Source organism: Fistularia commersonii, chromosome 16 (assembly GCF_037954325.1).
Source record: "Fistularia commersonii isolate RoL2024-O1a breed Wild chromosome 16, RoL_Fcom_v1.0, whole genome shotgun sequence".
NCBI lineage: Eukaryota > Metazoa > Chordata > Actinopteri > Syngnathiformes > Fistulariidae > Fistularia > Fistularia commersonii.
Genome location: NC_141299.1, coordinates 1,768,715 through 1,829,662, shown reverse-complemented (window position 1 = coordinate 1,829,662; position 60,948 = coordinate 1,768,715). Strand labels below are relative to the sequence as shown.

The 60,948-nt window shown below is 48.5% G+C and overlaps 1 protein-coding gene and 1 pseudogene across 1 annotated transcript; both read right to left on the bottom strand.

Annotated features, from left to right (window-relative positions):
• Nucleotides 1-6,203: 6,203 nt before the first annotated feature.
• On the bottom strand, nucleotides 6,204-7,232 carry LOC147225497 (uncharacterized; annotated as a pseudogene).
• Nucleotides 7,233-13,943: 6,711 nt separating this feature from the next.
• dmrt2b (doublesex and mab-3 related transcription factor 2b) lies at nucleotides 13,944-17,642 on the bottom strand. Its single transcript, XM_086161743.1, has 3 exons — nucleotides 17,121-17,642; nucleotides 15,135-15,240; nucleotides 13,944-14,900 (listed from the first exon to the last, which is right to left on the bottom strand). The coding sequence occupies exons 1-3, from the start codon at nucleotides 17,493-17,495 to the stop codon at nucleotides 14,128-14,130; spliced, it is 1,254 nt and encodes a 417-aa protein (XP_086017869.1). The 5' UTR covers nucleotides 17,496-17,642; the 3' UTR covers nucleotides 13,944-14,127.
• Nucleotides 17,643-60,948: the final 43,306 nt, after the last annotated feature.

The window sequence follows — 60,948 nt, the reverse complement described above, 5'->3', positions numbered from 1 at the left end:
TCAGCGGCGATGTTCTCCGCCCCGTTCCTGTCTCTGGAGGAGTGACGGTTCCTGTCATCTCATATTGTCTGGATTTGAAAAGGAGCCAGTGCCTGGGTGTACCTGCAATGCTTTCCTTCTTGCTGCTGATTGCTCATCGTTGAACATGACCAGCGGTGGTTGGGTTTGAGGAGTGCCAACATTGAAAATAGCCCCCATTATTTCCCCTCATCGGTTCCTCTTCTGTGTGTCATATCAAGATGATTACTTGATGTTCTTTTTTGTTTTCTGCGTGTTCGACTGATCCCCAGACATGCTTCAGATATCAGGTCTTTCTCCTTCCACCCTGGCCTTGATAAACCTGGTGTAGCAAAATGAACCACAGTCAATATAATCGTCTGTATTATTCTAGCAGACCAGCAGCCTTGTAACATTTAAGTTATAATAAAAAAGAAATAAAACTAAACCTATTGTGAGGGACACAAGGGGGCTTGAGGCTTCTGATGAACCTCCTGCATGTTTGTAGACAGTGGGAGGAACGTGGAGGGACCCACCACTGCACCACCGTGCTGTCCAGGTGAATAAATAAATACAATTCAAGAAAATTAAATGAAATTCAAGTAAAATAAAAAAAAAAATAAAGAAAAATGAAATTTGATAAATGAAATAAAACCAAAGACAATGAAAATCAAAATAAAGTTCAGTACAATAGAATAAATTTAAAAAATTCAACACCACTTAGGACTCGTATGCAGTGGGTGGGTCTTCGGCTCTACTCAGATGAATCAGCAGATCGGAGCTGCCTGATGTTCGGAGGCAGATGTTCCACAGAGTTGGTTCATGAAAAGAATATGACCTTGGAAACATAGAGAACCAGAAGCCTTGGAGCACATTGCGCCTCACCGAGTCACATGGAGAAGATGGTCCAATGCCAATGGCTGCTTGATTTGGTGAGGAACAACATCTGCTCTCACCTGAACATGAATCCAATCATAGTGTCACAAATGCACGGATTAAGATCTGCAGGTCTTTCAGTGAGGAGACAGGTCTGGTCTCTGAGATGTTTCCGGTATGGAGGTGAACAGAACCAGGCCAGAACAGGAGGAAGTTTATTTTGCGAAAAGTGATTCAATGCCAGTTTAAAAGTACGAAATGCCTTTTTTTCACCCTTTTCTCCCGATAATCCAGTTTTCAGACAAGTCCATCTCAGCCGTCGTGCCGTATCAGGGAATAAGCGTGTGAGATGATTAATGCTCCGGTCCTCCTCCGGCGCTTTTAACTCGCTCGAGTACATTTTCGCCCAATAAAACCTGCAACCGCCCCGCTGGTGTTTGACACCCCAAAAGCTGAAGAGGACTTGTTAACGTCAGTCCTACTCCTGTCACTCATCCGTCCGCGGCCCAGAATACGCCCGAATCTTCCCAGGGGAAAGTGGTGCCATTCGTCAGCGCTGTCACCGCCGTGTTTTCTCATTTGTCTGTCAGGGATTTGGCTCGGTGACTCAACACCAACACACACACACACACACACACACACACACACATGTTGACTCAGTTCTGCAGAGCTTCATTTGAGACTCAGACCAGGAAGGAAGGGCTCCCCCTCCTGCTTGATGATTGATCAGTGATGGTCAGGGAGGGTGCATGGAGCTTCTGGCGCTACCTCCCCAGGAGACGCTTGACCACGTCCTCCCGCGTGTGAACACCCGATCCGCCACCGCTCCACCTTTCCGTTTCCTAGTCTTCCTCCCGTCGACGCGTTTGATGGATGATTAGAAAACAGAGGTGACGCCGCACCGCAATGTCAACGTGTCGTGGAGGCCGCCTTGAGTTTACGTCCCTTCCACTTTTATTTCCGCCTGTGGAAAAAGTAAAACAAAAAAAAGCCCTTTCTGCTCTGGAGGAGCATTGTCAAAGTATCCAGGTGTGTGTTTGCATAAGGCCAGGTTTGTGTCACGTGAATCAGGCGCACACACACACACACACAGACACACACTCACACATACACTCCTGCAGGCTGCGTGCTCCATTCCGCCACTTTGCCCCCTTTCTAATCCCTCTGGTGGAAATTTCACTGTTAGAAATTTCCAGACGTGAAGGAGTGATTTGGCCAGCACATCCACCCTCTCTGGTGTAGCAGAAAAAAAAACAAAAAAAAAACAACACAACCCCAAAGTAAGATGCAGCAGTCTGGTTTGGATTAGATCAGATTGGATGGATGGATAAGATTAGATCCAACTTTGTTGTCATTATACAAGTACAAGTTCAATGAAAAGCAGAGTGGGACCCAACCCAAAGAGTAGGCACTGTGTGTACATAGTTTACAGTGGCTCCAATACGTTCAGCATATATATAATATATACAATATATACAGTATATACACTATAAATGGTATATACTGTGTCTGCAATACATTCACTATGTACACTATATATGGCATATGCAGTGTCTATGATACATACAATATATACAGTATTTATAATAAGAATAAGAATAAGAATAAGAACAACTTTATTAATCCCAAAGGAAATTGCAGTATATACAGTGTTTACAATATATTCAGTATATATATATATATATATATATATATATACTGTATATATACAGTGTCCACAGTGCATATAGAGTACATGGTATATACAGTGTCTGCAATGCATACAGTATAAACAGTATAAATGGTATATACAGTGTCCACAATACATACAGTATATAGAGTGTATACATGTGGAGGTTCGCAGTCATCCAGGTCATGGTGAATTCTTGTATGCAGTATAGCGTACAGTATACAGAATCTATGGCATATGCTTTGGTATATACAGTACCTATGGTATATACTACTTCTTCTTTAAACTTTTCCCTTCAGGGGTCGCCACAGCGAATCAACTTTCTCCATCTAACTCTAAAAACAGTATTTACAGCATATAGAGTGTGTACTGTAATTATAATATATCCATACAATATATGGAATATCTTGTGTAGTATCTACATTATATATATGGTATTTAGAGTGTTTGCAGTGTATTCTGTGTCTATGCTAAATACAGTATTTACAGTGTGTCCAGTATATACAGTATATATTTACTTCATAAATAGTGTATACAGTACATATTGTTTCTATCATATACTGTATTTGGAGTGTGTTCAGTGTAATCTGTGTCTATTGTAAATACAGTAAATAGAGCGTCTGCAGCCGATGGAGCGACCGTCTGAATTTCTGTCTGCAAACGAATGCAAACACATTAACAGTGGAAAATGTACGAACGCGACATCTATTCAAAAGCCAGAATTCACCGGGTTCCGGGTATTTTTTCCTCCGATTTCAAAATCAGGATGGGATTAAGAAGCGCATTCATCATCCGCTGTGCAAACACTTCCTCGGGAGGTCCTCGCCCGTCACACGAGTGTTGGATTTTCATGTTATGACAGGTGGCCCGAGTCGCAGCGGGCCTCGGCGGGAGCCGCTCCAGACTCGTGCTTGCGTATGAATATTTGCATGTGGGCGGGTTGAACGTCTGCTCTTCGCTTTCATCGCAGTTGGACATTTCCGTGAACTTAGAGCGTCTCCTTTACGTTAGCTGGTCCTAGCATTTAGAGCTCGGTCCTCCCCCTGCCCGGCTCCAGCGGGGGCTGGGGGAAGCGCCCGAAGGGGAAAACGCCTCCATATTGAATTTCAAAGGTTTGGCGGTGGACTCGGGGAGAGCCGAAGCCCACGGAAACAAAGAAACGACGGAAACCAAGCTGCTCCGAACTGGCCGACGGATACACCGCGCTACATGGTCCACCTCAGGATGCGAGCTTTCCCGGTTTCATCCCACCCATCCGTCTCCGCTCGGAAGACAAACCCTTTCCGTCCTTGTAAAACCATTCACATTTAGGAACACGTTTGTTGTGCATTCAAGGAACTCCAGGTCCTTCTGGCGTGGTTCTTCTTCTCCTTCTTCTTCAGAACTGCTGCTCGGGTTTGGACCGTGGAGAACCACGGACCTTCTCGCTGCGAGCCGAAAGCGTCAACCACCTTTTTCCTCCAAAACCATGCAGGGGATTTATGGGAGACCTGGAGTTGTTCAGACGTGTGAATGAGAGGGTGAATGGATGCGTGCCTACATGAGGCCCTGCGATTGGTCCAGGGGGAACCCCCTCTCGCCCAATCACAGCCGGGATAGGCTCCGGCACCCTGGCGGCTCTGAATGCAGGATAAAGGGTGCAGCTGATGAATGAATGAATGAACGACAGCCCGCGGCGGCGATTCATCACCTGTTTGTCGGCGGAGAACGAGGCCAAGCGGCCGCTGCGGTGACGTGCGGAGCGAGCATCTGGCGTGGGGGTTAATTGAGGGCGATTAAAGTGATTAATAGCTTTGTTTGAAGTGAAAACACAAGACAGAGCAGCTTGTGTTACAGAGCAAATATTTTGGGAGGGGAGAAAAAAAAAAATCCTGCAGAATGCTGGATAAGGCGGCACTCAGGTGTGTGTGTGTGTGTGTGTGTGTGTGTGTGTGTGTCTAGCCGCTAGGTTTAATGGCTGTGTTTGTTTTCGGAGGCAGCAGCATACGCTCCTGTATGATCAGGGAGGGAAAGCATAATATTGACATGGAGACGGCTGGTCCTGTAAAACTTGATTTCTATTATTGTCCGTGTGTGTGTGTGTCCACGCATCGTATAAACATAGCCCCCCCCATCCTAAAATGCACCCTAAGTTTACCGGGAAGTGTCTGACGTAAGCTGAGAGGAAGCATTCAGGCGGAGCTCCAGCTTCTCTGAGCTTCTCCAGGTTCCTCTCCTCCCTGGAGGAACCCCATGCTGACCCTGGACACCAGAAGCCCCCAATATCTTTTCCGGGCCTCCTTGTTTCTTTAGCTTGTCGTGTTGTTTCTCCGCAACACCGTGGATGTTCGAGATTTCACCCCTCCTGTATGTTGGTGTCCATCCGAATAAATCCAGCCCCGGTATTGGTGATCATTTTAATCAGTAAGGTGGACGCGTCGTCGAATAGCTTCATCTAAATTCATTTTCGTGATCTTTTTGTGATGTTTCTTTTTTCTTTTGATTCAATTGTTAAAACCCAGGACCCATAGCCTGTGCTATTTCTATTCAAAATATTTTTTTTTTATTGACAAACAATACAACAGCAACAAAATCCTTTTTCAGATTGAAAAACTATAACAAAAAAAATCAAATAAAAATTCTACTCTTTTCTGGATTTTTTCCTTAAATTAACAAATTGTTCAAAATTATCAATCAGTAATAAAAGAAATCATTTAAAACAATTTTTTGGGGGGAACTCAATAGAATAAGAAAAAGGCAGTGCATTCTTGTCCAGTACAACTGGTAAAAATAAAACTATTTAAATAAAGTGTAAATAACTAAGCCATCGCCGGGGCCTTAAGCTGAAACATCGGTTTTGCCCACATATTTTTGTTCAAAAACTCTATCATGTCAACATTTTAGCTTTTAATTCACTTGGACTGAGGGCCCTTTCTTTGTAAATCCTGGGCTGGCGCTGGTGTCGCAGCCACGGCCAGGTATTTGTTGGCAAGTTTGCTCTGTAATCCGGCCCTGCGTCATCCGGAGCAGAAGAATGCGCAGAGATACGGTCCGCATGCGAGCGGTGCGTGTTTCCTCTTTGACAAACCCGCCGAACTGTAGAAAACATCGATCCGACGGATCCGATGCCGATCCTGGCATCTTCTGTTGAACATCTCATCGCACCGTTGTCACGGCATCATTCATTCGTTATATGACTGCTTACCCAGCTGGCACTGGGCGGAGTTGAGGTCCATCATGGGGTCAATCATTCACACCTCACATGGAGACGAAAGCATTCGCCCTCCGATCAGCGCATCTGGACAATGTAGGGTCTCGAAACAAAGTCCTTGGGCTTGTAGCTCCAATCAAACATCTGCTCCGCAGCTCAGATCAAATGATCCGGTGGTGCCAGCTGGGTTTCCTCCTACCCTCCGTCCTTCAGCTCAGGAGCTGGAAAGAGGTCCTCATTGTTACCATGGACACCCTGTCCACGATTGATCAGACTGTAAAAGAAGTGGGAAGTCACTTTTGGACAACGATCGTACGATTATGGATCTTCGCTCCATGAAAACAAATTCATCATTTTAATGATCAATAAATTCAGAAGATGTCTGTTCATTGGATTTGGGATGAGGGTCGGATGGACCAAAGGGAGTCAGGAAGTAGAAGGACATCGACAACCCAGCTCAGAGGGGTCAGAGGGGGTGAAGGACGTCCATAAGGTCGCACAAGGAATCAGGATCTTCTCGTGAAGGTAGTCAGATGCGGAAAGGGGGCGGGGAACAAGGCCAGGAGCAGACGGTTTTCTCCAGTTTGAGAAGCTCCTGATGTTTGATAACTCAAACGTCAAGATTACATTACATTACAGTCATTTGGCAAACGCTTTTTTCCAAAGCGACTCACAAGAAGTGCAATTCAGTCACGATCCAAAGTACCAGTAGTCAGAAGTTAGAAGTGACCACTCAACCAAATAGCCATTTCAGAACCCATATACATTGATACATTCATTTCACCCTTTTTTTTTTTTTTTTTTTTGGCGGGGGATAGTGCTTGGTGAAGAGGTATGTTTTCCGAGAACGAGAAGAGCCGAGACTGGTTCGAGTGGCAGCCGGGGGCTCCGAGTGATGGGGTGGACGGTCGCCCAGAGGTGGCAGATCGGAGGGGACGGGTAGGGACATGTGGCTTGACCAGATCCTGGAGATAAGACGGAGCTGTCCCATTTACTGCCCGGTAGGCGAGCATCAGGGACTTGAACTTGATGCGGGCGGCTACCGGGAGCCAGTGAAGGGACATGAGAAGGGGAGTTGTGTGGGAGAATTTGGGCCGGTTGAACACAAGGCGGCTGCTGCTTTTAGAATAAGCTCCAGAGGCCTGATGGTCACCGCTGGGGCACCAACAAGAGGGAGTTGCAGTGGTCTGAAAGAGAGACGACTAGAGCCCGGATGAGTATCTGCGCTGTATCCTCTGTGAGGAATCTGCGAATCTTCCTGATGTTGTAGAGGAGGAATCTGCAGGGACGTGCGACTGCTGCGAAGTTTGCTGAAGATGACAGTTGGTTGTCTAGGTTTCTCGCAGCTGTGGTTTGCCTTACCACGGTGTTGTCGATGGTGATGGCCAGGTCTCTGTGCGAACAACCTTTCCTCGGGAGAAAGAGCAGCTCGGCCTTGTCTACGTTGAGCTTCAGGTGGTTAGCTGCCACCCAATCTGAGATGTTGGACAGGCAAGCTGTAATTCGGGTTCACAAAGAGTCCAGAAACTTCACTTTAGAGAAAACCTTCCCTTGTTACCTTCCATCGCGACGTCAACGTCAGACATTAACTGATGTTGTCACAGCGACACGTTCCCCACCCAGACCTCATGTGCAAAAAGAGGTGCATCTTGGCTCCCTGAACCTGCGCTGCGTTTTCCAATGTGCGTGCCGCGAAGGCGGATGGTCAGGAGCGTCGTGAAGCCGTCGTCTTTTCCACGTCGTAACCACGGTCACGGGGTTCAGCTGGCAACTCCAATTTGGCGCCGAAAGCACTTGGGAAATCAGTGACCTGTCAGGAATTCCTATTCAGAACATATTTTGGCGCTGACGCTGCTTTCTGCTCGTACCGCCTAATCATGTTGCATTAGAGTGGAAGGAGATGTTTTATTTGAAGCCCGCCGCCGCTCCGCCACCCTGGCCCGGCTGCAACTTTCAAAATGTCCGCCAAATGCGGAGAGAGACCGGATCTGTCAAGGTCGCCCGTCAACGGCGGGACGCGTGTCCGGATTCCGGAAGGCGGTTTCCCTTCAGAGGGGTGAACGAACGCCAGCCGGCAGACTTACGGGGTGACATCCACCTGAAACTGACGCTCCGCTATGCTAACCGCCGTGGTGCGCCGCTCACCGAAATCCAAGATGCATAATAACTTATATTCTCGCGCAATTTTAAACGGTAGAAGCTATTAGAGTAAATTGTCATCCCCCGTCCTGTCTGTGTTTTCTTTCCCCGGGCGACCCGGGGGGGCGTCTGCGAGCGTAATCCCGCCCGGGGTAAAAGGAAAAGTCAAAGCGGCTGCTGGTTTTGGCAGCGGCGCCGCGGCTCGCCGACTTCCTGCTATCACGGCGTCTCCGCTCGCCTGGGTGAAGACGTCAAAACACGGCTCCGCATGGCGTCCAAGCCGGCGATTCCTCTTCTCTTTACCAAAAGCGGGGCCTCGGAGATAATGGGCCGCGCAGAGGAGGGCGTAGATGCGTTAGCGTACGGAGGAACGGGGGGTGTGGAAATTCTAGACAGGAATAACAGCGGCGCGGATCGGGTTACCCGGAATCAGAGTGCAGCCGGGGGAACGGTCGGAGATTGGGTTCGCGGAATTCCTATAGGATAAAATCCGAAACAAGCTGGATAAACACCGCTCTCATAGCCAGACGTTCAGGGCTGCTTTCCACGGCCGTGTTTTCCTTGCCACCCTCGGCCTGAGGAGCTGCGAGACTCGCCCCCGTCTTTTTGCTTTCTGCGTTGTGCGGCCGCCAAAGCCGTGGAGGTCACCTATGGAAGCAGGGTCTCAAACATCTTCATGTTGCCCAACGGTGGCAAACATCCATTAGTTTGAGCAGAAGGTGCAAGTTGGGGTGTACCGATCGGCACGAGTTTGTTGGACCGAGTTGTCGAGCCAGAACTGCATCTTCTGCATGACCTCGAGTGGGTTGAAAGAACCCTACACGCCCAGAACTTCGATGGTCGGTTCAACCAGCGGGGACGCGGGGGAAGATCTCCAGGTTCTCCCTGCAGACCCTGTGACCGCCAGGCTGCTGCACCTGCTGCCGGGAAAGGAAAGGGCAGTGAGGCGGACACGCATGCTCCTCCTGAGCCCGAGGGGTTGGGTGAACTCCTCACCACCTCTGACAGCAGCGGGACGCGGACTCACGTCGACGTCTGCTGATGTTAAATTCAAACGGGTCCAAGTTGGACACGGCGGTCCGTTCCCCCGGCGGAGCGGACCCGCGCTGTCAGAGCTACGACCCAAAAACACCGTCCCGACATCCGGTCAGGACAGATACCCGATTCACGGATGTGACGGAGCCGAGAATTTCGTCTGCGGCCGCGAGGTCTTTGGCTCGGAGCAGCAACTGGAATTTCAAGTGCAGTTTCCAAGACAAGAAGATTCACCACCATGACCTGGATGACTGAGAACCTCCACAGACTCTTCACCTATTCATCATCCATGTTTACGGTCTTCATGGTCACTTTCAGATTCCACCAATTGTCCCGAGATGTTTCCTCACGCGGATCCGTCCCCGCAGAACCTCAGCTTGAGAGGTTCTTCTTACTAAAATGTGCTCCAGTATGGATCCACCGGTTGAGCGCAGATGATCCACCAGCCGGTGTAGTCTCTCCGTGTGCTTGAACGTAACAGCCTCTCATTTTATCGCAAATCCCCGACATTCCAGCTCCGACGCCGTTGAGTTGTTATGGTTTTGTGGATTTGGAGCCCGCCTGAAGCTCTTCAATGGTATAATGTTTTCTGGGGCCGCGGGCAGGAGAGCCCACTGCTGAGAGCGAGGTGAGAGAACCTGCGGTCCTGCGGTCCTCTTCGGTTTCTAATACTGCAGGAGTAGCTCTTCGCCGGCCAAGTGGTACCATGTGACGGTAACCGGATCGCCACGCAGCTGCAGCCGCCCGCCGCCGTCCCGGAAGGCGGCCGGAGCCGTGACGGGGCGGCTCGAACGCAACAGCGTACGCTCTTCAGGGAGGAGTGGAGGTGGAGGTGAGGGAACTCTACCCTGCCTGTTTCAGAGATGTTTATAAAGCTGTGAAATCTCTGGTGCGTTGGTTGCGGTGGTGGCGGCGGCGGCGGCGGCGGCGGCGGCGGGCCGGGTTCCACTTCCAACCGGAGCCGGCGTGTTTGTTATTCTGTGAAATGGAGGGTGGCGGCGGGCGGGCAGGGAACCCGGCCACGCTCTGCCTGGAGCTCCTGGGGCTACAGATGTTTGCGCAGACCTGCTTGTTTGCGGAACGCGGAGCTTCGGAGAGGACGTCCAGGAAGGAGAAGGTCAAAGCTGAGGAAAAGGAATCTTCCTCCTCTGCACCTGCGTCCTCAGGGCCGAGTCCGAAAATCATTTCTCTAGATTCAAAAGCATCAAAAGGCCATGAAGGTTCTTCACTGGACCTCTGTTGGTCGGAATCCCTCCACTGCACCTTGTTCACACGTCCTTCAGATGACATCTCATTTCTTCTGTTACCGGGTGCACAGCCAATCACCTGCCTTCTTCCAACCCTCTCCTGTGGCACCAACTAACAGTCTTCCTCCAGACCTCCTCCAACCTCAGCATCCTTCTACTCAGATCTTCTCCATCCCTCCATGTCCATACCATCTCAATGTGACTGTATCTCCAGAACATCCACCATGTGGTGTCCCTCTGATTGACTCCCTCCTGATCCTCTCCATCCTCCTCACTCCCAAAGACCCTCCACATCTTCATCTCTTCCTCCTGTTTTCTCCTCAGAGTCTCCAAAACCAGCCTCCATGGCTGCTCTTCACCTCCACCTTCTCCACCTTTCCTTCTTCTATCACCCCTGACACTTTTCTCCACCCGCTCCAGATGTTTCTCCACACTCTGCTGACCCTCTGTACCTAAAATCCTCCACCCTCTTTATCTCACACACATCCATAGATGATGGATCTTCTCCCATCATCCATCCATCCATGACACCACCATCATGGTGGAGGTGAAGGTGGTGGGACCTCCTGGTGCCATCAATAGCTGGAGAACAACAGGTTCTCTGTATTGACCGGGATTTACTATTAGCAGTAACTGGATATGTTTGAGGGGAAACAATGGATCCCCCTCACAAGTCACACACACACACACACACACACACACACACAGCTGGTAAAGTTGTTTTGATGAAGACACCCAATGACGCCATGCATTACAGAGCCGCTTCAGCTGAAGATAAGACGTCCGTCCACACGGAGCCGCCCAGTTGGCGATGGCGAGGAACAAGCTCGGAAAATCCAGGGAATGCAAAGAAGAACTTCACAAGACGTCACATGTTCCTCTTCTCGTCTGAACCAGACGTTCGTCACGATCGCTTTTGGGATCGACCTTGACCGCCCTTGTCCCCGTAACCGCAAACCGGCCCGCCTGTCCGCGCTTTCTCAAGATGTCTGCGTGGAGATGATTGAGAGCCTCTCGCCCGCCGCCTCCTTCACACACACACACACACAGATGTAGCGTAACCCTACACCAATGTGTCTGCTTCGGGCTTGGCCGCCGAGCGCCACGGAGCATTTGGGTGCTGTTGCGGGGCAGGGCGGCGAGGAGGGGGTCTCGAGCGAGTGGCGTGTTGGCAGGCGGATCAAAAGCGGCGCCCCGAACCCCAAGAGCCGGGGCGGAGGGACTCCCGCTAGGAGGGAGGGGGGGGGATGATATCATCCATCAGCGAACACCAAAGATGGTGGCCGTCCAAAAAAAGGATCCTCTAAATCCGCTCACAGAATAGTCGCGTTTTGAGGCGGAATCAAGGCCGCCGGTTCCGGACGCCGCCGTCGCCGCCTTCTGCATGCCGCACACACATTAATAAGACGCCTTTTTACCCTTCCCTCCTGCGGTGTGTCGTGACGGCTGTTAAAATTTAGCCCAAAGCTGCAGGTAAAATGGGAACGGCGTGCCGAATCCTACAATTGGACACGGGTTTGTTCAAAGCTGAAAAAAACAACAAAAAAATAACAATGCATGAGGAATTGGCTGGATGAGCGGCCATTTCTATGTGTGTGTGTGTGTGTGGAAGTGTTTCATGCCACCAAGACGGAAAGTCGAGGTGAAGTAATGAGTGAGGGAACAATGGTTTGGTTTGGAGACAATGAGGAGAAGACAGGAAGCAGAGGTGAAGATGTGGAGGTTCCTCTTTGGGAGTGAAGATGGAGAGGATCAGAATACAGCACGTGGTAGATGTTTTGGAGATAAAGTCACGCGGAGAAGGTTTGGACATGGAGAAGGATGCTGAGGTTGGAAGGAGGTATGGTGGAAACCAGAGAGGAAGGAAAAAGAGGAATGGAGAGGAGAAGGTCGGATGGAGGCAGGTGATTGGCTGAGCAGCCCAAAGGAGGAGACCTTACTTTTAGCATCACTATTAAAATATTAACTATAATAATAATGATAAAATAGATTCATTCATAGCTTTGTTATAATAAATCATTAATTTCTTTTTTATCTTTTTATGTTTTCTCTCTTTAATTTTTCATTCTGTTCATTTATTTTCATTATTTCTTTTTCATCAACCGACAATAACTTTAACAGCTCCAGGCTTTTGCTCGGCTCCCCTCTCATCCTCTGCATCATCACGTCTTCTCTCGGGTTCTGGTTCTTCTCGCTCCTCTCCACACACCTCCAGAGGATCATTAAGAAGGATCTTAGCCACGAACGTTGTGGTTCTGCCGGGAACCCATCATGCAGCTCCTCCGCCGTCCGAAACATCTAAACTCTTTGAAGTGCACATGAAATAAAACGACGCTGCTCTGGTGTTTGGTGGTGAGCAGAGCTGGCGTGGCCTTCACAGGCTTCCTTGATGTTAAACGCCGCTAATGATCTCTCCTGATCTGGAGATCACGGTGAACACGGCGTCCGTGTCCGCTCCCATAAACGCCCGCCTGAATGGCGTCTGCGGGAGCGCCAGGAGGCCTCTGGAGCTCTGTGAAGGCCAGGAGGACCTCCTGCTTTGGGATTAGCAGTGGAGATGGAAACATGAGGTCTTCAAGGGGCAGATGTCCTGGAACGGCGGGTGAAATTAGTGGAAATGAGCCGCGGCGGCGAGCAGAGGCGGGCGTGCCGGAGATCCGAAAAAGACTTGTCGTGACCTGCTGGAGCTTCTCCGTCAGCGTCTGCGTCCACCTCAAGGAAGAACAGCCTCGCTGTTTCTGGAGGGCCTTCCCTTCCTGCTTGTCGTTCTCTCATCGCCGCGGCAACAGGCGTTTTTAATCTGCAGCAGGGGACTTTTTTTTTTTTTGCCGCTGGTCTGCGAGTTGGCGGCAGACGAAGGCGCGTCCGGAGTTGTCAAAAGTATCTGACCTCCATCTGCGGGGGGAGATAAGGAGAGGAGGAGGAGCTCCACAGTGGATAGAGATCACACTCGTGTCCAAACAAAAACTACGACTCGGCGAGGAGAAAGAACAATGTCGCCATGGCAACGCTGGCACCGCTCCATCCCTGCCTGTGACGAAAACTCTGGTGACGCCGATGATGATGATTATACAGCGGTTTCGGGTCTTTCTTTATTTTCAAGCTAAAAAAGGTCGCTCGTTTGGAGCGGCGCGGCGGAGCTTCGGCGTCACGGCCAGAAGGTCCCCGCTCGGAGTCTCCGTCTTCTACACTGATGTCGACGTGATACACCAGCCATGGAGGCAAAGGATCGCCAATCAGCATCGAGATGGAGGACAGTGGTTGGATGTCGGACATATCGGGATTTGGACGTAAATGAAAGCTAGAAGTTGGAGCCTCCATGTTCTCCCCGTGTCTGCGTGGGGTTCCTCAGGGTTCTCCGGGTTCCAAACGCATCCAGGAGATTCATGGAGACCCTACATTGTCCAGGCGTGTGAATGTCGGATGTGACTACATGTGGCCCTGTGATTGGTCCAGAGCGAACACCACCTCTCGCCCAATCACAGCTGGAATTGGCGCAGCACCCCTGCAAACCAGCAGATAATGCGTGAATGCATGAATGAGCTCGCTCAGTTTTGAATGAACCCAGTCTGCTTCCTTTGCACACCGAGCCCATTTCTTCCCCCTCTGCTATCTAAAAACAAATTTTTCACCCGGAGTCCTTTTTAACCCTTTGATGCTGCGAAGCAAACCAATTGTGTGTGTCTGTGGTTTAATATCAGCCGTCTCGTGCACACACTAGAAAAATACTGCATTTTCCAAAGGATATAGTAGAACTGAATATAATCAGGGCGGGCATGTAGGTCAAAATACTGTGCATAGATATCTGTGTTATATTTGAATAATACATCATATATACATATATATATTTATATGTGTGTGCAGGAAAACAATTCTTTCCCTGAAATACATGAAATGGTGTCAATACACGTGGAAAAAGTGTCAGTCCTGTCCTGCAGCTTTGAAAGCCCAGGGTGGCTTCTGGCTTTTGGCTGTCAGGCCCTCAGCAGAGCCTCCACGGAGAACGGTAATGGTTTCCCCGCCGGAGTCCTGCCCGTGCCGCCCGGTGGGCTCTTGGCCGCTTCTCCGCGGGGGCCCGGCTGGTCGTCGGGGGCGCCGAGGCGCCAGCTCCTCGGCGTAAGAGATGAGGGCTGGGGAGTCCTGCCGGCGCCCGGGGCGTCCCGGTCGGCTCCTGAGAGCGTGAAGGTCCAGGGGCCGTCCAGGTCCGTCGTTTCTGCCTGCTTCGGGGCCGATTTGCTGAAATCCGCAGGGGGATCGCCGTGGCAACCGAGGCCTCGCGGGTCCAGAGGATCCTGCACCTCGAAGCCCCCCCAGATGTTCTGTGTCTCCTCCTGGCCCTCCCCGCTTTGCCCCGGCAGGAGGTCGCTCACCAGAGATCTGCTCCGAAGGTGGAGGAGCTGATAGAAACGGACGTCCTCCTCGTGGCTGTATTTACACGCCGGTACCTGAATGGACGCCTGGGCCGAGGGGGGGGCCCTGGCGTGGGGGTAGAGGTGGAGGTCCTGGGCCGGGGGCTGAAGGGCCGGATACAGCGCCGGGCCCAGGGTGGACAAGGACAGGGAGAGTTCGCCCTGGACCTCCCTCTGCTTCAGCTCCCGCTCCAGCATCACGTTCTCCAACTCCTTGTCCGCGAAGGCCCGCCTCTTCCTCATCCGGGCGCTGACGGAGGGCGGGCACGTCAGCCGCGCATGTTCGTGCTGCGCCCGCTTCGGCCAATAGGTGGCGCCGTCCTCCGGCGGCTTGAGCCCTGTCCGGAAGCCACAACCGCACGCTGGCGTTAACTCAGGCTTGTTCGATTAATTAATCTACCAGTAACTTGATGCGGCCGGTTCATGATGCTGTTGGTTAGCAGGAAGGAGATCCGCAGATGTTAAAATCAGACTGTTAGTGGCTGCTGTCGCAGGTTGAAGGGTAAAAATAGCCAGGGATTAAAGGTTAAAGGTAAGAGGAAGTTGAGCCACGGCGTGGAGAGGAAGATTACCCTGCAGAATGCTCCTCGCCAGCGAGCCGGCTTCAGACGCCCGGCCGCCGTAGCGCTGGTACAGCATCCTCCGCAGCGGCGCGGTGCCCTGGACTCCCGTCCTACCCTTGGGGATGAGACACGCGGTTCGTGGCTTCAAACGCAGAGGAATGGGGAATACAGTGATCCCTCGCTATAACGCAGTTTACTTTTCAGGTTTCCCTACTTCACGGATTTGCATCGTGCATTGTGTTCTGCATTCTGATTGGCTAAAAAGTCACTCCGCTTCTTCTCTACCTGTGCGTCAATAACGTTGCAGTTTAATATGTACACGTACGTAAAACAGCTTGCTAAAGTTACATTACGTAGTGCAAATTCTCTTGCAATTTTGAGTTTCTCTAAAACCCATAATGTTGACAAAACACTCTGGACCGACAAAAGCACCTGCGGCAGGGCCCAAAAGGCAGCGGAAGATGCTATCTATCGCAGATAAAGTTAAACTTTTGGACATGCTAAGGGAAGGTAAAAGCTATGCGGCTGTAGGTCGGCATTACGGAATTAATGAATCTTCCGTTCGTTCCATAAAGAAGGAAGAAAAAACACAAGGACGACAGCAGCAATGTATAATAGAGTAGTTAATTGTATAATAATTGTAAAAAAAAATACAGGTTTCTACTTCACGGATTTTGCCTACCACGGGTTCTTTTTGGAACGTAACCCCCGCGAAAAACAAGGGTATACTGTATACTCTGCAAAACAGGTGATTTCTAACAGGAAAGTTCCAGACTTTGCTGCAGAGCTTGCCGGCCCATTGGGGAATGCATGCAAACGCTAAGGCTGCCGTGGGCACAGAGAATGCTCCCCCTCAATAAACCCTAAATTCTGGATTATAGAGCACATCTTTATATAGGCTGCACCTTATAATTTTTAAAAGACAGAAGAAATTGTACATAAATAAGCCACACTTGCCGGTGAGCCACAGGTGTCCATGTTGAAACATGATAGATTAACGCACCAAGATGTTACAGGAACAATTTTTTAAAGACTTTTAGTTAAATAAAGACGGTAACATCAACATCTACCAGTACATAACGGAAATACTTTTTTTTTTCCAGAACAGATGCCGCACTTACGTGCAGCAGCTCTATTTCCTTCTTGGACAGCCAGACTGATCGCTTTCATCTTGCATCAAATGCATTTCCGCGAGTCTTTTTCATGATGGGGTGTATGAAAAAATCGTCTGATCTAAAGATTTATCGTAAATGCGAGTGAAAAACACTTTCATTTATCCACTGTGACGGGGCTGGCGGAAGGAAGCTACTGTAATCACCCTCCAGAAATCCAGAAATTAGCCTCATCGCTGTAAAAGCCGCAGTTCTAAAAGGGTGTGAAAAAAGAAGCCGGAATTTTCGGTAATTTCATTCAAACTACCTTAGGATGGAAAAGCATTGATTCTGAAGTAAACCAATGGCAGATTGATATTTATACAAATGAAAGTGTTTTTAAGACCTTAAAACACTTTATAGCCTTGATTTTGACACTTTATAGTTTGATTTGTATTTCTTATTCTCCCTCCTTTTTTATTACTGTTTATACAATTTCCTACTATTATTCATTATTGTTGTGTTTTACTTGAAACTCTGGCACAACAATTTCCTTCGGGATAAATAAAGTTGTTCTTATCTTATCTTATCTTATAAGACTGATTGGTACCTGCTGGAGGATTAATTGACATTTCTTCCTGTCATTACCACTTATTGACTAATTTAATGGGTTTTGGGGGGATTTGTTAAGCGTGACGAGCGCCGCTAATAAATCAATATAAATAAAAAAAAAAAAACAGGCAAAAAAATACGACTTAATTTCTATTGTTTGATCATCGCAGACAGACGGAATTCCTCCAGTGGTGCAGGTGCGTTATCGTGACAGGATGGGCGAGACTTTCAGGCTCCGATCGGAACTTTTCCTGGTGTGTGTAAAGGTGTGTGTAGGTGTGTGTATCCTTACCTCCGCCGCCTGCTGCCGCCGCAACGCCACCTGCGCCGCCATGACGCGCTGCCGCTCGACCACCAGCAGGCAGCAGGCGCATGCGCAGTCCCTCCAGCGGCAGACGCGTTTGTGGCCCTTCAGGCAGGAAACCACGCCGTGGTTGCGGCACCGGGCGCACTTCGGACTGCGGGTCGTTTTGCGTGGCTTTTGCTGCGCTCGGTTCTCTCCCCCGCCCGCCGAGGCAACGGGCCCCCCGCGTCCGCCCCCGCCTGCGCCCGCGTCCGCGTCCGCGCCGTCCTCGGACATGGAGGAGGACCTTTTCACGCGCAAAATGGTAACAAAAAACACGCAATTAACCTCAAAAACCCGCAGAGAGAAGTCACTTCTGCGCATGCGTTATTGCATCGATTCCGCGCAATGATCTGAGTCGTCCTCCCGCGGCGCCTCCAGACTTTTGGACAAAGTCTCACGCTGCTTCCCGTGTCCTGACCCAGCCCCCCCTCACCTCCCCCGGGGCAGGTTTGCGGTGCGGCTGCAGAGAGCGGGAGCTCCCGCAGAAGAAGAGTAAAAATAAATGAGTGGAAGAAGAAGAAGAAGAAGGAGGAGGAGGAGGAGGAGGAGGAGGAATCCCTCTAACCCTCCCCCGGGGAGGGGAGGGGCGGGTTGTTGTGCACGGGAGTGCCCCCGCACGGATTCACGCATTCATGTGTTCATTCCAAAACAAAACCGCAACTTTGGTCCGCAAATAGTGCTTCTAAAGTAAGGTGAAGATTAGAAAACACCCGGAGAAGGTTTCTTCTGCAGTGAGATGAAGGTCAGGAAAGACCTGTAGAAGATGTCTCATCCCCCACCCCCTTAACACACACACACACACACACACACCCCTGGACCTCCATGAGAAGCCCAGAGGTTCTCCACACGGTCAACTTCACTGGAGGTTGAGAAGAGTCCACTCGAGGCCTGGATGCCGCCGGCTCCGCTGGGGAAAGAGCGCCCCCTGCTGGTGAAGGGTTGTCATTGCATGCTTATGTACAAGTGTATTAGAACAGTCTACACACACACACACACACACACACACACACATCCGTCACAGAGGGAGTAGCGTCTACTGCATAGAGACAGCGCATGTCAGATGATCTGGAGATAAAGAGATGGTTTGGACATGGATGGAGAAGATCTGGGTGAAAGGATGCTGAGGTTTGAAGGAGGTCTGGAGGTTCATGGATGGAGAGGAAGCAGACGATGGGCCGTCAGCTGTAGTCCCTCCGGACGGTTCCAGTGAAGCCCATGTTGCTCTTAACTTCTCCTTTTAGCTTCCAAAGGACCCGCTGATGTAACCCCTCGGTGATGGAGGCCTGCAGGTGAGTCGTCGCGGAGACCCGGCGGATTGACAGTCATCAGAAGTGGCGTTCCGTCAGCTCTGCCTTCACAGCAGAGATGGAGTTTGACAGAACGCTTGGCTCGCGTCGCTCGGGCCCGTCGGCTCCTCCATCTTCTCTCGCTGAAGTTTAGACAGCAAAGAAAACCAAGCAGTTAGAAAAGTTCTCCTAACAAACCCTGAGCTGCATTTCAATGGGCTTCAGAGAGACAGGATACGGCTGGAGATCCTTCAGGGGTCCAACCTGCACCGCCTTGGAGGCATCTGGGTTTCACAGCAGATCACACACACACACACACACACACACACACACACACACACACACACACACACACACACACACACACACACACACACACACATTTCTTAATGAACCATGAAATTAATGGATCATTCACCAGTGTATTAGTATGTGTGTTTTATGCTTACTTACTGTATATATATAATATATATGTAGACATGTTTTTTAATTGTATTTATTTTTATTTTATTTCTATTTTATATTGATAATATAATCTTTTTCTGTGGGCTGCTCCCTGTAAGGGTCTCCACTTCCAATGATCTGCCTCCATCTACCTCCAGCCAACTTCCTGTCCTCCATCCATGAACCTCCTCTCAGGTCTTCCTCCAGACCTCCAGCATCCTACTCATCTCATCCGTCGTCTGTTCAAGTCCAAACCATCTCAGTGTGACTTTATCTCCAGAAAATCTACCACGTGCTGTCCTTCTGATCCTCTCCATCCTCCTCACTCCCAAGGAAGATTGTCCACATCTGCACCTCCTGTCTTCTCCATCTTCTCCACCTTACTCTTCCTGCTGGTCCATTCTCTTCTCCGGCCTCTCCATGGCTCTGGCCTGCTGACCTTCAGTCCTTAAACCCCTCCACCTCCTTCATCTCCATCCCCTGCAGCCTCACTGCTCCCTCTGGTGTCCCTGTCCTTCACACCTCCACCTCTCCAGATGTTCCTCCACCTGGACACCATTGAGTATGGAGGTGCCTTCAAACCCAGGTTTTTGTGTCTCCAGATCACCTGCCTTGGATCTTCAACCATGGCAGGTTACAATCTGGGACTTGATGGCAGCTGATGAAGATGCCCACATCTCCACCTCCGTCCAGCATTCCTCTCCTTCTTCTGCATGTTCTGGATAACGTCATCATTTTTTTTGTCCTCTTTTGAGAACACTTAATTTCACAGAGGCATTGAAGTGGATGCATGATGCCGAAGCCAGGCAGATGCAGACAAGGAACCTGGTTATGAAATGATAGTAGATGTAGAGAAGATCCAACAACGTAAAACATCAGCTCCACGGCTTTCTAGATATATTTTCGCAGAAGGGTGACGTGTAAAAGCCCCGTAGTTCTTCATGAGTGGAGTCACTCAAAAAAAGAAGCTCCAGTGAACTGAAGGCGCATTGCGCCCTCTTTAGGTGCTAACTTTTAGTGTGTCGTATTTCTTCTTCTTTTGACTCTTCCCTTCAGGGGTCGCCACGGCAAATCAAACCTCTCCATCTAACCCTATTCTCTGTATCCTCCTCTCTCACACCAACTACCTTCATGTCCTCTCTCACTGCATCCATAAATCCTCTCTTTGGTCTTCCTTGATACCTCCTGTCCGGCAGCTCAAATTCCAGCATCCGTCTACCACTATAGTCACTATCCCTCCTCTGTCCATGACAAAACTATCTCAGTCTGGCTGCTCTGACCTTCTCTCCAAAATATCCAACACGCGCTGTTCCTCTGATAGACTCATTCCTTATCCTATCCATCCTGGTCACTCCCAAAGAAAACCTCAACGTCTTCATATCTGCAACCTCTAGTTCTGCCTGCTGTCTTTTGGTAATTGTAACAGTTTCTAGGCTGTACAGCATCGCTGGTCTCACCACTGTCTTGTACACCTTTCCTTTTATTCTGGCTGAAAGTCTTCTATCACCTAGAACCCCTGACACTTTCTCCACCAATTCCAACCTGCTTGGACCCGTCTCTTCCCCTCTTTTCCACACTCTCCGTTGCTCTGGACTGTTGACCCCAAGTACCTGAAATCCTCCAGCTTCTTGATCTCCACTCCCTGTAGCCTCACCGTTCCACCCGAGTTCCTCTCATTCACACACATATATTCTGTCTTGCTGCGACAAACTTTCATTCCTCTCCTTTCTAGAGCATACCTCCACCTCTCTAGATTTTCCTCTACCTGTTGTCTGCTCTCACTACAGATCACAATGTAATCTGCAAACATCATGGTCCATGGGGATTCCTGTCTAACCTCATCTGTCAGCCTGTCCATCACCACTGTGAACAAGAAGGAACTCAGAGCTGATCCCTGATGGAGTCCCACCTCCACCTTGAACTTCTCTGTTACCCCTACAGCACACCATACCAGTATCTCACAGCTAGCATACATGTCCTGCACCAGTTTAACATACTTCTCTGCCACTCCAGACTTCCTCATACAATACCAGAGCTCCTCTCTTGGCACCCTGTCATATGCTTTTTCTAGGTCTAGAAAAACACAATGCAGCTCCCTCTGGCCTTCTCTACTTCTGTAGTAGCATTCTCAATGCAACTACTGCATCTGTAGTACTCTACCTAAGCATGAACCCATACTGCTGTTCACAAATGCTGACTTCTGCTCTTAGTCTAATTTCCACTACTCTTTCCCATAACTTCGTTGTATGGCTCATCAACTTTATCCCTCTATAGTTGCTCCAATACATCTCCTTTATTCTTAAAAATAGGCACCATCACACTACATCTCCATTCCTCAGGCATCATCTCACTCTCTAAGATCCTGTTGAATAATTGAGTCAGAAAATCTCCCGCTGCCTCTCCTAGACACTTCCACACCTCCATGGGTATATCATCAGGACCAACTGCGTTTCCACTCTTCATCCTCTTCAATGCCTTCCTCACTTCACTCTTATTAATTTGTGCTCCTTTGTGGTTTACAATAATCACGTCCTCTACCCTTGCCTCTCTTTCATTGTCCACATTCATCAGCTCTCCAAAGTACTCTTTCCATCTTCCCATCACTCTTTGAACATCTGTCAATACATTTCCCTCTCAATCCTTAATCACCCGGACCTGTTGTACATCCTTTCCATCATTATCTCTTTGTTTCGCCAACCTGTATAGATCATTCTCACCCTCCTTACTATTCAACCGAGCATACAAGTCATCGTACGCCCTTTGTTTTTGCCTTTGCTACCTCTATCTGCTCTGCCTTGATCTTCCTTGTCATCAGAGTCATCCTACAAACCAGCATCCTTTGCTGTCTGGCTACACTCTCACCTACAACTACTTTGCAGTCACTGATCTCTTTCAGGTTACCTCGTCTATACAAGATGTAGTCTACCTGCGTGCTCCTACCTCCGCTCTCATAAGTTACTCTATGTTCCTGTTTTTTCTGGAAAAAGGTGTTCGGTACAGCCATTTCCATCATTTTCGCAAAATCTACCACCATCTGTCCCTCTGCATTCCTATCCTGGATGCCAAATCTGCCCATCACTTCTTCATCCCCTCTATTGCCTTCACCAAGATGCCCATTGAAGTCTGCACCAATTACCACTCTCTCATTTCTGGGAATATTCTGCATAACTTCACCTAACTCATTCCAGAACGTCTCCTTTTCTTCAAATTCACATCCCACCACATCCCTACAACATTGAGTATCGCACCTTCAAGTTCCACTTTCAGACTGTATCTGACATTCTTTTCACCCCCAGAATGTTCCTAACAAACTCCTCCTTCAAGATAACTCCTATTCCATTTCTCTTCTTGTCAGTACCATTATAGTAAAACTTAAAGCTTGCTCCTAAGCTTCTAGCCTTATTACCTTTCCACCTGGTCTCCTGGACACACAGTATATCCACCTTCCATCCCTGTATCATGCCGACCAACTCTCTACCTTTTGCTGTCATAGTCCCGACATTAAAAGTCCCTACTCTCAGTCCCAGGCTCTTTCCTTTCCACCTCTCTCTGCTTCCGAACACGCCCTCCTCCTCTTCTTCGTCTTTGATCCACGTAGCCCAATTTCCACCAGTACCCTGTAGGTCATCGGTACCAATGGCGGCCGTTGTTAACCCAGTCCTTGACCAATCCGGTATGATCTGCATTATTATGGTTGATTCGCATGCTCGGTTTTTTAGCCGAGGCTGGCTCGGGGAGACACCGGCCAGTGCCGTCCTGAGGCTGCATTTTTTAGTGTGTCATATTTATTCGCGCTAAATCCACGAGGGTTACAAATGAGCTCGATCTGAACCCAATCAGATACTGTCATCAGTTTGAAATCAGGAAGCGCTGATCGGCTGCGGAAGCTCTCGGGCTTTGCCGTGCTTTCCGTTAAATCTCCCCGTGAATCACATTGTCTCTTTCCTCGACCGATCGCCGTTATTTTCCCCATCGGCGGGAATAAACACAAATGCGTCTGGGAGAAGGCAAGGCGCGCGTCTGCCTGGGAACTCATTAGCATATGGAAAATATGCTTCTCCACTTTACTGGATCCTAATTGTCTGATTCCCCAGCTGAACGGCCTCCTTGGACCCGGATAATGATGCGTCCCCTTCAGTGGAGGCGAAGAAGAGACCGCGGAGCGTCCATTCATTCCTCCGGCGATAGAAGAAACAAGGTGAATCCCGGAGAAGAAATGGAATAAATAAGACAACTATGGGATGGGACGGCATGCGGCTGCGCTTTGAAGGCAACTGCAGAGGGACCACTCGCTAAAGTTCTTGGATCTTCAAAAGAGAAGGAGAAATAAATATGTGATCGGTGTCAAGTCAACCAAGACAACACGGTGTGAACTTCCACTAGAAAGAGAGGAACACTGCTTTTCATGTATATTTCACGCTTTTCTGTCTTCACGTCTCATCAGGAATCCATCATCTTCAAAAAAAAACAAAAAAAAAACATCCGTCTTGGTTCTTCTGCCTGAAGGTCAGCTGTGGATCTCTGGTAGTTAACCTTCATCTGCAACTCACAGGCACCCTTTGATGGGATCCCCCAGTTACAGCTGCATCTGCCTGAGGGATCCAGGGATCCTAAAACAAGAAGGTCCTGGTGTGAGTCCTGTGGAGCGGGGAGGGTGGGGTTTCCCTAAGTGTCTGCATGGCTTTTCACCAAGATCTCCAAATTGGTGTCAATGTTGAAAATACCAATTTCTGCTCATCTGATTAGGCTTTCGGCTCAAAGCAGGGGATCATGATCAGGTTTCCCAACTTTCGTGAACGCCTCACTTCCGAAGAAACAAAAACATGATGTGTTTCTGCTTTTGCTGAGGTTCGTCATCAGCAGGTTCTCCTGTCGTCCACGAGAACATGTGGCTAGCCGCCGCAGCCGGATCTCCACCCAGGAGGTATTTACAGCGGAGATGCCCTTCAGGTGTTCTCCACCTCCCCCCCACCCGAAAAATCATCAGGAGCAAACCTGAGCCTGCTATTCATCTTGTTGGGTTTGAATCAACCAGGCGGAATATCTGCCTCCCTTTCTTGCATCGAGCACTTGACTTTCAATATGTTTTTCAGAAATGAATCCTCGTTTATCTTAAATTGTGGTGTCTGCGGGAATCTGAGCTTCACCTGGTTAGATAAAGGTTTAAGGAAAAAGAAGATGGTTAAGTGGCGTAAACATCGTTATGCCAGCCGCGGTGTCTGCAGCACACAACCTGGAAATCTCTGCATCCGCATCCCGGGACGCGACCTCTGACCTCCGAGAGCGCAGGACCAATCAAAGGGAAGCATGAATAGATCATCAAACGCACCTCTGCAGAGAGAGCGCCCGCCGTCCTGCCTCTCCCACTCTGTCAGACACATTAGCATTTCAATGCGAGGGCAGGAGATGGATGGACGTGAAACACACTGCTGACTTGGAGCGTCACTTCGGACGCTCTGGAGTTCTGATGACCTGTGGGGAGTTTTGGTTGTGGGAAGGGTCCAGGTTATGGTGGCTTGTTGTGGAAATGGAAGAGTTGATGGGCAGAAGCTAGCTCTACGGGGGTTGTTATGCTAACAGGGTGACAAAAAAAAAGCAACTTTTTTTGGATTACTGAACTGGAATGTGAAAAGGTGAAGCTAAACCATAACCTGGACCTGTCCTGAACCCTGACGGGAAACTCCCCTAGGTCATCAGAACTGAAGACGCTTCTGGGATGAGGGCTGCATTGTCTTCAAGTGAAGAAATTAAAGTCCAGTTGCCACAAAAAGAAGATTCCTACAAGAATTCTCCATGACCTGGAGGACTGAGAACCTCCACAGACACAAGGGAGTGAATGGTTATATGTCTCTGATTGATGAATGAATTGACGAATGGACGATGATCTGTTTTGCTTATATAACATGAGCAAAACAACCCAAAACAAACAAATGGAGCTGCCAGTGTTTTCTGATGCCGCCGGTGATCCTGCTCCCGACGTTTGCTCTGTGGTTCAACTCCAGGGAAGAACAAAGGGCATTGAAAATAAGATATATGAGCTATAAAATGGAGAGAGAAGGAGGGGGTTGACATCCAGGGGGGACATGAAATAATAAAAATGAGCAGATGAAGGATTTGAGGCACTGGCTGGAGGGGGAAGCACTGCGGAGGGGGAGGCTGTAATTGCCTGCTAATAAGTTGGACAAGTTGGTCCTGCTAAAATATAGATTAGACAGGAACTACCGTCCACTCATAAATACAAGCACAGGGATTGGGCTGGGAGAGAACAACAGGACAGGGATTAAACTGAGGATGTGGAGGTCTGGGGGGACGGGCTAATCAGCCCGGATGGATGGATGGCTGTGTAAAGGTACAATACGTGCCTTAACCCATGGAGAAGATCTGGTTCCCTTCTCATGGTACAAGGGCTTTACTCGACAGTAAGAACCCGCCGATGCAAGAGCTTCTCACGCTGGAGTCGAGTGTCCTGAAACGTCCCGAAATGACCACCTTCACCATGGGGGGTGAAGAACCTGCGTCCATCGTGGGCCATTGTGGCTCCGTCCATGCAGAGGAGAGGTTTAGATGGAGGCAGAAGGTTGGACTGGATGCAAACACAACAGACTTTGATTCTGCTTGTCTTCTTCTAGTCAAGACCTCTGACGCATCAAGACTTCCCATTTGGTTATCTTCTACAGACTGAGAGCCACTTTGACCTTGTGAGTCCAGAAAGCACGTTCTCAGCTCTCAGAGGAACAGACTCATGAAGATGAAGGTGTCACAGCTGCACATCAACACTTGAAGGAGGAATAAAAAAAGAATATCTCAACATATATATATGTGTGTATATCTGTGTGTGTGTGTGTATGTGTGTGTGATTGTGAGTGTGTGTGTGTGTGTGTGTGTGTGTGTGTGACTCTCGATGTCTGACTGTCATCGATTCCCAGATAATAAAGAATATATGATTTATTGAGGGAGAGAAAATGTATAGTTTTAGAGGAAGCTATTATTTCACCGCTGCATGTGAAGTCCCCTCCAACTGTGATCTATGAGATAGAGGCCTCACACTCACACACACGCACATGCACACACACACACACACACACACACACACACACACACACACACACACACACAAACACACACAAACACACACACTGAGATGGCATAACACCCGGGACATTTATTATCAGCTGCTTGTCGTTGTTGCAAAGAGGCTTCTGTTTCCTTGTCATTTCCATGGAAACCTCTGCTGGAGAGACAGTCCCATGGGTGTGGCTCCAGCCGGGGATTTCTGTCGCATCATTTCCTGGTAGAACCACAGGTGTCCTGATGTTGAGATTCAATCCAGACAACGCATACCTGCAGGTAGGGGGTGGAGTGTGTGAAACGTAGCCTGTTGCTAATCCTGCTACTGATAATGTGTGTCGCTGTCATCCATGTTCTCCTCCTGGACTTCAACGCTCCAGGACCACGGCTGAACCTTGTCCGATCCAAACCTTTAATCCCCGAGGATCCAGTGGCTGTCATGGGATCTCCTGCTGCAGAAGCCCACACACAGCATGGGCTTCCATCCCACATTCTCATAAACATAGATTAAACTCCATGAACTGTCCAACTAATGAAATTCGAGCCTTTTAGAAATGAATGAATGAATGACAAGGTGAGGGAGAAGTCAACACAAACATGAACGAGACCGTAGATGTGCAGATGTGTCTCTTCCAACGGGGTCTGTGGCGCGCAGGAGGAGAAACCGAGTGGAAATGGACACAGAAGTAGACCGACGTTTGCTCACTCCTGCAGGTGAACGACAAACTCCAATTAGAACCGGAGCAGATCCCGAGGCAGGTGAAGGAGCCCGAGAGCCAGGCTTTGCTGAGGTGCGCAGGAAACACCACTCGTATCCAGCAGAAGGTCACACTGTAAAGACAGAGGGTTCAGACAGGATGTGATCTTAGAAGCAGCATGTGCTAATGCTAACGCTAACTCCAATGTGGAGATCTTTGATTTGTTTGGGTTGACTGACATCGATTCAAAGTCCTCTGTCGTCAAGAACATGAGCATGTAAGACCTTCATCATGCGTGGTCCACAAAAGACAGAATGGAGGTTGTGTGTCTCCTTGGGACGTGTGAATGACAGGTTGGACGGTCGGATGTCTCATCACGCTGCTCTGTCATGGACTCCAGCACCCCTGAGTGCAGGATCTGCATGAAGGCAATGAATGAATGAATGGAACAGAAAAAGTAAATGACTTCCTTTGTCTATCGGATAAAGGCAGATCTTCAAGAGACAGTCTGTGTCTCAGTCCATTGAAACCCAATGGTGTGGTTAGCTGGTTCGTGCCCTCATGGCAGCTCTGCCGCCGCCGCCATCGGCGTGTGAACGAGTGAATGCTGCGAGTAATTTCTGTCTGACGGGGGTGCAAAAATCCCACGGTGCGTTATGGCCACAAGTGTCAGACATGTACGGGTGATGATGCAAACCCGGCACCGGAGGCGTTTCCCCATGATTGACAGGTCGCTTAAACGGCAATTAGCGCGTGTCGGTGTATGATTGGCCGAAGCTTTTGACAGCTCGCTGACAGGTGGAATAAATTGCTCTCCGCCTCTCCCTTTGTGCAGGGTCTCTGTTTCATCACTTATTCATAAAACATAAAAGGGCACATTAAATTTTGTCTGCGATGCCGACGTAAATCTAATGAACGTCAGGAGCTTCTCAAAGGGGCTCTTTGGTGATTTAATGGATTTGGGAGATTTTCAAACACTTTTAAAACCGCCGATCCAGCATTAGCGCTGCTGCCTCATGGCCAGAAGATCCCTTCTTGGGTTCCCGCAGGAGGTCTTCCTGTGTGGAGTCTCCACGTTCCTCCCGCAGTCCAACACATGCAGGAGGTTCATTGGAGACTCTGCGTTGTCCAGATGTGTGTATGAGAGGATGTTTGGTTGGATGTCTCTACATGTGCCCCTGTGATTGGCCCAGGGTGAAACCGCCTCTTGTCCAATGACTGCCGGGAAAGACTCCAGGAAAAGCTTTGGCTCCCACACCGGTGCATCCTGAGCAAAAGTTTAATTTCTCATTGCCAAAGAAACTGTGGCCTGAAGTATGGTGCGCTTGGACAAACTCTTATTTGCTTCTAATCCTCATTTAGGATCCAAGAACAGGTGAAATCAGCTTTCTCACATTTGTTCATCCCTCCAATCTCTTCTTGCCAGCAGTCGTACTCGGCGTTCCTTTCACTAAATAAGCTTGCAACAGCTTTCTCGCTAACACAATCTCCAGCAAGCTGTCTTTCGTTCATCCTATATAACAATAACAATAACTAACAATAACTTTTCTACTTTTTCCAAGACGTGAGACCTTTGTTTCCGTTAGCGCCGTCGCCCCTTTGGCCTCATCAGACATCTTTAGCACATCTTTGTTTCTCAGGACGGATTGACCTCGCCCTGTTGTCATGCTTAAAAGATTTGCAACACCAACACCGCTATTATTTCCCCTCTTCAGATCCACTGAAATTCTTAACTACTTCTTAACACCACCAGCACTTTTAGCTAATGATTAAGGTGGGTGAAAGGGAGTCGCTCTCCACCTCCTCCTCCTCACTGGTGAATATATCAAGGCTGTTTATCCGAACCGCTGTCGATTTCCAGCCTCAGCCGTTCATCGCCCCTGCTCACGGGATTGCTGTCGTGCACGTAGTTTTCCTCGCTGCTGAACCGTGTCTCATTAAATCCCGGACCGTCTTCACGGGAGGTAAACATCCGTTGTGTGCCGCCGCCGATTTCCTGCGTTTAACCGCGTGCGTGTTTTGCTGCGGGTGAATTTGTGACACCTGCACGGGCGCGAGGAAGGAGAACGTCATCCCGCGAGAATCGCTTGTTTGATTCAGTTTAGGGGGATAAATTATTCATCGTCACACCTGCGAGTGGAGCGGAGAGGCGGGAGTGCGATCTGCAGGAGCAGCAGCTATCGCTCTCCCGGCGATGAGAACATCATCACATCAGCGGGGTTTTATCTTCTCAAGCTACCAGGAAACAAGCCCGTTTGCTCCTAGACTGGTTTATCGCGCCTCTGCTTTCGGTTTTTGAAGCCAGAGGTGCGCCCCGGTGAACTCCAGCTAAACCGCCGACTTTCTGCTGGCAGAACTCCCCCGGAAGCTGCCTGTACCCTCGGCTGTGAGCGTCTGGCTGCACATCAGCTCGCTCCGCCATGAAGCCCCCTGGATCTCCTCAGGCGTTTAAGGTAAATCAACCCCCCCCCCCGAGCAGAAGCGAAAACGTTTGCTCCGCTCAGGCCCGGCACCTTGCATCTACGCCTGCATCGTTGCCACTCCACGGCGCCTGAAAAGCAGGAGGATCATGCACAGGAACGTAGAGGCTGTGAAACATTTGGACCATTGTCTGGGGAGGTTCTCTGTCCTCCAGGTCATGGTGAATACTTGTGGAGATCTTCTTGCCACGGAAACTGGACTTGAATTTCTACATAGAAACGTCCAGGATGAGGGCCGAAATGTCTTCAAGTGAAGAAATTGAAGTCCAGTTGCCAAAACAAGAAGAACTGGGACCATTGAGAACCACCAAAACCAGCTCCACTGGAAGATCCTGGAGAAGCTTCCATCCCAGATCCATCCATCCATTCCTCCCGTAATTTGCCGTGCTCCTCCATCACCTTCTTCACGTCCCACCCGCTTGAAGATCAACGTGAAGATTCACACCCGTCTCACCGTCCGTGGAGGCATCATTTCATTCGTCACCCACTTCTGAAGACAACACAGGACCGACCTCCTGCTGAAAGAGAATTGGTTTTCTTTGTCTGTGTGTGTGTGTGTGTGTGTGTGTAGTCCCACAGGAAGTCCAACACACACCAGTCAGACGAGCGGGACACGCAGAAGTGCTCCGATGCTCTGACAGCAAAAGCCCCCAGATCGGGGAGCTGCGGTTCCGAAGCGACGGGACCCGGGATAATCCGATTTGGGGCTCGCCGAGGTCGGAGACGGACCTGCGCGCGTGCATGTGTGTGTGTATGTGTGTGAGAGCGCAGAGCAGATGGTGCAATGAAAGCAGACGGATGCTACCAGGTTGCAGCAGCTATCATGTCATCTCCAAGCAGGATCAAGTAAATCACCTTCAGCTGCAGTCTGTCCGTCCGCTGGCTGTGTAAAACAAGGGAGGACAAATTTCTCACACTCAGCGTCAGAACGGAGATGAAAATTACACTGATAGATAGATAGATAGATAGATAGATAGATAGATAGATAGATAGATAGATAGATAGATAGATATTACATTACATTACATTGCATTTGGCAGACGCTTTTATCCAAGGCGACTTACAATAGAGGACATAGGGACTGCAAATACACTTGCAAATACACGATGCACAGGAAATATACAGAACAGTAAGCTTGGGTTAGTGAGGGTTTTTTTTTTTTTTTTTTTTTTTTAATGGACAGAGACAAACAAACGTACACACACAGACACACACACACACACTGCATAGCCTAACTTGCTGCCAACCTGATCTGGGGCATCAGCGCAGTAAAAAGTCCTGAAAGAGAAACGTTTTTACCTGTTTCTTGAAGGTTGAGAGAGATGATGCTAGTCTTGATGCTTCTGGGAGTTTGTTCCACCACTGAGGTAGTAGAACTGAGAACAGTTTTGCCTGAGATCACTAGAGTGAGCAAAAGGTACTGCCAATAGGTTTGAATTAGAGGATAGATAGATAGATAGATAGATAGATAGATAGATAGATAGATAGATAGATAGATAGATAGATAGATAGATAGATAGATAGATAGATAGGGTTCCCCCCTGGACCAATCACAGGGCCACATATAGAGACCTTCACCATCTCATTCCCGCACCTTCTCACTCCCGAGCCTGTGTCAGATACCAAAGTTCCCCTGATTTCTCCACGAATCCGGAGAAGCCTTTTTTTTTCTTGTTCAGCATCAGTGGAGGAACGTGATTTCTTCTGTAAAACCGAGAGATGTGGAAAATACAAACTCCACTTTTGTCAGTGGAGGTTGTCAGTCCTTCCAAATATTTTTGTCGCTCTGAATAAGCGTCTGCAGAGAGAGGACGGCATTTCTGGTTAATTTCTGGATAATTTATGTTCAAGCAGGACTCAAATCGACATTGAGTATCCTTCAACCTTCAACCAAGTAACCTTCAACCAAAGTCTTTTTGAAAAGATGTTGGATGCATTCTATTTTCTCTGCAGGTGTTTATCGATTTAAAAAAAAATGCACCACATTTTTTGTTTATACATAGCGTAAAGGCAAAAAGATAACATTAACTGCAATGTTAATTCATTTGAAATTTCCAAAGTGTTGACGAGACAAGACAGGGATTCTGAAGACGTACTGGGACGTGGGAAGATGTTCCTCCATCACATATAGGGAGTCAAGCGTTCACTCTCTCATCCACACATCTGGACAACGTAGGGTCTCCAGTGAAGCTCCTGCATGTGTTTGGACTGTGGAAGGAACCCGGAGAACCCTGAGGAGAACATGGAGACTCCACACAAGAAGACCTCCTGTGGGACCTTCTGGCTGCGAGGAGGAAGCGCTAACGAACCGCCGTGTCGCTCTAACACACACATTGACTGATGAATAATAAAGGTTTGTTGTGTTCTGGAGATGGAGGAGGAACATCTGCTGATGACATGAGCGTTCAAAGAAAGAGTGAGGTGTGTGTATGTTTGTGTGTGTGTGCTTTAAGTGAGTGACAGACATAAGAAAACAAGTTGTGTGTGTTCTTTTGAGGCCCCGGTTTCTTCTGTTTTGGTATTTTTAGTCAAAGCGGGTGTTGTCGGTTTTCTTGGAGAGCCGAGGAGATGTTCTGCAGCGTATGTGGGGAAAATATAAGCGCGGAGGGGAGAAGATGCATATTGTTACATAAGGCGAGGCGAAAAAGGCGTGATGGAGGAAGAGGAGCAGTCAGGAGAGGAAATAAATGTGTTTGCATGTGTGAAGGTGTGTGTGTGTGTGTGTGTGTGACAACGTGTCGGCGCCTCCGTTAAATGTCACCGGCTGCCTGGTGCCTCCGCTGCTGCCGCTGACGTGTCCTTCGGGAACGTCACTCTGATGTGACATGCAAAGATGGCGGCCCCGTCGCCTCGCCGCGCCCCGGATGCGTTCGTGCGTTCCCCAACGCCGTCAAGGCGAAAAGGACGTTTTTATATAAATCACGGCGCAAACTCAAATTCCGCCTGCTTCCGACGACGCCTAGGGCCTTCACGCACATCAACAGGCGCGCAAACGGCAAGGAACGGCGGGAACAAGGTTGTCATGACGACCTTGGGGCCCGGCTCATAGGTCACTCACTCACTGTCACCAACGCACAACATAAATGCAAATCTATGGAGCGTGTATACATGTTTTGACACATGAAGTGCATTAAAAATGTGTGTGTGTTTGTGCCCCGCCCCTCAACCATCGGTGACCTTCAAGTTTAGAGAAGGGCCTTGGCGTCGCCGTGACAATAACATTGACGTTAACGTCAGGGAAAATCATCTTTGCGTATACATGAACGGTCAGGTGACAGGAAGTACGCCCAGACATAAACACGGAATAATCTGCGCTACACCTGACCAATGACACGAGCTGGAGTCTAAATGAGACATTTAATCAGTCAGAGGTTGCCATGGCGATGCTTCCCACTTAATGAGACTCTCCACCTGTTGTCAGGAGGTTTGTGGGTCTCCTCCTGGCGGTTCCCCCGGGAGGGGACCCATGAGCCGGGTCTTGCTGTTGTTGCCCCTGACAACCATGGGGTCACATGGAGAGAATGGGCGGTTTTACGTTATCTAGGCGAGATGGATGGAGTAGCCTCCATGGCAGGAGGTACTGACGTCCACAGGGCATGCGATGAGATGTGAGGAGAAACACAATAGCTTCACTTTAAGTAGGTACTTGCAACCGTTCCCTCTCTCATTTGAGACATAATAACACCCTTGTTTGAGGATGGGTCACCCACAAGGGACACTGATTTTGGTGGCCATCATGGGCTCCGACCTGGGTATTGCTCAGTATTGTCATGAATACTGTTCCAAAAATGAAAATTGTTTTTCTTTGGAAATCTTCTGGTGGCAACTGGACTTTAATTTCTTCACTTGAAGACTTTAATGACCTGTGGGGTGTTTCTGAACATAACTTCCAGGGTTGTGGGCGGGTCGAGGTCATGGTGGCTTGTTGTGTAAATGGAGAAAGACCTGCGGAAACAAGCTCGTAGATGCTTGTGATGCTAACGAGGGTGTCGTTCATTGGCACAAAACAGCATCTTTGTGGGATTACATGGATTGGAAGGTGAAAAGATGAAGCTAAACAAAGGAGTGAAACCAGTTGGATCCCATGGACTGCGGCTCATTTGGACATTACCAGGGCTGGTTCTGGTGGTGGGTCTTTCCTGGTTGTTTGGAGGATGTAGAAGGTCCTGGTCCCTCTTGGATACCAGTACAGCATTGTATGTTTCCAAAAGGTTGTGTCTGACACCCCCTCCTCTGTTCAGAGATTTTTTTTCTATTTTGACAAAGATGGCTTCTTTGATGTCACTCTCCAACCATCTGCCTTCTCTGGACAGAATACAGACATTGCTATCTTCAAATGAATGGCCCTTGTCCTTCAGGTGAAGGTGGTCCTGTCCTGAAGTGGTGGCTCTCCTATGTTGGGCCGTCCGTTTGTGTCCTCAGCCATTCTTGGGAAGGTCTTGACATGGACCCATTCAGAAATCTGGAACTAATGTTAGGCACTGTTTGTTGTTTTTCTTAGAACCCAACAGCGTCTTTATTCACCTTGTCACTGTAGAACCAGGATTTGTATTCCACTCTGCGTTGTCGTTGGAGCTCACGGAGCACATCTGTCAACCCTCTTGTTTCTAGACCCTCTCGTGGTTTTCTCCAATTGAAAAGTTTTTAAAAGGACCAGCGACAGCCGGCTAAAGCTGCAGTCGGATGATTGTTTTCATCGTGGTGCTTTACACGACAGTAATCAGGAACAGGAATCTTTCTTTGCTAGGAATGATTATGCTAGCTTGAAGAAAACATCCAGGCTTTGCGTATCTGGGTCTAGAATGTCCAATTATTGACACCTCTGGCTGCTCCCCAGTGCTTTCTGGGATCTGGCTTGAATGGTGAAACCCTGGAGATCTCAACAGGAGTTGGATTCATGGATTCAGGGTGCATTTCTGCTCAGAATTAAATCCAAATACAGACATATATTACGTCCACTAGGAATGTTCGCTAGAAGCAATGTCTGTTGTGTTCTGCCTGTTCCTCCCTCTCCCTTCTCTGATTCTAGGTTGGCATGTGGCGGTGAGGCAGACAGGTGGAAGTAATTGACAATCAGCAAACAAGGCGCAGCTGATTGGCCACACCCATCCTGTGCAGCTTAAAAGCCGCACACACCGGATGTCTAATCGCCAGAATGTCACATTCCACAACGACGGCCGCTGGGTTTGTTAGTTCCCCCCCTCACCAGCTCAGCTTCTGTCCGTCAGAACCCCTGGATCATTCCACCGGTCTGCTACACCGTCATCCAACTCCACTGCCACACACTGTTCTCTGCCTGCCTGGAACCCCCTGCTTGACTCACTGCCTTCCCACCAGTTGAGTACCGTAGGATCGTTTAGATTAGGAATCCTTGCCTTACTGAATTTACTAGTTCATTCGTTCGCCTGTTTGTTCGTAGCCTGTTCGATAATTGATAACGTTAGTTTGTATCGCCACTTAGGTCTGTTAGCTAGTGTTAAAGCTAGTCGCCTTCAGTTTGTTAGCCTGTTCACTAGATTTTCTAGTCGCCTTTAGTTGACCTGTTCACTAGTGTTGCTAGTCGTCCTTTGTCCCTTATTCAATTTTTGTTTGGCTCCATTTCTGTTTGCATTTTGGCTATCATTAAATTCGGAGTCCTGCTCATGTCTTGTTGCTCCCTACCTGAGTCTTTGAATCACCCGTAACAACATATCCTATCTGTACTCTACGCTCATGCCCTGTGTGATCCTGTATATTCTTGGGAGCTCCTATCCAAACACAGCTAACAGAGCAGTACCATCAGGATTCGGGGAGGGGGGGACAGTGCAATATGCTCAAGTGTAACCAGTGTCAGTAGAACCAGGGAGAAGAACTGTGTCCACACGCCACCATGTCTTTGACGTCCACACATACCGCCGCCAACTTCTGCGCCACCTCTTTCGAAGAGTGTACGCATCTACTATTTGTGGAGGTCATCCAGGTCATGGTAAATTCATGTCGAAATCTTATTGTCCTGGCAACTGGACTTGAATTTCTTCACTTGAGGACATTTCAGAACCGAAGAAGCCTCCGGGTCGAGTGGTGAAAGTGAAGAAATTAAACTCCAGTTGCCTGGTTGAAATGAAGATTTCGACATGAATACACTATCACCTCCTCTTCTGCCGCCACCATGTTGTCTGAACTCTTAGGTCAATTCTGAACTCTGCACCGCCCTGTAGTTGATGAATTACTAAACAACCACGATGACTTGAAGCACGCATGTCCCTCTGAAAGGCTCATACCTGTTTAGGTATGTACCTTGAGGACCACAAATAACCCTCAATGGTGCAACAATTACTTTCAAAACTAAGAAGAAACAAGGCTGCATTTTGCACCTTTTCTTTATCCGCCCCTTGTGCCAACCTTCCACCCCTCACCTTGTACTCTCTTGGTATGGATCTGGCACACATGGTCCTGCCTGCGGGCGTTTGATCTCTGGCTGCAGGTGTGGACTCCAGCTCCAATCTGGCCCCGTCTGTCTTCTCCATGCGTCCTCTCCCTGCTGTATCTTTCATGAAGACGGCGCCAGGCCCTTGTTGACATTTCATGAGGACCCTCATTTTGAATTCCCAGGGCCGGTGTGGGCAGAGGGCCCGCCGTCCCTCTTTGAAATGATAATAGGGCCAGGTGGAAGAACAGATGAAGGTGAGGAGGGGAGTGATGTGAGGATACGAGAGACGCGCCGATGGGACGGGAGGATGCGTTTATGGGATGAAATGGGATTTGCGGATTGGCAGGCAGCATGAGGGGGAAAGTAAATGAAAGCGTAAAAGGGGGCGAATGGATGAAAATGAGACTCTAAAATCAGAGGAGATGGGATGAAGTGTTCCGCACAGGTTGAAACACGGGATTAAACATCAGACGTGACTTAGGGGACGGACAGAGATTGAGGTCGGTCGGAAAAAATGAACAACTAGAAGAATTATAGGTTGTGACCTGGAGTGGTGCTTGGATTCTCTCCTCCGGAGGCCAAAGGGCAGCAGCCTCTTTTCATTGTAGGAACTCTCTGCAGCTCTGGAACCTTCTCAGGAACTAGTCTGTTTCCTGGTGCATGGGGGCAGTAGAGGAACCAGGGACCATGGACCTCAGCTCCTTGAACCATCTTACCTCCTGCTCAAAGGCAGAGTCTTTTTATGCTTCCATATGAATTCATTGGTGATTGGTGGAGCTCATAAGCCACGCCCATTCCCAGATACTTTTTTTTTAGACTTTCCAAGGGTTTCTAGGGTTAGCCTAGAGTTAGCTAGTGGCTAACGGAGTTCTTCACACGGTGAGAAGTTAAAATCACCCCCACGTGCCTGATGGTCCTCGCTTGTTATTCCATGAACGCTGTGGCTGCCTCCACCTCCACGGTGTCTGAGAAGTTTGTTTTTTGGGGTTGGAACTCAAGGTGCACATTGTCAATCTGGTCCTAACGGGGTTCCCTTCCAGCCTCTGGGAGTGCTAAGCTAAGACCTGAAAGGTTCCCCTGGCAGTGGCTCGTTCCTGGAATGGTATTCGAGCAGGACAGATCCCAGAACTTCTCTGTCCGAAAGCCGGTCATGGTTTGGATTAGCGAACAACGTCTGAGGACAAGAGACCCACGGTTCAGGATCCTTCATTGAGGAGCTCCAGAACAAGGTGAAGTTTTTCCTTCTTTGAGGCCTCCTTTCCACTTCCAGTCCGTGTACGCTTGTTGTACTGTGACCGTAGGGGTGGAGCAGCCTACAAGATAAATGAATACATCAACATTGTCACATTTTGGAAGCTGTCACTTTCCTCATGGATCAAGAAAATGAGGACGGTTTGGATCCCTGGCTGGAGGCTCTCATGAGATAATACGGACATTGCTGCTTGCCGGGATGGATTTGCTCCATTTTCCCAGATGCTCCTTCGCTGTGCGGCCTGATCTCCATAACGAAGGAGGTCACAAGACCCCCAACGCTATGCCAGCCTGGAGCATCATGGACGTCGTGGACTTTCGCAGCTGAGACCCGGTTTCCTCCCCCTCCGAGTATCCCCCAAACATGGAGAATTGTTTTTTTTTTTCCCGTTAATCAACCGGTTCATTTCCCTAGTTCACCGTTGGGTCATCAGCTTTATGTCTGCGGAGCACTCTGGTTCACGTACGTCCAGCTTCACGCGCTCCTCCATCAACAGCTCGTCCCCGGCCCGCCGATTCATCCGTATCCCGGCGCACACGGGAGCATTTTGCCCCGTGGTTGTGTGTCAGGCCTTCAAAACGTGTCTGCGCCATGCATTCTTAATTATATCACATTAGCCGCCATATCAGGCGTAAAGGCGTCCGGGTGGGGGAGTCACTAACCGCATTTGGCCTGCAGCTCCAGTCCCGTGGGTGATTGGAGGTCTGGCTCCGACGAGTGAGTCACTTAGTGACTACGGCAGCAGTGCGCTCCGGCTCAGAGCGGTTGTACGCACGTCGTCGTACTCCGGCCATATGATGCGTTCGAGATCATCCACGTTTCTCGGTCAAAGCCCTGCTCGTACAGATGTGCTTTGCCCAGAGGAGGGGGGGGGGTGGGGTTAAAGCGTCTCTCCATGATTACCCGTGCAGTTTCGGGGGATTTGCGCACAGATGTAATCAAAACAGGTCATCTGAAATTAATTTTCCCATTGTCCTCTCCGATTTATCTTGTGATTTACAGCGCTAACTGACAGAGGGGTATTTGAGTATGTAATCCCTCTCCAGTTAAACTGCCCATCAAACTGCTGCGTAATCTTCCGGGGGGATTATTCTAGAAAAATAAAAAACAAAAAATGCAAACATGACCGCCCTTCCTAACCTCCGCAGTCAGCTGTGCCACCCTCGCACAGAGCGAGACATAAACCTCTTTAAAACACGACGCAGGACGGCGCGTTTAAACTCCCCTTTGACGTTATGCTGCAATACGAGCCCTTCGGCGTGATTGAAGAGGAGAGAAATCGGGAAGGCTGCCTTAAAATCAACAGTCTCATCCTTTTTGTGTGATCTGACACCGCAAAGACACAGGGAGGCGGCGAGGGGAGTCCTCAACACTTTCCCTCACAGCAAGGGGTCCCTAGTTCAATTTCAACAGGAGACCTTCCTGTATAGAGTCTCCATGTTCTCCCTGTGTCTGCGTTGGGTTCCTCAGCGTTCTCCGGGTTCCTCCCGCAGTCCAAAAGCATGCACAAGGTCCAGTGGAGACCCTACATTGTCCAAGCGTAACCTGTTTGGGTTAGAGCAGAACGGTTGTCTGTGGAACTCCCGGTTGGATAACTGGCACCTCTTAACTTAGAACTGAACTTTATTCATCCCAGAAGGCTCCAACATGACAAAAATTCACTCGGAACATGACATTGCTTTTCTTGCTGTCGGGTTTCCCTCTTGCAGAGAGTGGAGGAGTTCTACTGTTTGATGGCCACTGGTAAGAGAGACCTTCTGTGGCATTCTTTGGTGCTCCTCGGTGGACTCAGTCTACAGCTTAAGGTGCTCTGGTCGGACCTCAGGCTAGCATGCAAGGGGTGAGAGGCATTGTCCCTGAAACTGGGCAGATTATTCAGCATCCAATGAGTCCAGTTCAACTCACAGGACGGAGCCTGCCTTCCTGATGAGCTCATTTGTCTGTTAGCATAGGCTACCCAGCACACTAAAGCATAGAAGATGATGCTGGACACCACAGTGTGATCAAACATCTGCAGCTTGGGTCTGCAGACGTTGAAAGACCTGAGTCTCCTTTGAAAGACCAGGTGGTTCTGACCTTTCTTGTATATGCCATCTGTATTGTTAGTTCAGTCGAATTTATGGTCTATATGGATGCCCAGGTACTTGTACTCGTCCACATCTGTCCCAGTGATGGAGATGGGGTTTGGACAGGTCCTCAGTTGCCCAAACGTCTGCCGGTTGCCAAGAAGTCTAACAGTTTTCCTAAAGTCTACCGGTTTACCGAAAGTCTACCATTTTGTTCTAAAGTCTTTGTTTCATTGAGTTGCCGGTGGTTTCGTCCACACCACTCCACAAACCTTTCCATCACACTCCTGCAGTCAGCCTCCTGGCTTCCACTGATACGGCCCACAATGCCAGTCTCCTGAGAACTTCCAGTGTGTCCAGAAGTTGTTGAGACACTGAACCTCTCACTGCTCCCCTTGTGCTGCGAGGTGGCTGCCAGCTGCTCATGGTTCATCCATAATGGGTTAGATGTAGAGAGGACTTTTCCCACAAGTCTACTTTATGGTCTATATGGTACTTGAAGATGCAGGTACTTGTACTCATCCCAAATGTTCACAACTATCCCACTGATGGCGATGGAGTTTGGACAGGTCCTCAATTCCCTAAAGTCTACCAGTTTTCCTAGAGTCTACCAGTTTTCCTAAAGTCTACCAGTTTCCCTAAATTCTACAGTTTTGTTTGAAAGTCTACCGGTTACCCCAAAGTCTATCGGTTTTTCTAAAGTCTACCATTTTTTTCAAAAGTCTACCAGTTTTCCTAAAGTCTACTGGTTTTTCTAAAGTGTCCCCATTTTTCCTCAAGTCAACTGTTTTTTTTAAAGTTTACTGTTTTTTTCAAAAATCTACCGTTAATTCTAAAGTCTACCAGTTTCCCTAAATTCTACAGTTTTGTTTGAAAGTCTACCGGTTTCCCCAAAGTCTACCGTTTTTTCTAAAGTTTACCATTTTTTTCTAAAGTCTACCAGTTTTCCTAAAGTCTACTGGTTTTTCTAAAGTGTTCATAGTTTTCTAAAAGTCAACTGTTTTTTTAAAGTTTACCATTTTTTTCAAAAGTATATCATTTTTTCTAAAGTTTACCACTTTTCCTAAAGTCTACCAGTTTTCCTAAATTCTACAGTTTTGTTTGAAAGTCTACCCCAAAGTTTCCCCAAAGTCTACTGTTTTTTTCTATCGTCTCCCTATTTTTTCTAAAGTCAACCGTTTTTTCTGAAGTTTACCGTTCATTCTAAAGTCTACCGGTTTTCCTAAAGTCTTTGTTACGTTGAGTTCCAAGTGGTTTAGCCCACATCACTCCACAAATCTGTCAAATAAAGGGAACAAATAAAAGGAGTTTATCTGTGTAGATCCTGTCAGAAGCAAAGGCGTTAAAAGTGGTTCCGTCACCTGTGGATGCTCGGAAACCTGTGAACCACCTGCAGAATCCTACCTCGACTTACCACGGTGATACATGGGTTTATTGGACCCAGATTTCACCAAAAGGATTAAACTCCTCCCCCTGCCAGCGCCCGGAGCCTCCACTCGCAGGCCGCGTCCCAGTTCATCAGCGTCAGCGCTGTTGTTATTGCTGCAGAGTGCGCTCAGCACCTCATGGGTCCCGCCGCCGCCACCGCCCTCGCCGCCTCCGGCTTTTCACGCCTGCACGCAGAAGGGCCGAGCGTTGAAACAACAAAGTTGCTGCAGTGTTCAGCGGTGTGAAGATGCTTCAAACGCTTCGATGATAACCGCTGAGATACATCTGAATGGCGACTCCTGGAATTATGGAATCAGAACGTCCGTCCTGGCCTGAGGAGGACAGAGAGACCAGAGAGGGAAGGGAAGCACCATACCATAGATAAAATGGTTAACAGCATTTAGCCCGGCCCCCTCACAGCCAGAAGGTCCCTGGTTGGATTCCCACTGGAGGCCTTCCTGTGAGGAGTCTCCATGTTCTCCACAGGGTTCCTCCACTGGAGACCCTACATTGTCCAGACTAGTGGGTGAGAGGGCGAATCACAATCAGAAATGCTTAATCTCCAAGGCAAGGAATTTGAGATGGGGTTTAGCGATGAGGAAGGTTACAGATGTGTAGTTCTGGTCCTGATGGACCGCAGTTGGAAAAGTGCATGTCCTGGGTTAGAGGGGTCCTCCTGGAGGTGTGCAGGGCCTGTCACCATCTCTGCAGAGCAGACGGTACTCTCTGCCCTCGTCTCTGGTGGCGGTGGTGATGGAGGAGGTGATTATGGACTCTGATGGAGGTGTACGAGAGCACCATCGTTAAACTTCTTCGTCTACCTCTGGAAGAACATCCTCTGCTGCGCTTTGCTTGCGAGGGAGCTGAGGGAGTTCTTCCTGAAGTCCACCGCCATCTCCACAGTCTTCAGAGCGTTTAGCTCCAAGTTGCAACGACCGCAGCGAGGTCGATATCCCAACTGTAGGACAACTCATCCCCTGCCAGAGACGAGTCCGGCGAGGGGGTCATCATCCATGAACTTCAGGATCTTCATGGGTGCGGCTGTTGGTGTGACGGTCGGAGTTGGCGTGAATGAGAGGGTGAATATCTTTCAGTGAGAAAGGTTGGTTGTCGCTACATTTTGGCTCGATATCGAGCGCAAGATGATGAATGAGTGAATAATACACGTCTCAAAGAAATAAAGGGAACATATTCATTCTCAATGAAATATTCTTATGAAATACTTTGTTTTTTACATGATCGATTGAACAAAATCACACAAAAATGATCAATGGAAATCAAATGTATGAACACCTGAAGGTCTAGATTTGGATTTGAACGACAGGCTGATCCAATGTCCTTAAAACAAGACAAAATGAATCAGTGTTGCTTCCTGAATGGACAGTTTGATTTCACACAAGTATAAGTTACATTGTGTTGCTTAGGTATTCCCTTTATTTGTTTGGGACGAATATAACGTAATATAACATGCAGAATTCTGCCATATGATACAACTGTGCGTGCAGAAAAACAGAATAGTGGCATTTGCCTGCAGTAACCTTCCAGAAGACACCCGTGACCTTTTTTTTTTTTTTTTTTCAAATAAGTGTGTTTGCAAACGTAAGTTCAGCAACGGCTCCCCCGCGTCCTTTGCCCCCTCGGCCCCGGGAAGAGCTTTGTTAAGAATCTGAATTGAAGGTTGTTCCAGGGGTTTCTCAGCTGACGGTCACCTCTTGTGACTGGTTGGCTGCCGTCCTGCTAAAGGGGAGAAATATGAATCAGACTTCCATCGCTCCCTGCGTATCCGTAGTTCTCCTCCTTCCTCTGAGAGGAGCCTCTCTGCTCCAATTAGTCCCCTGTACTTCCTGCTAATACAAAGCGGAAGTCGCGCACGTTTCCATTCACAAACGCCGCCTCATTAGCAGAAATCCACGCGCGGCCCTGAATGGATTGTTGTGGCGTTCTGGCAGCTGTTTACTGGGGTTTTATGAAAGCTTATGTTGATTAGTTTCTACTGAGAGACAAGCAAAACACTCTGGAGGATGTCAATTAATGCCTCCCGACACACACACACACAAACACACACACACACACACAGACTACTCAATTAAGCCTCTTCAGTGTTGATTTACCATAAACCCCCAGGCCCTGGAAGCACCCTTCAAAAATTACGGGGGCCGCCACCTGCCTTTCTCCGCCTGGAGGGGGTTTTGATCGGGACGCCGATCTTTGGGTGGTTCCTGTGTCCTCCGAGTTCCTGCTTCCAAGCCAAAGGGTGAATTGTCGCGTCGAGACGATGGATGGATGAACGTTTGGCTCTGGTGACGCTCTGAGAAGATCTCTGAGGAAATCAGATCTGGTGTTTACCGAGAGTAAACAGTAACGGAGTACTTCTCCTCGAGCCAGAGGCCGACTTCCTCTGCTCCTCTGATTATCTGAGAAGATTGCCCGACCTGCCTTTTGTCCAAAACAAGCTGTGAGATGATGGAATTTGGGGGGCGGCGTGGGCGATCGAACACTCCTGGTTGAATTGCCGGCGCCTTGTAGTGCGTCCGACTGTTGTTTAGCAACACTCCGAACCCCTGACTGCTCATGGTTCATCCATGACGGCTTCATTGAGAATGAATTTCAACACATCCTTCCAGCTTCTGACATGTGAAGGCTCCTCGTCTCTGAACCAGGGAAGCTACCGAACAATTGATTGGAGCTGTAAATCGTTTCCTCTTGGATTTCTTTCCCTCCTGTGGGCTCTTCTCCAGCCGGAACCTCGGTTTGATATTCCCAGAGCTCCTGCACCTTCACCACCATCAGAGGGCGTTGTGTGAATGATCTTCATCTGGAGATGAAGGAAGCGAGGCAGATGTTCTCTCACATCTTTTTTTATGTTATGTTGTATCAAACTGTGCGAGAAGGTTGGAGTGAATGGAGGAAAAGCCTCAGGGGTGTAAAAGGACTATCTGCTTGAAGGACAGGAAGGGTGGAGAGTGCCTCCTTTTTTTGAGGCACTGGGGAAAAGACAAGAGGCAGATGTGAAGATGTGGAGGTTCCTCTTTGGGAGTCGGGAGGATGGAGAGGACCAGGGGGACGGAACATGGTAGATGTTCTGGAGATGAAGTCACACTGAGATGGTGTGGACATGGACGGGAGGGATGGAGATGTGGGCGCTGGATGTATCTGAGTGGAAGGATGCTGAGGTTGGAGGAGGTATTATTATTATTATTATTATTGTTATTATTATTATTAGTAGTAGTAGTAGTAGTATCATTATTATTATTATTATCATCACAACTACAATAATAATAATAATAATAATAATAATAACCGTTATTATTATTGTAATCTTAATATAATTATAATAGTAATAATACTTATTAGAGTAATAAAGTTTAGTAATATGGTAGTAATAATAATAATTATAGTGATAATAATAATTTCCCATAATTCTTGCTGTTATAATGCATTGTGAACCAAACATGTTGCATACCAAAGCTATGTTTTTTTGGTGAAGGCAAAGCAAAGGTAGGGAGAACAACAACTCCAACAACTTGGAGCCGTTTCCTTGTGTGAGGAGGGTGTGTGTGTGTGTGTGTGAGTGTGTGTGGTGGGTGAGATCACACCTGGAGCTGCTGGACGCTGCGTCAACTCATATGAACAGGAGAAACAAAGAGTTTCCTCTTCAAAGTGTTCTGGGTGCCACCCAGTGCTACTTCTTTGGAAAGGGATCAGACACAAACACACACACACACACATTCACGTTTTCCTTCCAGTAGAGTAACAAAGTAGAATCATATCTGGTTCTCCTTCAGCTCCTCACTTATTTTCACATGAAGATTGGAGAGCGTCAACATTCCTCACCTTTGAGATTCACAATCCATTCTCCTCCTCCTCTCCATCCATCCTTCTTCTCTTCATCCATCCATCCTTCTTCCCCTCTCCATCCTCCTCCTGCTTTCCCCACCGTCTGCTTGAAGAACCCGTAGGAGGAAAGGAGGAGTAGATCTTTCCCCTCCTGCAGCTGCAGGCTGGTATGTCTTTTAAACTCTCTTCTTCTCTGTCCCTGAAGGTTGGCGACTTCTCCTTTCTCTCTTTCGACCTGTCCATCTTTTTCCCGTCCTCCCCTCCCCGTTTTCATCTTCTCCCCAGCGTGGGTTCCCCTGCTTCTCTGCGGTCCGCCGGCTCCGTCACTGGAATTGGACGTTTTGCACAATTCCCGTCGTCATGGCGATTCTTTTCCCAGAACCGACATGAAGGTGCGACCCAAGTTCAAGCTTCTTTTCGGATCTCACCTTCTTCCCATTCCGGCCTCCTGAATATACAATATAATAATACAGTACTGCGGTGTCGCAGTACAATTCTTCATTCATCCATCCAGGGTTTTAGGGGGTCACATATGGAGACATCCGACTGTCCACCCTCTCATCCACACGTCTGGACAATGTAGGGTCTCCGCTGGATCTCCATCATACGATTGGACTGTGGGAGGAACTCGGAAGAACACGGGCAGAACACGGAAACTCCACAGACGCAGGCCTCCTGAGGGAATCCAACCAGGGACCTTGTGGCTGAGAGGAGAAGGTGCTAACCTCCATCTAATATTTATTTTGGAAACCGAGGATTTGGGAATATTTGCTCATCCTGGCAGCTGGACTTACATTTGACCTCCTGCATGAGGAACCCCACGTGGATGCGGGGCAGAACGTGAAGAGTCCACACAGAAAAGGCCTCCCGTGGGAATTGAACAAGGTTCTGCTGAAATGAAATGAAATGCAACCTGGAGACTTTCTGATTGACATTTTTACTTTGTAAATGTCGTAGTTGTCTCGCTTCCATTCTGCCGTGAATACAAATATGAGGAGCTACGAGGAGGAGCTCCAGCTTCTGACTGGGTCTTGTTTGCCGACAGGGAGGGTTCATTTTAGATTTAACAACGACCGCAAAGCACGCGCCCCGGCGGACGGTCACGCTAACGACGTGTGACGTCAAGCTGAGCTCTCGGACAAGCTGGAGATCCTGGAGCAAATAGGAACCGTGGCTTCCAGAGGGCTTGCAGTTATGTTTATCTTTTACAGTAAATATCCAGGCCAGTTGGGAGGGTTCCCAACTGGGGAGGGTTCAGAAGATGCTTCCGCCTTTGGCTGAATTCAGCATTACTGTCCTTTTTTTTTTTTACCTAATTGATTGAGATCACCCACTTTTCATGCAAAGCCATGGCTCAGAACAAATTAATGGGAGGTTTACTGCACACCCTGCGGAGCAAAATCAAACATGAACCGGAGATCATTCGGTTGCAAGGCTGTAGGAAAATCCAGATCCCGGATGCGAGTTGTTATTTCCACGCTGTTTTTCACATTAATATACCGTAAAGCAGGATTCCAAACTTCCCTGCTGTGAGGAAGAAACCGCAACTCCGCCGTTTGATGAGGAAACACGACTAAACCAAAATGGACACAATGCTGGCAGGAAAATAAAGCATCAGAATTCATGAGGTAGGACCCGTGCGGCTGGGGAAAGGGCAGATCACCCGTGGTGACTCTTTTGCTGCGAGCTTCCTTGTTTACCCATCGATTTTTGGGAGCTAATGCTGGACCATCTTCACTGACCCTTACATGAACCCGCATACTCCCCAAAAGCAGACGCCGGGGTTCTTTGAAGAGGGGACCTTGAAGAGGAAGCTAGGCCCAATTTGTTTGGCGTGCCGAGAGCAGAACAGGGAAGACGAGGCGGAAGTGCTTAGCTTCTTGTAGCGTTCCTTGCCATTGAGGAGCGCATTGAGGTCCCTTCGGCGGCAAAAGGGTGCCGTCAAGGAAAAAGGGAGCATTTGTTGTGCTCTGGCCGGTCCATCGTGTTGCGCGTCATGGGGATGACGATCAAGCCGCCTCGTTCAATCCCTTGTGTTACAGTGGGTTACATTTAATATCCTTGTTGGCAGGCTGCTGTTTAAGGATTACTGAAATGTCCATTAAATACTTCATTATCCATGCTAATACTTGTTCTCTGCTTTCATTAGACCAGGAGTGTCAAACTCATGTTCACCGAGGGTCTTCAAAGGGCCACATGGAATGCTAACAGTATATATTAACCAAATGTAATGTGAAATAAATGTAACGACTCCTTTTTATTCAATAAATCATTCGAATCCAAAATGTTACATAAGCATTTGCACAGATGTGAAAAAGAAATGCTTACTGGTTGCTCTGTTACAAAGCTAGCATTCACTGCTGCAGTGTTTTTGGATGCAGCTTTCGTTAACACATTCTGTTGCCATCTGAGTTTGGCTTTTAATTCCTGCACAATTTGTTACTTTTCTACAAGGCTAACTATAGCATACTTAGCTCTGTGTTTGGACGTAGATTGTAATCTTTGACAACCGATGCCGCCTCATAACACAAAAGACATTCTGCTTTTTCTCTTTGAAGCACAAACATACATTGACCCTCTCGTCTTTCTTGAAACAGCCTTCCATCTGCATCAATTTTTCTCATCCTAAACATTTAGGGATCATCTGTATTTCTTCATTCCACTTTTTGAAAATGGCATTGATGTGGATTCACTGTGATCTGATGGCAAGATGCTGTAACATGATCGGCATGAATTGTGGGAAATACAGTCTAGCCAATGCACGCATGTGTTGGCGTATTTATTTTAAGACATTCAAACCTTTTAAGACGTTCTCGCAAACCACATGAATACCGTTTCGGGCCACATCTGGCCTGCGGGCCTTGAGTTTGACACGTTCATTAGAGTCTGAGAAATTTATTTTGAGTTGGTGTTTGATTTTGTCCGGTTTGTTTACCTTGCTGCATAGTTGTTCCCCGTTAATATCCGGATCAATAAATATGCGGATCAATTAACATGCATCTCTCCCCTGCCTGACCCACCGTGGTCCGCTCGCCCTTCCCGCCGCACAGACCAGGCTAGTGGAGTTCCGTTCACCACACAAAAAACAGCACATCTAATTTCCAACCCTCTTTCGACGTTTTTTGCTACCAAAGCTCAAACCACTGATCTCCTTCCTCGTAAAACCACCTGTTCGATGGAACGATATGTACTTGATTGTGGACGAAGTTGATAAGCGGCATGCGAGCAAATAATCCGTGAACTCGACCAATGAAAAGCCCAGCTCGGCTTATCAGCTTCCCGTTAAAGTCGCGATGCAGAGTGGACATTGCAGCTGATGACGTACTGGCAGGAGGGGCCGCCGCTTTAGGTGTGCACGACTTTGTGTTCACAAATGCTAAGAGGGGGTCTGTTTGTTTTGGACGGAGATCACACAGCATGCTTAAAACAATAGCTGCACCTCCAGCATCAGGCCACGCACAGGAGTCCTCCGCCTGTCATCAGTCCAAAGACATGCAAATCTGTCTGTTTCTGGGCCGCTAATATTCCCAGGCGCTTTCTGGATGCAACAAGTGAATCATCATCTAGCCTCAGTTTGGCGGATATCCTTGTGAGCTAAACCTGCGAGCAGTCAGACCGGTTCCTCCCAGATCCGATCTCCTTGACTGTTGCCTGAAACCAGTGGTGTGAGTCATCGTGGTGTTCTATTCAGCATTGTCACACAACGTAGCAAAGAGTCGTGAAGTCAAGCACCACAGAACCCATCAAGACCTGAAACGGGTTTCTGATGGCGGACATCGAAGCGGGAGGATGGCCGTCTTCCACCTTCAAACCCTTTGCCTCAAAAACGACTGGGTTTTGGTTTAGAATTGAAATCATGGTTCCGTAAACTGGAGGAAGACGCGGTAATCCGAGCTGCGAGGGTAAAAGTCAGACGGATGTTTTTCTCAGAACCACCTGTCGGTTCGGCATTAATGCGTATTTACAGAATCGACTAAGCTTGACCTTTAGGCAAAATATTTCCCGAGCCGGCGGATTTGTTTTGGAGAAGTGCATGAAGCCTCCCGGGTTACTCCCGTGGCTAAGTGCCGAGACTAAGGCTTTTATGGTAATTACTGTCATAACACAGCTTATGTGCGCCTCAGTTGCCATGGCAAAGCTTCATGAACATCATCAGATTAGTTTACTCGGGTACTTGACAGCAGTCGCAGCGTGAAGACAATGCAGATGCCATTACGGATGTTGGCGCCGGAGCAGTCAAAACACAGGCGGACGCTGGAAGAGAAAGGCTTCTCCAGATGAGGTCTTCGGAGCAGCGGTGGCCTGGAGATGGATGGAGGGATGGATGAAGGGCTTACCCCTCATTGTCTTTTCCACTAAATGGTTCATCTTGAGCCTTTTTGGAGATAAATTAGTTGATTGTCGGTCCACCCACGCACTTCGTTGGTCCATTAGATTCAATAGAGAGGAAACATGAATCACAAAGGCAACTTCTGACCAGGATAAACCAGCATCCCTCTTGCCGTCCCTCCACCTCATTGTGGGACCAGATCGTGGCGCAGAGGCGCGGCACAGATACGGAACGGATCCCCGCTAAAAATAGCTGGGATCGGATGTGGCGTCATTAAGCTCCAATTCCGGGGCCGATGTTGTGAGGTGTAGCGGCGGGGATTGGGGCTGGAGGAGCCGCCCCGTCCTGGACCGCTGCCCGGGCTAAAGGCTAAATCCCTCCACTCATCCCCGTTGGTATAGCAGCCTGTGGAGGAAGATCTGCACCATGAAATATAACATTAGACAACTAGCAACAATGGCCATTTTAAGATCTCATGGAGGTCATTCAGCTTCCTGCTTTGGTGGAGGTCCAAAGCCTCTGAGCTCGGTGGGCCACAGAGGAGTCCGCCTCCACGTCTCTCTCCTCTGGCCTCGGTTGCTCGTGACAACTTGAAGCCTTCAGGTGTCCCACCCGAGGGCATTTTTTTACCCTCCAATTTATCCTGTATCTTCTCGTCCTCTTCATCCCTTTTCCTCCCTGTTCCAATCCTCCCCCAGCCTCTGTGGTCTCCATCCCTTTGCGTCTGCTGTGCACCACAACTCCAGGAGGAGCATCTGTAGCACTGCGGCAGCCACATTAATGGTGCAAATATACATAACATGGCCAAAAGTATTTGCTCACCTGCCTTGACTCGCATATGAACTGAAGTGACATCCCATTCCTAATCCATGGGGTTCAATATGACGTGGGTCCACCCTTTGCAGCGAGAACAGTTTCAACTCTTCTGGAAGGGTTGTCCACAAGGTTCAGGAGTGTGTTTATGGTAATTTTTGAGCATTCTTCCAGAAGCGCATTAGTCAAGAAGGCCTGGCTCTCAGACTGTACTTCATCTCAAAGGTGTTCAAGGGGGTTAATGCTTGGATGCAGCTGCTCAGCCATGGAAAGCCATTCAATGAAGCTCTCTGCGCACTGTTCTTCAGCTCATCTGTAGGATACATGAAGTTTGGAGGCCTTCAGCCATTGACTCTGCAGAAAATTGTCGACCTTTTGGTACCTCAGCATCTGCTGACCCCGCTCCATCAGTTTACGTGGTCCAACACTTCATGGCTGAGTTGTTGTCATTCCCGAACACTTCCATGTTCTTCTAATCCAGTTGACGGTGGGATATTTAGGACTGGACTTGTTGCACAGGTGGCCTCCTATCACACTTCCATGCTGGAATTCACTGATTCTTTCACAAATGTTTGTCCAAACAGTCTGCATGCTGCACCCATTCCTGTGGCCATGGAAGTGACTGGAACACCTGATTCCGATGATTTGGATGGGTGAGCCAATACTTTTGTCCATATAGTGTACATTGACAAGAACGAGAAGTTGTGAAACACCGCTTCAAGGTCAGAAACTATTTGGAGGGCAATAACTCTGGACTCAACGTGGTGTTTTGCTTTTGTTTTTCCAACGAACATGTGAAGCAGAGTAGATATGGAGCTGCAGCATATCTGGGACACATATCTGTAAAAGCAGCTTTGTCTGGTGGCCGTGGCTCCGTTCCAGGCCAAAGCAAAGTGTGACAGCGGCAGATTAAACCCCGCTGCATCGAACGCCGAGGAGATCCCGCGACTGCTCACCTCACCTTTCCTGCGTTCATCTTGGTTGTCCTTCAAACCGTCACTGTGGTCGTTCATTGATCCAAACAGGAAACTGTGGTTTTTGGTGGTTTTCAGCACTCAAATACAAAATTTACCACAATTCCAGCAGTGTTTTCTTTATCTCATTTCATCTCCATGAGGACCAGGCATGCGGTGGCCCAGCGCCTTTTCATGAAGGTGTGAAATGATTCCACCAACATGTCTTGGTTGCATCTTATTAACTAATTATTATTGAGTTATTCTAGAAAAACGTTTGCTTATTCATTCATTCCGCTGCCGCTGTTTTCTCTTCATGATTCGTCTTCTTCCTGCAACTCCAGGTTATCTTCAGAAGCCCTGGGGTTCCAGGTGTTGCTTTGTAACTCCTTCTTCGGGGTCTCCTGCCGGTGAAGGTGCTCACATCAGCTCCGAGATACCTGAGTCACCTGAGCGCTCAGCGCTTCCAGGAGAGCAGAGGATCTTCTCTAAGCCCTTCAACCTGTCTGGAAGGATAACCAGGCCTGAGGGACGGGAGGTAAGTCTGGCCTCCTGATTCCACAGCCTCAATCTTCTCATTCCATACCAGGTTGGAGATCAGAATGGTGGAGAGTTGGAACGCTTGACCTGGTAGGTTGAGACTCTGAGTCTCTCCTGTCAGGTTTGCCGTTTCGGAATTCGTTTTAGCGCGAACAACCGGGACGCTTCCACGTCGAGAGTGATGGTTATTTGCTCCCGTGGAGAAGATTGTGTCCTCCTGGTCTTTGTGGACCTGCTCCCCGGCCCAGACTGAAGACGGGAAGAGGCCTCCATCAAGCGGGATTGGGTAATGATGGGGATTCATTTGGAGGTGACGCCTCCTCGGCGTGAACAGGAGGGGTTATAACCAGAGGATGGCAGCGTGTGTGCATGTGTGTGTGTGTGTGTGCCCAACCCAAGCTGAGCATAACAGGTTTTCTCACTGTTAGACGGTTCATTAGAGAGGAGGGCGGGACAAAGGCGCCCACGAACGCCCAGCCTGGCCGGTTAGGCAACGCAGGCTAATGCTAAGGGAGGCGTTAAAAAATTAATCTTTGTTATAATTACAATGAAACCATGACTTAGGAGTGGAATTGGTTCTCATAACTCAGTTTGCTCATAGATCAAATTAAAAATCCACATTTGCATGAACTGAAATGCTGGTAATCCATTCCAGCCCCTTTGTGTTTTTAAATAGGAAAAATGTTCTATACACAACAAATAATAGTACATGATGAAAGAGAATGTAAAAAAAGTTTTTTATCAAGTGTATTTATTTTGAAGATCTGCGGAGGATCCACCCTTAATGCTGCAATGCTATGCTAAATGTAGGTTTGCTACACTTTATGTCTAACCTTCATTTATGGACGGAGTGAAGCTACTCCTCTTTCTAAAACCATCAAAATGTCCTTGTCCAACCTTGAACGCCTCTTCGAACGCCCCGTCCGTCCAAGTTCCCACTGTCCAAATCCCTGTAAATGTCTCCTGCCTTCTCCCAGACGATGTTCTCCGTCACTGTGTCTTCACGGACGAGTCAAGACATGCACATCTCGCTCATGTTTGTCAATGAGTCTCTCTGGCCTAGCTAGTAGAGGACAGAACATCCCACTGTCTTTGAATGCTGCTTCACGGCCACTGGCGGCCCTGTTGGTGTCAAAGGCTCATCCTGCTCTCTCTTAACCCAGATCTAGGCTCGGATCACAAACCATGATTCACTTGTAAGTCAAACTTCCTCTATTTTTTCAAACGAGTTATTTCTATGAACTGTTTGAATAGAAAACCTCACACTGATTCAAATGTAAAGCAATGCTAAATTAGTATTTATACAAATGATTATAACAAATAAGTCTCCCTGCACCCCAGTTTACTGATGTGACCCCCTGTTGTAATTATGATTTATCACTATTATTATGATTTATTGCTTTAACTCTGGTATTGTATGAGGAAGTCTGGAGTGGTAGAGAAGTATGTTAGACTGGTGCGGGACATGTATGCTCACTGTGAGACAGTGGTGAGGTGTGCTGTAGGGGTAACAGAGAGGGTCAAGGTGGAGGTGGGACTTCATCAGGGATCAGCTCTGAGCGCCCTCTTGTTTGCAGTGGTGATGGACAGGCTGACAGGTGAGGTTAGACAGGAAACTCCATGGACCATGATGTTTGCGGATGACATTTTGATCTGTAGTGATAGCAGGGAACAGGTTGAGGAAAATCTAAGGATGTGGAGGTATGCTCTGGAAAGGAGAAGAATGAAGGTTAGTTGTAGCAAGACAGAGTATATGTGTGTGAATGAGAGGAACCCGGGTGAAACGGAGAGTTTACAGGGAGTGGAGATCAAGAAGCTGGAGTATTTCAAGTACTTAGGTTCAACAGTCCAGAGCGTAGGAGAGGTAAAGAAGAAGTCGAAGCAGGTTGGAATTAGTGGAGGAAAGTGTAAGGGGTACTATGAGATAGAAGAACATCAGCCAGAATGAAAGAAATGAATGAAAGGAAAGGTGGAGGAGAGAGTGGTGAGATGGTCTACGAATAGTGACAAAGACCAAAAGATAGGAGGCAGAGCTGGAGGTCACAGAGATGAAGATGTTGAGGTTCTCTTTGAGACTGACCAGGATGGACAGGATCAGGAATAAGTCCATCAGAGGGACGGCACATGGTAGATGTTTTGGAGAGAAGGTCAGAGATAGTTGGGTCATGGACAGAGGGAGGATAGTGAATATATTGGTACAAGGATGCTGGAATTGGAGGTCTAGAGGAAGACCAAAGAGAAGATTGGTGGACATCGTGAGAGAGGATATGAAGGCAGTTGGTGTCAGAGAGGAGGATACAGAGAATAGGGTTAGATAGAGACGGTTGCTCCACTGCGGAGACCCCTGAGGGGAAAAGCCCTAAGGAGAAGACGAAGAAGAAGAGAGAATGAGTTATTGCCTTATTTACAGAATTGTCATTTTGTGGCACTTATAAAGTATTTCAGACTTGTTTGTAATTTGTGAAGCATGTAAATGGGGTCACTGGGACATGTCCCTTTAGAAAAAAAGATAAAAACAATGCAAATCTGATGTAAATAGCCGATGGAGAGGCAGCGCCGTATAAAATCTAAAATCTAATCCAGCAGCCCCGCTTCCATCAGGGACCCCATCAACTCCTTTCGCATTCATCTCGCCAACTTTCCTCACACCTGCAGAAAGACCTCTCTCATGCGAACTACATCCCATAATGCCCTGGACGGTCTCTCCGGTATTATCTTCAAACACTTCCTGTTGGCGATGATGGCGGGATGAACGCGGAGCGGCCGCCCGCCGGTCAATATGCACAGTGTTTGATCCAATTTGACCGAAGGCAAACAGCCGGCCAGGATTAGGAGGGATGACGGTTTCGCTGCACGACGTTTATCGGCGAAAGGGGAAGTGGTGTGTCTTGTAAACACTTTGGGAAGGTAAATGTTTGGGGAAGGTTTGAAATGATTTGTTCTTCATCGGGAAATAAATGTTTAAAAGTGTGTCTTACCTCTCAGTTTTAGAAGCGAACGCACAGAAACCGTTGCCAACATGGAGGAGGTGCCTCCTGGCAGCCTTTCCAGCTGTCATTGTGTGAGAAACGAGCTTCACCCTTGATCAATGGCAGGACCACCTATGGAGACATCCAGCCATTCACCCTCTCATCCACACAATGTAGAAGCTCCTGCATGTTTCGAACCCTGAGGAATGAAACCATCTTCAGAAGCCCCAACTTAGATTTATGAGCCAGTTTATCATGAGATTTGTCCTCCCAAGTTCCATTATCTTCTTAGGAGGCTTCACCCTGGACCACTCCACCACAGGGACTCATGCACCATCTGCATGTGTCTGGACTGTAGGAGGAACCTGGAGAACCCTGAGGAACCTCATGCAGACATGGGGAGAACATGGAGAACCTTCTGGCTGTGAGGTGGAGGTGCCAAGGACGTTCTGTTGACTACTTAAAACATCTTCAGGGAGAGATACTAGATTGCATAAAATTTGACAACGATGGACCAGGATCTGGAGGACCTGGGGGACTTTCAGAGTCACCTCTGAAGCTAGGTGAGAGTCGGTCTCAAGGGACGTTCCAGGATGAAGGTGTGAGATGATTCCTAGCAGAACGCAAGAAGCGCAATGTCAAAGAACTTTGCAGAGGCAGAGACGGAGCCGGTATCAAGCCGTGTTTTTCCTAGTCCTGAAGTCCAGACATCTGAATCCATCCATCTGCCTGTGACGTGAAACAGCAGCTTCTGGTTTTGTAGAAATATTGATCAGATAAGCGTCGCGGAGGAGATCATTAGTCAGTCAGGACGCTGCCGATGGGATTTGCGCTGCGTCTCCTCAATGACAAGTTTCTACTTCAATCCAGCACAGAGGAGCACTAGAAGGTTGAAAATGGAAGAACTCTAAGCTGTTTTCTCTGAACAGATGGTGTAAGCATCTCCTCCTCACAACCAGAAGGTCCCTGGTTGGATCTCCACGGGAGGTCTTCCTGTGTGCAGTCTCCATGTTCTCCTTGTGTCTGCGTGGGGTTCCTCGGGGTTCTCCGAGTTCCTCCCACGGTACAAAAACATGCAGAAGATCCACCGGAGATCCTGCATTGTCCTGACGTGTGAATGGCTGGATGTCTGTATGTGTCCCTGTGGTGGAGCGGTCCAGGGTGAAGTTTGGAAGACAAATCTCGAGATAAACAGGCTCAAAAATCCAAGTAGAGGCTTCCAGAGCCGGTCCTTCTTCACTCTGGGCTCCAGAACCATCAGACTACAAGTAACAAGCCTCTTGTTGTCCTGGTATCCTTTCATTTTTTAAATTTTGATGGCGCACCAGAAGGTCGCGCACCTTGTCATCCTTCGGACCCTCCGTCCGTACGAACGCCATATGGTCGGGATTTTTTGTCTTCCGACCAGAAGACACCCAGTCGTTTGTGGCGGGGCCGAGGGGGGTAACCCAAGGCAGGGAAACACTTCTGACCTACTTCTTTCCTCCGGACGATTTGTGCGCGAAGTCGGGACATATGGCGCCGCTCGTGGGGTGAATTCTTTGCTTCGACTGGGAAAAGGGGCCTCCACTCCGGAGCGGCGTCATTGTTGTTGTTGTTGTTGTTTTGAAGCCGATGCGTTTGCCTGGAGCTTTAGCTCAAACGGGGAGAAACCTTACAAGTAAAACCGGTGACGTCTTAATTGTGTCGTTGCTTTTCTCACACACAGTTTTTTTTTTTGGAGTTTGTGATGTCCCTTTCCCACCGATCCACTTTCCTCAGGCCATTCAGGCAGGGTTTAAGGGTTGACAAAGGCTATCTCGCCAAAGCTCCACTTGACCTATTTTAACCACCTCTTGTCGGGCCAAGGGCTCCGCGGTGGCAACACGTGGTGGTCTAAGCTGACCCCTATCATGGAGCGCGGGAGGGATTCGACAGAAGAACACACCAGAGCCTCATTCTTGCTGTCTAAGTCCTTGCACTTAATCCCCTGGGGAGGTTGTTTGCCAGCGATATCTCCACAATAGCAATAGCGAATAAGCAGCGTGGAGTGAACCATCCGGGGGCGGTGTGTGTGTGTGTGTGTGTGTGTGTGCGCGTGTGTGTGTGTGTGTGTGTGTGTGTGTGGAAACAACCACTTCCATACAACCCCAGTGTGACCCAGTAGAGCATGATTCTCATGCGTTAGCATGGTAGCAGATATACTCACCTTAGCACTCCAAAAGGCAACTCTAACTTTATAAGGCCACTTTTCTTCCAACCGGCCATCCAGGATTTTGTTTATTGTGGTTCGGCTGACAAACTTGCGGTTTAATTTGAAAGCGAAGCACCTCCCTCGGGTGTCTTGCTTAGACATGGCTGACATAGCATAGCACGGCAAAGAACGTGTTCTCTTTGGGTTTTGCCGCGGAGAAAAAAGAAGATGAAGCTATCCCCTCTTGTTTATTGTTTTTACCGCTGTTTTCTGCTCGAACAGAGGGATTAGGCCCCATCTTAATTTCCCGGCCTCACCCCCCCCCCCTTGTTCTTAATTCCATTTAAATGCTTCCCCGAACACAAACCAGGTTTTCCCTGTAGCCTACTTTCTGTCCGACTTCATTAACGTCGTCGCCACTCTCCGTTCTAATCCCCGCTGGATGGCGAATAATTGGGCGTCCCCTCATCCGTCGGCGGGCGAAAACACGTGGCTCGATGGCGGAGTCGCGACCTCCACCCGCCGCTGTGTCGAGAGAAGAATAAGCGATGTGGATATAGGAGATGATGCGCAGTATATTTGACCCAAACGTGCAGAAATGTTTGGTAAAAACAAGCTCGGAATCTCTTGAACCTGAATGGTCCCATCTGGCATTCCGCTCTGCTTCTGCTTCTATTTTCATTTAAATGCATGTTTTTGGATGCCAAACACCTGAATTCAGATCTGAGCGGGGGTTGGTGCTCTTCGCTGGTTTTCCAGGCGAGTCTGCAGCTGGACAATGTGATGGGGCAGGAAAACTACCATCAAATGACAGGTGAAGGTTGTTTACTTGTGTACTAGCATTGGATTTACTTTAGCTGGAGTTGCAGTTACCGCTTTCCTCTGGTTGGATTCCCACAGGTCTTCCTATGTTGAATCTTCATGTTCTCCCTGTGTCTTCGGGGTTCCTCAGGGTTCTCCAGGTTCTTCCCACGGTCCAAACACATGATGAGGGTTCAGTGGAGAACCCTGCGTTGTCTAGACGCATGGATGAGAGGGTGAATAGTTAGATGTCTCTACAAGATGCCCTGTGATTGGTCCAGGGTGAAAACCACCTCTTGCCCAATCACAACACTGAGAGCAGGATAAGCATAAGTAGAAAATGAGTGAATGAATGAATGAATGCATGAATGAATGAATGAATAAATATACTGCATCTTATCTTTCCAAAGCAAAACTCACAATAGAATAAGTCACTGTGACCATATGGTGGCACTGGAAAATAGAATAATCTCAAATATTCTGGATCTCATGCCATATTAAAATATAATACATTTTAGAGACGTGTGAATGAGACGGTGAACGGTCATATGCGTCTGTATGACGTGTGAAAGACTGAATAGTCATATGTCTGTCACCATATGATGGCTAGTATGGGCTGCGGACTTGTGTAGGATCAGTGGGATCGAGAATGAATGAATGAATGAATGAATGAATGAATGAAAAAGCATTCAGAGATGTGAAATTTGGTTCTCGAGGTGAATGGGGATTCGTAGTGATAGATTAATGATGACAATTCAGTCTCATGGGATGTTGTGAGATGCCGAATTGTCTGTTTGGTACATAAATATATAGATTAGATTAGATTGAATTTTATTATGATTACACATGTCAGGATACAGAGTAACGAAATAGACTTAGAATCTAATCAGAAGTGCAAAAAGCAGAAGTGCATATGTACACAAGATAAATGCAGTATTTACAGAAATACTTCTTTTTTCTTCTCCTTGAATAAATCCTGACGAGAGGGCGGTCAGCTGAGTCCCACCCTGGATTTGTCTGTCTGAAGACACGTCCGCTAATCATGTTGTACGTCAAAGATTAGAAGTTTTAAGTCCTGCTAAACATGACGGACAACGTGGAAGTCAATATTTGCTAATCCAGCTCAGGCTGTGAGGAGCTTCTCCATCTCTCTCCTCTCCTTCTATCTCCTATCTCCTCCCACATCCTCTCACCTCCGTCTCACTAATGATCTGACCTCCCTCTTACCTCCTGCGTCCTTCCCCTCTCCACCCTCCTCCTCTCAGTGGTCGAGGGCTCAGCAGGGAGACTGCAGATAGTCCCGGCCCACTCCAGCCTCTTCATCTCCTACCACCTCCTCCTCCATCACATGATTAAACCCTCACATTTGTGGATTTTTTTTTCTTTCTTTTCTTTGTCGTTACTCTTCTTCTGCCTCCCCTTTGGTCGTCTCCCTCCAGGGTCCAATCATCTCAACCTCTCCTCTCACAACATCTACCCTCCTGTCCTCTCTCCCTCCATTCATGAAACTCCTCCAACCCCCACATCTTGTCCATCCCTCCTCTTCCCATGTCCAAACCATCTCAGTGTGACTTTATCTCTGGAGCACCTCTTGATCCTCTCCATCTTCCTCAGTCCTCAAAGAGGAACCTCCACATCTCCATCTCTGCTGCCTCCTGTCTTCTCCTCAGTGTCTCCACTCCAGACACCGTGGCTGCTCTTCACTTCCATTTCTCCACCTTTCCTTCTGGTCGATGCTCTTTTCTCCACCCGTTCCAACACGTCCTTCCACTCTGAACCGCTGACTCTCTGCACTTAAAGTCCTCCACCTTCTTCATCAGCCTCACCGTTCCCCTCGGGTTCCCCTCATTACTAAAGCGGCAAATTAAAAGCGACTTAAAATGTTTTCCGTTGCACGGCGGCGTGATTTGTCCTGATTAAATTGTCTGCATCAAAGTCACAGCTCGGCCCGGAGAGGGCGGAGAAGGTGGAGGTGGTAAACATCCCTATTAACCGTTAACAAAGCATCCCAGATATGAAAACACGCCTGTTTGGCGCGTGAGCCGGCGAGAGATTATCCGTCCGGCAAACACGCGGGCGATTGAGATGCCCTTTTGTGCCGCGCAACAGAGGGCATTTCATGGGCACGGCGCTGATCCGCTCGCTGGTGTGCAGCTGCAGCCGTGTAATCCCAAATTATTTAACCAGATTACCAGAGCATGAGAAAATGTACGCCTTTGAATTATGCATGGGGGGGGGGGGGCGGGACGGTGGGGTGCGAGTCCCCGGTCTTTGTGTCGCGATCCCCCTCCGAGGAGCGTGCGGGACTTATCGGCGCACAGGTGAAGGACGAGGTGTTTTGTTTTTCCTCCTGTCGAGGATGAAGTTTGGTCCCGTCCCCCTGAACAGAACCTTATTAAAAACCCAACCGGGGGATTAGAGAGTTAATCTTTGAAATGTGATACCGGCTTATCCAATAGATGCTCAACACTCTGATAAAAATATATATATATTGAAATAATAATCCCTTTTCCAGGAAAATAGAATAAGAAAATAGAGAGAAAAACAAGTGCAATAAGAGACGGGTATTTACACCCTGCATTGGCTTCGTACCCTTCTGGCTGCTCGAGTTTCAGCCAGGTGGCTCTTAATGACAGCTGAAGATCCAAAACTGGTCTGAAATCCAACGCAAACATTACGGTTTTCATTCATTCGGCCATTATCGCCTTTACCCTTCACACAGGGTCGCGGGCGAGGCTGGCGAGCGATGAAGTTCCCCCTGGATCCATCACGGTGCCTCATATGGAAACATTCGGCCATTCACACGTCTCTCCGGTGAGCCTCCTCAAGGGTTTTGGTCTGCGGGAGGAACCTGTAAAAACCCGCAGAAAACCTGTCTTTCCATTGTGTTTGAACGTCGTTGGATCCGAGGTCACAGATGGTCAGTGATCTTCTACTTGTTTCTCAATGTCTTTGGGATATAATGATGCCTCAGCATCTGAGGTGGGACTTGTGAGGGCATTTCAAACAATACCGTCTTTGGTTCCTCCTCGCACTCACAAGACAAGTGATAAGTTTCTGTTTGCCCTTTTCAGGGAGAACGCAAACATCTCCTCAGTGACTCAGACCTTCTCGTCTCTTTCCCGCCGTGAGGATCTTCTCCAGCCTTCAGCCTCAGCTTTGCCATCCCGGGTTTCAATTCCCCCCTCTGAGGTTTTGTTCTACGTCACACATGATTCGCGGCAAGCGATCTTCCTGTTCCAGATTCGGTCATTCTGAGAAGTCCTCCTTCCTCTTTCAGACAGGTTCAGTTTTCTAGTATTTTCTCGGGTTCAGTTTTTCTGGTATTTTCTCGATACGGCGTGCGGGAAAGACCCTGGCTGATCTGCCACGGCAATGATGGCATTCGGGAGCAGGGCTGTTTTATCGCAATGGCGATTGTAATCAGAGTATCATGGTGGCAACATAGTGGTGGTAACCCGCAGCTGTCCCGTCACATGGCATGGACAGACGCCGTTTGTACAGACAAGCCCATATACATACAGGGCTTTTTGTTGTCCGCGCCCGGCGCGTCCTCGCCTCACAAATGCCGACTTTAAGTTAACTCTCACAGATGTTTACATTCAGGGATTGCGACTGTGACATGCATAGTCTCCGGGTAGAAGAAGCTCAACTTCACGTCTTGGGTCCATTTCCAAATCTCAATCTGTGTGTTGTAGTCCAACGTCCAATCAGCTCAATTTCTGTTTAGCACTGCTACTTAGCTGTAGATGCCATCGTTTAGTCCGGGTGAATCCAATCACCAAGTTTTGAGTCCAAAGACAGACTTTGGTTCTGTGGAGCAAATGATCAAGAGGTGGCAATGGCAAAAGTGTTAAAGAAAGGAATATTCTGCAGCGTGTCCAGAACGTGTCCTACAAGAGCATAATTCAGGGTACAGGACGGGGCCCAAAGCTTACATTTGACTTCCTGCATTTTTTGGACCGGGGGAAGAACCCGCAGAATCCTGAAAAAAACACGGTAACACGAGGAGAACATGGAGACTCCACACAGAAAGGCTCCTCCCTTGGAAACCAATCAGGGACCTTCTTGCTGTTAGGAGGAAGCGCTAACTGCTGCACTGCTCAGGAACCATAAGCAACGGCAGACAAGAAGGTCTTCAGCTCTGCTTCAAATAATCCACAGATCAGGCCTGCAGATGGCAAGACCGCTCCACAGAGTGGATGCACAAGAAGAAAAGACCTCCTC

What these genes read in the sequence shown, in the direction of transcription:
- dmrt2b (XM_086161743.1), bottom strand. Translation starts at nt 17,495, where the DNA reads ATGCGCAGAAGTGACTTCTCTCTGCGGGTTTTTGAGGTTAATTGCGTG. An exon ending in GGCGGCAGCAGGCGGCGGAG is followed by an intron (nt 15,241 to 17,120) that starts GTAAGGATACAC and finishes CTCATCCCCAAG; the next exon opens with GGTAGGACGGGAGTCCAGGG. An exon ending in GGCGAGGAGCATTCTGCAGG is followed by an intron (nt 14,901 to 15,134) that starts GTAATCTTCCTC and finishes GCTTCCGGACAG; the next exon opens with GGCTCAAGCCGCCGGAGGAC.